Genomic DNA, 72,089 nt, shown 5'->3' with positions numbered 1-72,089 from the left:
TCCTACAACGGTGTGTACTACTCCCTTCAGAGGACAGCACACACAGGCTCTAACCAGAGTAGAAAGACAAGTGGGAGGCCACGCTGCACAACTGAGCAACAAGACAAGTACATTAGAGTCTCTAGTTTGAGAAATAGACACCTCACAGGTCCTCAACTGGCAGCTTCATTAAATAGTACCCGCAAAACAAACGCCAGTGTCAACGTCTACAGTGAAGAGGCGACTCCGGGATGCTGGCCTGCAGGGCAGAATGGCAAAGAAAAAGCCATATCTGAGACTGGCTAATAAAAGGAAAAGAATAATATGGGCAAAAGTACACAGACATTGGACAAAGGAAGATTGGAAAAAAGTGTTATGGACAGACGAATCGAAGTTTGAGGTGTTTGGATCACACAGAAGAACATTTGTGACACGCAGAACAACTGAAAAGATGCTGGAAGAGTGCCTGATGCCATCTGTCAAGCATGGTGGAGGTAATGTGATTGTCTGGGGTTGCTTTGGTGCTGGTAAAGTGGGAGATTTGTACAAGGTAAAAGGGATTTTGAATAAGGAAGGCTATCACTCCATTTTGCAACGCCATGCCATACCCTGTGGACAGCGCTTGATTGGAGCCAATTTCATCCTACAACAGGACAATGACCCAAAGCACACCTCCAAATTATGCAAGAACTATTTAGGGAAGAAGCAGGCAGCTGGTATTCTATCTGTAATGGAGTGGCCAGCGCAGTCACCAGATCTCAACCCCATAGAGCTGTTGTGGGAGCAGCTTGACCGTATGGTACGCAAGAAGTGCCCATCAAGCCAATCCAACTTGTGGGAGGGACTTCTAGAAGCATGGGGTGAAATTTCTCCCAATTACCTCAGCAAATTAACAGCTAGAATGCCAAAGGTCTGCAATGCTGTAATTGCTGCAAATGGAGCATTCTTTGACAAAAGCAAAGTTTGAAGGAGAAAATAATTATTTCAAATAAAAATCATTATTTCTAACCTTTCTCAATGTCTTGACTATATTTTCTAGTCATTTTGCAACTCATTTGATAAATATAAGCGTGAGTTACCCCAAACTTTTGAACGGTAGTGTATACAAAAAAAGATAAGGCTACATGTCTATATTCTCCCAGTGATCTGCATGTGAGTGTAAAAGCCCTTTAGGCCTCTTTCACACCAAGTTTTTTTTTAACTGCGGTTTTTAATATACTTATATTACTTATATAGGTCAGGTCTCTATGCTCTATTTTCTCATGAGCTTCTCAGAGGGGGGTTACCAGGAACTAGGAAACCCCTCTAGGTCTATTCATGCTCAGGGCCGACCTTATGGGTGTGCGACCTGTGCCATTGCACAGGTCTCCATTCCCCTGCTTGTGTTTCAGAAGCACCCGGGCCTGGCGAATCAGCAGCTGCATTTCCGTCCGGTCGCTTCTTCGGTCAGTGGCGTCACTATCGTTGTAGCAGCCAAAGCGGCTACTAGCGGCAACACCGGGCATGAGGGTGCAGGTGCCTCCCGCCTGGACGGCACCCCCATGTTATCTCCCTGCTCTTCTATCTACTAGGCCAGTGGTTCCCAACCAGGGTGCCGCGAGAACACTTCAAGGGTGCCGCAACATTCCTCTGAACCACGGCCATGCTTTCTCTCCTCCTCCTCACAGCGTGCAGTGCATGGGAGGAGAAGGGGATTTTTTGCAGCCTCTGTAGATGGCACCCCCCACCCCACCTTCCTGTATATAGCACCCCCCCCCCACGTTCCTGTACATAGCTCCACTGTAGCTCCCTGAAGGAGCGGAATCCCCCTGTGGCCGGGGATTATATGGACAGTGACATCAGGGGCAACTCGTGAAGTGGAATCCCCGCCTACAGGGTTGCTGGCGCAGTGATTTGGCTCCAGGCGAAGCCCCTGACGTCACTGTCAATAAAAGGACAGAGACGTCAGGAGCTTCTCATGGAGTGGAATCCCCGGTCACAGTGTCGTCAACGCTGTGGATGGGGATTCCGCTTCAGGAGTTGCCCCTGATGTCACTGGACAGAGACATCAAGCTCTCCATCCAGGAACGCAAACCTCAGCCACAGGGGGATTCCGCTCCTTCAGGGAGCTATAGTGCCGCTATCTACAGAAGGGGGGTGCTACCTACAAGGGGGCTGTGTGGCACTACCTACAAGGGGGCTGTGTGGCACTACCTACAAGGGGGCTGTGGGGCACTACCTACAAGGGGGCTGTGGGGCACTACCTACAAGGGGGCTGTGTGGCACTACCTACAAGGGGGCTGTGTGGCACTACCTACAGGGGCTGTGTGGCACTACCTACAGGGGGCTGTGTGGCACTGCCTACAAGGTGAAAGTGGGGGATTATGGCACTGTCTACAGGGACAGGTACGGGGGCACTATCTACAGGGGGACACTATCTACAAGGGGGGGTGGCTGTGTGTGGCAGCCAGGGGAGGTGGGCATTATACTGTATGGAGGCCACTAGGCGGACATATTATACAGTGTAGGGGCACTACAGGGAGCAATATACTGTGTGACACTTAGGGGGCATAATACTGTGTGGGCAGCATTAGGGGACAAAATACTGTGTTCTTGAATAATATATATTAAATATTATTATACTGTATGGGGGCACTAAAGGAGCATTCTACTGTGTGTGGGGCACTAAAGGGGCATTATACTATGTGGGGGCACTATATAGGGCATTACACTGTGTGGTGGCATTATACTTATTTATGGGGCATTTATGATGGGGTGGACCGCCGAAAGATAATTTCGCATGGGACATCATCTATCCTAAGGCCGACTCTATTCACGCTAATAGGATATACAGAAGGAGATTGTTATCAAGAGGCAGCCCCTTTAAAGGAACAGTGTCATCACCCAAAAAACATTTCATATGTTCAAGATGTTAGTGCTTTATTAAAAACGTTTATATTTATTTGTATGTTTGTGTTTTACTTTTTCTTATTTTTACACTTTTTCTTCCCTATGGGGGCTGCCATTTTTTGTTCCATTTCTGTCTGTGTCGATTAACGACACATACAGACATGGAATACGGCAGCCACAGTCCCATAGGGACTGCGAACGGCTCCCGTCCCATCGACTTCAGTGTACGGCGTCTGTGTGGGAACTGCGCATGCGCCGCTCCCACACAGTCCAATTCGAAATTGGCGCCGTCCGGCGCCATTTTCCTGTGGACCGGAAGTCGCGGCCGGACAGTAATATTACTACTTCCGGTCGCGGCTTCCGGATTTGTGCACTTGGACCAGCGGCAGCAAGCGGAGCGGACGGGCCGGAGGGAGCCGCGGCGGCAGGAGCAGGTAAGAGATTTCAATGTATGTTCGTGTTTGTGTGTGTTTACTACTGTATGTAAACCTACTACACTGTGTGTTAGCTCAAAAAATGGCGACACACAGTGTAGGAGGTTACACCGTTCAAACCCATCGTTTATCCCGGCACTAGCCAGGATAAAGGAGGGGGGATGCTGAGAGCTCACTAGAGCGAGGGCTTTTAACCCAATGTTGCAATGCTGCAATTTTGGGAATAGCTCCATCTAGTGACCAAAAATGGGTAGTATTATAAATTAGAATTAATTTATAATATTTCCTGACTATTTCCTGACTCGTGAAAAAAATAAAAAAAATTTGAACAATGTTTAATCACCCACACACTAAATGTTTAATTTTTTAAAAAAAAACATGTTTTTCTGGCAACACATTCCCTTTAATGGAAGACATAAAATTACAAATCTGCACTATTTCTATTCATTTCTTCTCTTTTCTCTATTAAGTAAAAATTAAATAAACATAATAATAATCACAAGCACTCTACAATAGTTATGTGATTTAAGTAAATAATAACATGTCATTAATGTCATTTTGAAAAAATTAAAAGGAAAAGGTTCTATCGTACCACCCGCATGCTTGCCTGGTTAAAATATGGTCACTGTATGTGGTCTACTTTGTTACCAAGTCAACCTCAAGTGTTTGACTGATTCTGATTTAATGTAAATATATTTATGGGCCTACTATTATAACTGAAGGCTTGCATGAATTGTGTTTCAGTTTGTACTGCATTTACATAATGTAGCTATTAGTATGTAGTACATGTTATTTATCATACTAAACTTTCTGAATTTGCATGGTGTTCATGTATAACAAAAAAAATATTCTTCTAATTTAATGCATTATATTATCATTGGTGACATTATAATATACTACAAAATAAACTCAAGCAGGAATAGATTTTTTCCTTTTGGACAGTAGAAGCTTCAAATTACTAAGATCTCTGTAAAGCACTATTTCTTTCATTGTTTAAGTATCGCCTAAAGAAGTCTGTTTGCTTTTGAGACAAATACTACATAAATTAGACATTATATTAGACTCATAAAAAAAATGATCACTAATTTATACAATTATTGCCTTTCCTATATTATCTTGGTCTCTAACACAGGAAATAGATTCCAGATGACAACTAGTGATGGTAGCCATTACAGCTCTGCTCAGCTGACAAACTCAGCATCGCTAATGTACGTACACGACCGTTCAAAAGTTTGGGGTCATCCAGACAATTTTGTGTTTTCCATGAAAACTCACGCTTATATTTATCAAATGAGTTGCAAAATGACTAGAAAATATAGTCAAGACATTGACAAGGTTAGAAATAATGATTTTTATTTGAAATAATAATTTTCTCCTTCAAACTTTGCTTTCATCAAAGAATGCTCCATTTGCAGCAATTACAGCATTTCAGACCTTTAGGGTATGTGCACACGCTAGCTACGTTTTACGTCTGAAAAGACAGACTGTTTTCAGGAGAAAACAGCTGCGTCATTTCAGACGTAAAAGTTCCTCGCATTATGCGAGGCGTCTGTGACGCTCGTAAATCTTGAGCTGCTCTTCATTGACTTCAATTAAGAACGGCTCAAATTACGTTGCAAATAAGTGTCCTGCACTTCTTTGACGAGGCAGTCATTTTACGCGTCGTCGTTTGACAGCTGTCAAACGACGACGCGTAAATGACAGGTCGTCGGCACAGCACGTCGGCAAACCCATTCAAATGAATGGGCAGATGTTTGCCGACGTATTGTAGCCCTATTTTCAGACGTAAAATGAGGCATTATACGCCTTGTTTACGTCTGAAAATAGGTTACCTTCTCCTGTCTTTTATCGCTTCATCTAATGAATGACCAGAAAAGCAAAAAGCACGGCGCCACATAGTGCAGGTCAATGGGGTTTAAATAGAATATTGAACGTGGTCTATTATGCTCACCACGATAGTGCTTGGAAAAGGCAATGAAAAAGTCCACAGGTGCTGCTGCCAGGATCCAAACCGGTAAACCAGGTGGTCACCGCTAGTTAGAACGTAAAGAGGTAGTGGAAAAAGGGAGGATCCCGTGAGGCGCTGCTGCATGGCTGTTGAAGGAACTCAGCGATGGTAGACAAAATGATATAAATAAATATATGTTTATTGAAAAACATTAATAATAATGGCTACGCGTTTCAACGCTGTACTAGCGTCTTCCTCAGGCCGTTAAAATTACATACAAAAGAGGTTGCTTATATATCAACGGAAATCTAAGCACACAGGAAGGAAAAAAAAGGGGTCAAAAGGGGAAAGGTCAAAGAATGATTGTGACGTCATAAATAACATCTATATCGGAAAATTGTTTAGAATTGTTTATGACGTCACAATCATTCTTTGACCTTTCCCCTTTTGACCCCTTTTTTTTTTCCTTCCTGTGTGCTTAGATTTCCGTTGATATATAAGCAACCTCTTTTGTATGTAATTTTAACGGCCTGAGGAAGACGCTAGTACAGCGTTGAAACGCGTAGCCATTATTATTAATGTTTTTCAATAAACATATATTTATTTATATAATTTTGTCTACCATCGCTGAGTTCCTTCAACAGCCACGCAGCAGCGCCTTACGGGATCCTCCCTTTTTCCACTACATCACACACACACACACGCACACACACATATACAAACATATATATACATACACACACACATTATATATATATATATATATATATAACACACACATGTGTATATATATATACACATACACACATATACGCTACCGTTCAAAAGTTTAGGGTCACTTAGAAATTTCCTTATTTTTGAAAGAAAAGCACAGTTTTTTTCAATGAAGATAACATTAAATTAATCAGAAATACACTCTATACATTGTTAATGTGGTAAATGACTATTCTAGCGGCAAACGTCTGGTTTTTAATGCAATATCTACATAGGTGTATAGAGGCCCATTTCCAGCAACCATCACTCCAGTGTTCTAATGGTACATTGTGTTTGCTAACTGTGTTAGAAGGCTAATGGATGATTAGAAAACACTTGAAAACCCTTGTGCAATTATGTTAGCACCGCTGTAAACAGTTTTGCTGTTTAGAGGAGCTATAAAACTGACCTTCCTTTGAGCTAGTTGAGAATCTGGAGCATTACATTTGTGGGTTCGATTAAACTCTGCAAATGGCTTGAAAAAGAGAGCTTTCATGCGAAACTCGACAGTCTATTCTTGTTCTTAGAAATGAAGGCTATTCCATGCGAGAAATTGCCAAGAAACTGAAGATGTCCTACAACGATGTGTACTACTCCCTTCAGAGGACAGCACAAACAGGCTCTAACCAGAGTAGAAAGAGAAGTGGGAGGCCCCGCTGCTCAACTGAGCAACAAGACAAGTACATTAGAGTCTCTAGTTTGAGAAATAGACGCCTCACAGGTCCTCAACTGGCAGCTTCATTAACCCCTTCCCGCTACTGGACGTATTATTAGGTCATGGTAGCTGTATCGTTCGCGCTCCATGACCTAATAGTATGTCTCGGGAGTAACGGCCGTTTCGGCCGTCCACCCGACACAGGAGCTGTGACAGCTGTTGTCTCGTACAGCAGCTGTCACAGCTCCTACAGCGGGGACCGATCGCTGTGTCCCCGCTGATTAACTCCTTAAAAGTCGCATTCAATAGAGATCGCGGCTTTTTAGGGGTTAAGCTGCCATCGCCGGCCTGCTACACGATAGCGGCCGGCGATGGTGACTATTTCAACCGGACACCAAACAATGGAGTCCGGTTATGCCATCGACGGAAGCCTAGTGGGTCCTGACAAAGTCAGGATCCACTTTTCTTGCTATCAGTGAGTAGCTGACAGCTCTAATACACTGCACTACGCATGTAGTGCAGTGTATTAGAATTGCGATCAGGGCCTCCTGCCCTCAAGTCCCCTAGTGGGACAAAGTAATAAAGTAAAAAAAAAAGTAAAAAAAAGATGTGGAAAAATAAGAAAATAAAAGTAAGTAAAAATCCCTCTTTTTACCTTATCAGTCCTTTATTATTAATAAAAATATATAAATAAACTATACATAATTGGTATCGCCGTGTCCGTAACGGCCTGAACTACAAAATTATTTCATTATTTATGCCGCACGGTGAACGCTGTAAAAGAAAATAATAATAAACCATACCAGAAACACAATTGTTTGGTCACTTCACCTCCCAAATAATGGAATAAAAAGAGAGAAAAAAGTCGCATGTACCTAAAAATGTAACTTATCGAAACTACAGTTCATTACGCAAAAAATAAGTCCTCGTACGGCTTTATTGATGGAAAAATAAAAAAGTTCTGGCTCTTAGAATAAGGTAACACAAAAAGTGAATGATTTTTTACAAAACGTATTTTATTGTGCAAACGCTATAAGACATAAAAAAAACTATAAACATCTGGTATCGCCGTAATCGTATCGCCCCGCAGAATAAAGTGAATATGTCATTTATAGCTCACGGTGAACGCTGTAAAAAAAATTGAGTAAAAGAACAATAGTAGAATTGCTGTTTTTTAGTCACCACGCCACCTAAAAATAGAATAAAAACTGATCAAAAAGCCCAAGAAAACTACAATGAATTCCTCAAGGGGTCTAGTTTCCAAAATGGGGTCACTTTTCGGGGGTTTCCACTGTTTTGGCACCACAAGACCTCTTCAAACCGGACATGGTGCCTAATAAAAAAGATTCCTCAAAATCCACTAGGTGCTCCTTTGCTTCGGAGACCGGTGCTTCAGTCCATTACCGCACTAGGGCCACATGTGGGATATTTCTCAAAACTGCAGAATCTGGGTATTAAGTATTGAGTTGCGTTTCTCTGATAAAACCTTTTGTGTTATAAAAAAAATGGTATAAAGAGGATTTTCTGACAAAAAAAAAATGTACATTTCACCTCTACTTTGCTCTAAATTTCTGTGAAACACATAAAGGGTTCATAAACTTTCTAAATGCTGTTGTGAATACTTTGAGGGGTCTAGTTTCTAAAATGGGGTGTTTGATAGGGGTTTCTAATATATGGGCCCCTCAATGCAACTTCAAAATTGAACTGTAAACTAAAAAATAAATAAATTAGGCAATACTTCTCTTCGTACATTATATTGATAATATGCCGTGCCCACCCCGAGATTACCCCAGTTTTGACTTTTTGTATAAACGGAGACCCCTATTAGACCGTTTCAGTGCCCGGTTTTACCAAGCATACACCCCCAAGAAGTGTATTTCTATTGATGAGTCCTTGGTACATTTTAAAGGGAGGGTTCAATTCCGCGAGTACCTGCCGGGTAAGAGGGCAAGGTATGGCGTGATGATGTATAAGCTGTGCGAAAGTGCATGAGGGTATACCTACAGGTTTAGGATATATGAAGGGAAGGAAACCAGTAGTCAGCCCCCAGAATGCTTACTGGGAGTTAATGCAAAAATTGTGTGGGATTTGGTGCACCCACTGCTGGACCAGGGTTACCACCTGTCCCTGGATTATTTTTATACCAGCGTCCCACTATTCGACTGCCTCGCTTCCAGTCATGCGGCACTGCTAGAAGAAATCTGAGAGGCCTCCCTAAGACTCTGCTTGGGCAAACACTCAGAAGGGGTGAGAGCAGGGAACATTCTAGCAGCAACATATTGTGTGTCAAGTACAAGGACAAGAGAGATGTCCTTGTATTGACAACAATACATGGCCACACCAGTACCCATGTACCAGTACGAGGTACCAGTACAGAGACCCCCAAACCAGACTGCATCCTGGATTACAATAGGTACATGGGAGGGTTGGACTTGTCAGATCAAGTCCTGAAGCCCTACAGCACCATGCTATATGTAAAAGAAGTTGGCCGTGCACATCATACCGATGGATTTGTACTGTGGATAGGCCATCAATGTTTAGGGACTGCACAACCCCTTTAAGCCTACGATTTAGGAGGCTTAGAGGGCCCATGAGACAGGATCACAGATTGTGTGATCCTGTCTGCTGGGCCCTGTATGTAAGCCAATCACATGGTAGGCTTAGATACATGGCCCATGCGTGATCCTGTCTGCTGGGCCATGTATCTAAGCCAATCACATGGTAGGCTTAGATACATGGCCCATGCGTGATCCTGTCTGCTGGGCCCTGTATCTAAGCCAATCACATGGTAGGCTTAGATACATGGCCCATGTGTGATCCTGTCTGATGGGCCCTGTATATAAGCCTACCACACTGTAGGTTTAGATACATGGCCCATGCGTGATCCTGTCTGCTGGGCCCTGTATCTAAGCCAATCACATCGTAGGCTTAGATACATGGCCCATGTGTGATCCTGTCTGATGGGCCCTGTATATAAGCCTACCACACTGTAGGTTTAGATACAGGGTCCAGCAGACAGTAATCTTATACTGTATAAGATTACTGTCTGCTGGACCCTGTATCTAAGCCTACCTTGTGGTAGGCTTAGATACAGGGTCCCACAGACAGTATCACACATGGGCTCTGTATCTAAGTCTAACACATGTGTTACTAATCGTGTTTTTTTGTGTGTTTTCTTACAGGTTTGGTCATTGGACTACGTCGGATTCCAGGACTACTTCGATGATGGCTTTTTTTTTTATTATCAATAAAATGGTTGATGAGGGTTGTGTGGGTTTTTTTTTTATTTCAATAAAATATTTTTTCTATGTCTTTGATTTTTTTTAAACTATATTACTACCGCCTTAGTAATGGCCTCCGGCTGATTGACAGCATCCATTGCTAAGGCGGGGCTTAGTGTTAGCCGGTGCAGAGGCTAACACTAACCCCCATTATTACCCCGGTACCCACCGCCACCAGGGGTGCTGGGAAGAGCCGGGTACGATCCAGTACCTGACCATCTGTAGTGATGGTCGGCTACTGGGGCGGCCGCAGGCTGGTAGTATCAAGAGGGGAAAGCCCAAAAACAGTGGCCCTTCCCACCCTGGTAATGCTAGCCTGCTGCTGCTTTATTGTATCTGGCTGGTTATGAAAAATGGGGGGGACCCCACGTCATTTAAAAAAATAAAAATAAAAAATAATTGGAAAGACTGATGGCGGGTCCCCCCCCAATTTTCATATCCAGCCAGATACAACACAGCAGCAGCAGGCAGCATTACCAGGGTGGTAGGTGCCACTGTTTTTGGCCTTCCCCAGCCTAATACTACCAGCCTGCGGCCGCCCCGGTGCCTGACCATCACTGCAGATGGTCGGTACTAGTTCGTACCCGGCTCTTCCGAGTACCCCTGGTGGCGGTGAGTACCGGGGTAATAATGGGGGGTTAGTGTTGGACTCTGCACCTGCTAACATTAAGCCCCGCCTTAGTAATGGAGGTTGTCAATCAGCCAGCGGCCGTTACTTAGGCGGTGATAATAAAGTTTAAAAAGATACAAGCACATAGAAAAAATATTTTATTGAAATAAAAAAACAACCCTCATTAACCATTTTATTGAGAATAAAAAAAACGCCGTCATTGAAGTCCTCGTATCCGAAGTCCAACAACCGAACCTGTAAAAAAACACAAACGCACAAAACGCACCTGTATCTAATCCTATCATGTGTGATACTGTCTGCTGAGCCGCTGTATCTAATCCTATCATGTGTGATACTGCCTTCCGAGCCACTGTATCTAATCCGATCATGTGTGATACTGTCTGCTGGGCCCTATATCTAATCCGATCATGTGTGATACTGTCTGCTCAGCCACTGTATCTAATCCTATCATGTGTGATACTGTCTGCTGAGCCACTGTATCTAATCCTATCATGTGTGGTACTGTCTGCTGAGCCACTGTATCTAATCCTATCATGTGTGATACTGTCTGCTGAGTCATTGTATCTAATCCTATCATGTGTGATACTGTCTGCTCAGCCACTGTATCTAATCCTATCATGTGTGATACTGTCTGCTCAGCCACTGTATCTAATCCTATCATGTGTGATACTGTCTGCTCAGCCAATGTATCTAATCCTATCCATAGTTTATAGGGTCGTAGTGCTATAGATATGCTGTCTCCTATACACACATTTTTTGGGGGGCGGACACATATGTATTGGGGCTATTTCCCCTGACATTTTAAGCCCTGAGGGTATGTTCATACGGCAGCGTCCGTTACGGCTGAAATTCCGGTGCTGTTTTCAGGAGAAAACAGCACCGTAATTTCAGCCGTAATAGCATGTGCAGGCGTCTTTCGCTGCGTCCATTACGGACGTAATTGGAGCTGTTTTTCCATGGAGTCCATGGAAAACGGCTCCAATTACGTCTGAAGAAGTGACAGGCACTTCTTTGATGCGGGCGTCTTTTTTACGCGCCGCCTTTTGACAGCGGCGTGTAAAAAAAATGACCGTCGGCACAGAACATCGTAAGACCCATTCAAATGAATGGGCAGATGTTTGCCAACGCTGTTGAGCCGCATTTTCAGACGTAATTCAATGCTAAAACGCCCGAATTACGTCCGTAAATAGGGTGTGTGAACCCAGCCTTAGTGACGCCCCGGCTGCTAGTGCTGCATTGTTGGGTCACTTAGGAGAGTTTGCGGGGGGGGGGGGCTCAATAAGAATTTTTGCATCGGGGCCCATGAGCCTTTAGCTACGCCCCTGCACAGAAGAACATTTGTGAGACGCAGAACAACTGAAAAGATGCTGGAAGAGTGCCTGACGCCATCTGTCAAGCATGGTGGAGGTAATGTGATGGTCTGGGGTCTGATGGTCAAACCCGACATGGAGGAGAGAGCGTAATAACTTCATGTAGGTAGCCATATATTCCTCATAAGACGTGAAGTACAGTGAAAGTGGAGCACCTCATGGAGCCCCTCTAAGTAGTTTATAGGGGAAATATATTGTAAGCTTGTCCCTAATATATATCCAGAACTCAAATCACCGCCAGCATTGTCCGCAGGATCCAGGCCGTGAATGGAGGGAAGTGAAAACTGCTGTCATGGCCGGTCACACTTTATGGCAGCCCCTATGCTCTCTCCATTCACAGAATACAGGGGGCCATAAATGTGGGCATCAATGTGAAATGTAATATCCCTGCAGCTGCGGAGCCCAAAAAAGCCGCCCTCTTCTATCAAGATGTTATCCTTCTTTTCTGTCATTTCTTAGTGACAATTAATATGGCCACAAGGAACTGCCGCCCAGCTTTCCCAGGCTCCTGAATGGCAACATTACCTCATTATCCGTCATGTCACTGTATAACGGGGTGATTTGGCCATACACCACAGATTATACAACAATAGTGGCTGCTGTTGGTCATCTGCGGCACTTTCATACCTGCCAAATAATGAGCACAATGCATTTTTAGTAGATCATTATTGCGCAAAGGAGGGGGTTTGCCTGAAATATTGATCAAGTGGCCTTATAGGTCGATTCACACAATGCAGTCAAATTGTGGTTTATTGCTTTGTGGCAGTAAGCTGCGATATGACGCACTGTGTGAATAGACTCATATACTGTGAATAGACTCATTCACTATGCAGACAGTAAGATTTAATTTGACTCCCACCTTCTCTCAGCTGGAGGACGCTAAGCAACTAGTCACGGACTCCATAACGGCGGGCATCATCTGTGACCTTGGCTCCGGCAGTGGCGTGGATCTTTGTGTCATTACACGTGAAGGGGCACAGGTATTAAGGGGTTACACCGAAATGGAGGCCAAGGGAAAAAGGTAAAATAATATAAGAGGCCATATACATATATAGGGTACCCCCATATCAATGCTACCTCGCTGACAATGTAATGTTGATGGTGGCAGTGTCCCCTGAAATCTCTTGTGGGGGAGAACAAGGATCGTCCATAATGGAGGGTTTATGTTTTAATCACTGTATAATGAAAAGTTCTGCAACTTTCTAATATACTATCAGCTCTAACTCCTCACCCAGTTCAAGATTTCTGCTTGCTTGCAGTGAATGGAAATATTAATTGTTTACATCCAGAAAATGAAAATCCGTTCTGACCTAACTCTGCTAGGGTCTATTCACATGGTGCAGTCAAATCGCGGTTTATATTTGTGATTACCATAACAATTTCATGGCAATGCACCACAACTTGATCACACCGTCTGACTGTGACAAGCAACGCACATTTTCAGCTTGACATAATGGGTTGCAACTATGCATGCTCCATTCACTGATAGCAAGCAGATATCTTGGAAATGATGAGAATTGAAGTACAAAGCACATTAGAAAGCTGCAGAACTTACATAAAACCCTGCAGTGCGTACATAGAATCAGCCCCTACGGCTGCTATGGTGCCCATGGGTCGGGGGCTCAGGTTAGCTCTACACTTATGATTGGTGTGGTGTCAGCTCCCAATGGGGGGGTCTTCTGCTGGATCTTCAGGGCCAACCGCAGGATCTTCTGGTGGGCCAGTACGACCCTGGGTGTGAATATACCATGAGCCATAATGTGAACATGTCCTGCCCCGTCCCCTATACATGCCCCCGCTGCGGACACTCCATCAGATGGTACCAATGTCGCATGGTCTACGTATAATCCTTCTCCCTACTCTCATCCCAGGTTCGCTTCTTATCGTTACCTGCGGGGCACCACCGCCGTCCTGAGCGAAACCGTAACTCGCTGCGATCTGGTGGAAGAAACCGTTCAACGAATGGACACGGCATAACCGGATCTGAGAGGGGAGGGGGCACGATGTACCAATATGATCCGCTTCATTATTACTAATAGTCGTGGGTTCAACCCGTACACGACAAAACCTGATTCTGCCGCCAAATCGCTTCACAAAAGAGACAAGACGATACTGCGCTGCCTGCTGGACTGTTCTCTATCCATACGCCTATAATCAATATATTACATAATCTTGTTCTCTGCGGGGCCGGCCTCATATATGGGATTCGGATTCCCATCATTCACACAAGGATTTAATATGTGGGAACTTTCATATAATAAAGAATAAAACTACAACAACCAGGTCATTTGACGTCTGTATAAAAATAAAGATGAGTCAGGTCGCGCGGCGCACGTGATGTAAATACACTGAAATTCCCTTAATCCGGCTTCCGATCATCCAGAAAATCTGATAATTCAGCACTTGTTTCCAGAACAGTCTTGTATATTCACAAGACGCCTCAGGGACGCAGCAATGTTACATGACTGTAGTGCACAACGTACGGAAAATTCCTTTAATCTGGCATCAATGGGACTTTATAGGTGCTCGATTATCAGACGACACACAAAGGTATATGAAACTGACTTGTAAGCAGTCATAACTTGAAGCTCCCAATGTAAATCTGTATCAGGGACCCCCAATTATCATGTCCATGTATAGTACTGGAGTCCTCTAATGTGGCATGTCGGCCCCCCACTCCTCAGGGCCCAGCTTCACCCTTTCCATTATTTCAGAACAACATTTCCTTAGAGGAATTTCTTCATTGGTTCCACATTATACAGATTTGTGCTGGAAACAAGAGCCAGATCATCAGACGTTCTGGATTATCAAGTGCCGGATTAAATTACATTGGATTTTAGTGAGTGAAAAGTCGACTAGCAAACACTATGGGCAATACATCTTCTTACACTGATCCCAGATCTCCAACATATTCTAAAAGACACTTAAAGAGGCTCTGTCACCACATTATAAGTGGCCTATCTTGTACATGATGTGATCCGCGCTGTAATGTAGATTACAGCAGTGTTTTTTTATTTAGAAAAACGATTATTTTTGACGGAGTGATGACCTATTTTAGATTTATGCTAATGAGTTTCTTAATAGACAACTGGGCGTGTTTTACATTTTAGCCAAGTGGGCGTTGTGGAGAGAAGTGTATGACGCTGACCAATCAGCGCCATACACTTCTCTCCATTCATTTACTCTGCACATAGTGATCTTACTAGATCACTATGTGCAGCCACATACACACACATTAACGTTACTGAAGTGTCTTGAGAGCTAATAGACATCACCTCCAGCCAGGACGTGATGTCTATTCAGAATCCTGACACTTCGCTAATGTTTGTGTGGGATTTACAGCACAGCACAACGAGATCTCGCTGTAAATGACAGCCCAGCGTGATCTCGATAAACTGTGTTGTAAGTCAAACTCAAACGTTACTGAAGTGTCGGGATTGTGATTAGACATCACGTCCTGGCTGGTAGTGATGTCTATTCACTGTCAGGACACTTGAGTAACATTAGTGTGTGTATGTGTCTGCACATAAAGATCTAGTAAGATCAAGATGTGCTGTGTAAATGAATGGAGAGAAGTGTATGACGGGGGCGTGGCTTGGACATGGCGCTGACCAGACGTGCTGCTTGAGAGCTCCGTTCCTGCACTTCCCTAACCCACTCATAAGCACATTAATAAGTATCATTCTATCACCCTGATGGTCAGGAAATCCAAGGCCTCCACGGGGACTCCTTACTGTACACGGCAGATGTCTTCAGCCGGCTCTATCCAGAGATTTCTGACCGACGCTGCATCTGGAACATCATCTAAGATGGCGCCGCTGGAGGGGAGGCGTGATGGCGCCGGGACTTCGCTTTCAGAGGGGCTATCATCTGCAGCCGGCGTCGCTGCATCAGGTACCGCTAGTGCCTTCCCCTCGATATCGGGCTCTCAGGGGCAGTTTCCCTCCTTGCTGGATGGGATTGAGCCGAGCTCTTCTGGGGCTGAGATGGCGCTGCCTGCGCGGGATTGCTCGCCACGTGGTGCCTGTCATGGCGGCCAGGTTTCTCCCTTATCCTCCCCACATGTGCGGGGGCCTGCAATGCTGTCTTCTACCTCTCCCAGAGATATGGCTGTTCATCGCTCCTCTCACATAGGGGGTTCTGCTGTCCTAGGGGATGATTTACAGGGCTTGAGACAGCAGTTATCAGCATTGCCCACTAAACAGGACATGGAACGTTATGTAAACCGTCTGGAGACGACATATAAATCGGAAATACAATCTCTTACTACCAATTTATCTCAATTGTCCGATCAAGTACAGCGGATGGAAAGCGATGTATCCAGTATTACTCAGCAACAAGTTTCTCATGCCGACCGATTGGATCAGCACTCTCAGCAGATCCACACATTATTTAATCTTGCTGAGGATCATGAGAATCGGAATCGCCGTAATAATATTCGGCTGCGGGGCATTCCTGAGGATATCTCTCCGGGTCAACTTATTCCTGCTCTACAGTCTCTGTTTAATTGTTTACTCGGGCGCCCTGCTGATGATCCTCCGGAGCTGGATAGAGCTCACAGGACTCTAGGTCCGCGCAACCCGGATCCTGATAGGCCTAGAGATGTGCTATGTCGTGTCCATTTTTTCTCTCTTAAGGAGCAGATCATGAGGAAGGCCCGGGATAAAGGCGAGGTGTTATTACAGGGAGTCAAGATCCAGCTACTGTCTGATTTGTCCAGGATGACTTTGGACAAGCGCCGAGTGCTATGTCCTTTGCTGGATGCCTTGAGAGAACATGAGATCTCCTACTCTTGGGGTCACCCCTTTCAATTGCAGGTTCGCAGGAACGGGGCACTGCTGAGTGTTCGTGAACCGGGGGATGTTCCAGATTTCTGCGAGGCTCTCCGTTTGCCTAGAGTCTCTCTCCCTGATTGGCCTTATGTTCCCATCCCGCCGCCGCGTCCACGATCACGCAGGCGAGGTCGTTCTCCTGCCTCTCCTATGAGGCGTCATGATGGTCGGCCTGTGGAGCCGATGTGATGCCCTTTTTAATGTCTCTTAATTGCAGCCTGCTGTCGGAGCCTAATTACAATGGTTATTGTGTTTATCAGCTGAAGCAATTGTATGCGGAGTTACATATGGTCATTACTGAATAGGTCTGCATTATGTATCACAGGTGATTGCTGTTGGAGACCTGGTGGCTATATAGGTCGATTGCCGTTAACACGCCACAATCGTGAATGTATTATTATTTTTATTATTTTTCTTTATTGCTAACCTGTTTGCACATTTATGCTGACAATGAATGTATGCAGGGGTGTTCGCTGTTGGGGTTTCTTTAGGGCCCTACTAACAACGTAACTCTTATTTAATTATTTTTGGGTATCACACTAAGTGCCTTGGTTTTCCTTTCTTGTGTGTTATATCGTTATTTGCTATATAAAATTTGCTGGGTTGGGGGGTGCGGGGCACTGGCTAGACCTTGTCCTGACACTCCTCCTCTTAGGGTTTCACTGGTTATATCCGGTGTATATTGGATTGTTTCTCCTTGATTAGATCAAGGAGTGGGTGCTTGTTCACCCGCTTGTTTGTCCTCGTTGTCGTGTCTCCCTTCCTTGTCTGTCTTGTCCTTCTCTTCACTGTTGTAGCACATTTCTTGATTTGCTAGACATACGTGCGTTGGAAATGGCGCAGCTGAAAATCTGTACCTTTAATGCTAGAGGGCTTAATGTCCCCGAAAAGCGTTCGCAGATATTGTGCAACATGCACAAAGAACGTGTGAATATCCTGTTTTTACAGGAGACTCATTTTCAGGTGGGCCACACTCCACAGTTTACAAATCGTTATTATCCAGTCTGGTTCCACAGTACCAACCCGGAATCCAAGTCCAAGGGTGCTAGTATTTGTATCCACAAGTCACTCTCTCATAAACTGGTAGACGTTCTGCTTGACCCGGGTGGTCGTTATGTGTTTCTTAAACTGTCCATTCGGAATAAGCTGTTCACCTTAGCTAATTTGTACCTCCCCAATCAGGATCAGGCGCGAGTGTGCTGCAGGTATTTGCGGAAATTGGAGGAGTTCACGGAGGGAGTTTTGATTGTGGGCGGTGATTTTAACCTGACGTTCGATGCCAGGCTTGACACCTCCTCGGGCAGGTCAGCGGTTCCGAAGTCCCACTTGGGAGCCTTGAAAACTGTGATGCATTCCATGCAATTGATTGACGTGTGGAGGATCCTGCATCCTCAGGCAAGAGAATACACTTACTTCTCCCCGCTACACAATATGTATAGTAGATTGGACGCCTTTCTTATTAGCCACCATTTGCTTACCTGGCATCCTATTTCTGAGGTGGGCCCTATGGTTTGGTCGGATCATTCCCCTGTATTTCTGACACTTACGTTTCCTAGTTCAGTACCCAATTTCCAATCTTGGAAACTTAACGATAATCTATTGTGTGACTCAGTGTGTGTGTCAGCTCTTAAGGACTCGCTAAACGGTTTTTTTGAGGTACATACACGTGACACCACCCCATTACCGTTACAGTGGGAGGCGCTAAAGTGTGTAGTCAGGGGAGTCCTGATCCAGCATGGGGCTCGTTTGAAGCGGGAAAAAGGGGTGGCCATTACGCGGCTCCTTGCTCAGATACGGGACCTTGAATCCCGTCATAAGCGAGTGCTTTCCTCACAGATATTTGCGGAACTTACTGCAGCGAGAGAATCCTTGCGGTCTTTGATAGACCAGTCACACGCTCGATTCAGGGACCGTATGCGAAAACACTCGTACGAATTTGCAGATAAATGTGGCAGGTCTCTGGCACGGATACTACATCCTCGCACCCAGGCGTCATATATCCCTAAAATTACTTCTCCTTCGGGCGGTGAGGTTCATGATCCGGTGGGCATCACTGATTGCTTCAGACAGTATTACTCGGCATTATACAATCTTAAAGGCCATTTTCAGGATATGCAGGCGGATGCGTTGCGTGATAAAATAGACCGTTATGTGCACGACACTGCGCTACCGTCCCTGGGGGACGGGGAGGCTTTGGGACTTGAGGAAGATTTTCTGGAAACGGAGGTGGAGCGCGCTATTGGAGATTCCCCCTTGGGCAAAAGTCCAGGACCCGATGGGTTTAATAATAAATTCTACAAGACATTTAAGGATCAATTGGCTCCGTTCTTGACCAAAGTTTTTAATTCAGTGTCTTCCTCATGTCCCTTTGCACCCCAATCCCTTGAGGCTCATATTACCCTTTTACCAAAACCGGGCAAAGATCCGACGGCGTGCGCAAACTTCCGACCAATATCATTGATAAATGTTGACGTTAAGATTTTTGCGAACTTGCTGGCCTCTCGACTCTCGCCTCCCTTACACGATTTGGTCACAGATGACCAGGTGGGGTTTGTGCGTGGTAGAGAAGCACGGGACAACACTAACAAGACCCTACTTTTAACATCATACTGCCAATCCCATAAGATACCGATGTGTTTACTCTCGGTCGATGCGGAAAAAGCATTTGACAGGGTACATTGGGTGTTTCTCCGCAGTGCCCTGACACAGGTTGGCCTAGGCGCCATTATGGTGGATAGGATTATGGCATTATATCATGGGCCTACGGCACGGGTTCGAGTTAATGGTCTGTTATCTGAATCTTTGTCTATTTCTAATGGCACGAGGCAGGGGTGCCCACTCTCACCTTTACTCTATGTTTTGGTCATGGAACACCTGGCCGTGGCACTGCGGAACAACCCTAATGTTAATGGTGTCTGTGTTGGCGCAAAACATCACAAATTAGCATTGTATGCCGATGATCTCCTGGTATACATTACGACTCCCATGGTTTCCTTGCCATCTTTGACCGGGGAATTTGAGCGGTTTGGCCATGTGAGCAATTTCAAAGTCAATTATTCCAAATCGGAGGCATTGAATATATCTCTCGATACTGCCTTAGCCACCCATCTCGCTCGAGTTTTCCCGTTCAAATGGCAATCTAAATCTCTAAAATATCTGGGGGTGCAAATTCCCATACACCAGTCGGATTTGTTCGCTCTAAATTACACACCCATCCTGCAGCGCACCTTGAAGGATTTAATGGCGTATGGTGGGAGTCGCATATCGTGGTTTGGGCGCATTAACGCTGTAAAAATGGACATCCTACCCAAATTCCTTTACATATTCCAAACCGTCCCTATCATAATTCCAACGAGCTTCTTCCAAATATTGCATAGGGCCATAACTAAATTTGTTTGGGGCTCCTCTAAGCCTCGTGTTCGTTTTACTGTCCTTAGTCGACCGAAAATTGAGGGGGGGGGGGCAGGATTGCCGGATTTTAAATGCTACCACCAAGCTGCGTTACTGATGCGATTGGTAGACTGGTTCCAGGTGCGGGTAAGCAATGGGTGCGCATTGAGAAGGCTATGTCTCCCATTGCACTGTCGTCTCTGCCTTGGTTGTCTGCTTCTCAGCGGCCTACATCTTCTCTGCCTTCCCTCACACGTCAGTTTCTTGTAGTCTGGGAGCGGATCATTGCTACGATGGACATTGTTCACCGTCCAGGTCCTCTAAATCCTCTGTTTGATGATCCTTCCTTCTCTCCGGCGGTGGGTGTGGACACATTCCTCTGTTGGGAGAGACAGGACGGTGGTTTCTTGGCTAAGACTCTTACACCTGAGGGTACAATATTGTCACAGTCTGAGGTCTCTGGGGCCTGCCCGGGGGGACGTCCGGTTTGGTGGTCCTATTTTCAGTTGTGCTCCTATCTTTTTTCAATGGGCGACCGTTGTGCTTTGCTGCAGGATAAGACTCCTCTGGAACACTACTTGTTGTTGACCACTGCCCCCTCTCATGTGCTGTCCTTTTTACACAGCATCCTTCTACCTAAATACGATTACTCTCAGCTGACATTCACTACCGCATGGGATGAGGAATTGGGGACTAGACACTCTGCTGAGGAGTGGGGCACATCTTTCTTCCTGGCGCATAAGCTACCGACCTCGTGCTTTGCTCAGGAAAAAAATTATAAGATTCTCACTAGATGGTATCGCTGTCCTTCTTTGCTGCATAGGATATTCCCTGATGTACCTGATGAGTGCTGGAGGTGTGGGGAGGCTCCTGGAACCATGCTGCACATTTGGTGGGATTGTCCCAAACTTCGTCCCTTTTGGGGAAAGATTTTTGATCTCGGTAATAAACTTTGTCATACTGAGGTTCAGACCTCGGCCTCCATTGGTTTACTTTCCATGGTTCCGGGATCACTCTCACACCTCAAAAAGAGTGTCTTTCGGCATTTTTTAACCGCAGCAAGAGCAGTGATTCCTCGTCATTGGAAATCTAGCACTGTGCCTTCCCTGAAGGAATGGGTGACGGAGGTGAACGGAATTATGAGGATGGAGGAGTTGATGTCTGCTGATCAGGGTAAAGCTGAGCTCTTTGTCCGCACCTGGGCAGTGTGGTGTGGATTCCGGGGTGGTGATGATTTACCTCTCTGGCTGGATGGCCTTTTTTGAATACCTATATCAAGTCTACCTTTTGCGTGCTATGTCCGTATGTGTTTCCCTTTGTTGTCTTGTGTCTGTGTTAGTCTGTCGTATAATGTGCACTTTTATGCGATAATTGTCATCCACCTGTGGGGACTGGTTTCCCTAAATAATGCACTATCTTTGCTGCACTTATGATATTGTTATTTTCACTGCATTTTTATTTCGTTTTTGCTTACTGACTAGGAGGTTGCCTCCTTCTACTGTTCTATGTCTTTGCATATGTTAGGTGATATTGAAGTGGTTATATTGCACTGTGTGTGAATTTTGCAAATGTATGAAACCATGTATATGCTGTTATGTTGTGTATATTCTCAAAAATAAAAATCTTTGATAAAGAAAAAAAAAAAGAGAGAAGTGTATGACGCTGATTGGTCACTGATTGGTCAGCGTCATACACTTCTCTCCACAACGCCCACTTGGTCATATAGTGAAACACACCCAGTTGTCAATTGAGAAACTCATTAGCATAAAGCTAAAATAGGTCATAACTCTGTAAAAAATGATTGCTTTTCTAAATAAAAAACTGCTGTAATCTACATTACAGCGCCGATCACATCATGTACAAGATAGACCACTTATAATGTGGTGACAGAGCCTGTTTAAAGGAATAGTCCACCAAGGCTCCCTTTTTAGCTGAAAACGTTTCACACGCCCCTTTCTGGGTGACCAGCAAAGTCCCTGAATAACAGACGCCCCTTTTATACAGTATAGCAGTCACTAATCCCCTTAAAGGGGCAGTCCAATGTCAAGTCCGTATTTCACACCGAATAACCACCTCTGTAAATTGAAAGCTGAAGGCATGCCTGGAAGAAGTAAACCAGCCAAATATGTTTGGTACACAGCTTCCCTCTCTCAGCCAGGAGGAAGACTGAAAATGTTTATTCAGAACAAAGAAACACAGAAAGAGACACATGCCTCCTCCCCAGAGATGTGGGAGTGCCCAAGCCCCCACCAGTTTCTCAGACTCACTCTTCTTGCATTCCAGGGGGCGGTGTCTTCCATAGGTGTGTCCGACATGAACAAAGAACTTATTATATATGTCAGTATATTACACAAAGAACTGAAAGGTATATACATATGTGTGAGGATAATATTTTTCAAACAATATACATAGTAATGATCCCTGACAGTCCCCCCTAAAAATATTATTACTCTATCCCTGAGTCTTGCCTAGCAACCTATCACTGACCACTCGAACCAGGCGGGTAGGGGTTTTGGATTTCTTCACCAGCTTGAGACGAGCTACTCCTGATGAGTAACCCCCCTTTGTACCTGGACTTCCAAGGTGTCGGAGTGGTCCTAACTTTCCCTATTCTCCTCTGGATACAGGATGGTTGTCTTGATATAATCTACAAACCGCTGCTGGTTGTAATATATATATATATAATTAATCCGGTCTACATTTTTATTAACAGTAATAATTGTCGCACTGTCATTTACTGTCCTAATGGGACTTTACCCCTGCAGATATGACAGGTCATGGGCAGCACAGTGATCTTCACCTCACACCTCCACATAAAACTCCTCAGATTGTAATTTGCAGCACCGTGGCATATTTACACACATTATAATTATAAACCTCAGACATTATGAACAATAGGGCCTCAACTAATAATCATAATGCTATCACCCTCAGGTTTCGGGTCCCATCAGTTCATTGCCAGTCCTGTACACCATCGTCTTCTTCTTCTCCTGTCTTCTGCTCTTCACTGACTGTCACCCTCAGGGTAACCCACACAATTGTGGAGTCAGACTACGTTGGTGTCCAGTGGGGGAGTTATTATTACCCCCTCCTAGTCACTTACTTATCAAAATACTTGATCCTGCTGACGGATTCACTCAGGTCTTTGGTCTTTACTTTGATCTTTTCTGATGTCATCAGGACTTGGTTTGGTCCTTCTCATCTGTCCGACACCGTCTCCTTTAGTTTACGTCATCAGACTGTACATAGCACCTCATGCTGTGAGCCTGGGGTGAGATCCCACGTAGGCGGATTAGTGGAGTTGTATTGTGACTATCACGAACCCTCCGCATCTGTACTCTTTCTCTGGCAAGTTACTTGTCTGGGCGGCCGCTTAGAATTGTGACACTGCCGTCTGTTCATGATAAACGCGTTGTAGTGGCTCAGGCTGCGCCTGCCGCATCTCAGTGATGGAGTTCATCATATTAAAAGTCTCTTAGTTCATATTTACTGGCACTTGCTGGGGACCCCCAACTCTTGTCAATTGTTAAAATAAATACTAATCTGGTGATAACATCATCCGCATACACTATAAACGTTGTTCTAAGTACATACAATAATGTCAGGCCCTTAAACGACATCAAACACCTTTATATAAGGAAAAAAACAAAAAAAAACTTCTCTGTTACAATGGACATGGCACCTAGAAGATGTGTAATTATTGGGTACTTCATTTGCACTTGGTGATACTCTTTCAGCAGGATTTGTACCTTGATCTCAGCTGATTGCCTAGAACATCTCCACCTCACAGAAACATACACAGATTCCACATGTTTATTTGACAAGTGTCTCAAACCAATTTTTTCTTACTCTAATCTGGTTCGTTCTACCTGGGAAGGCCTCTCAAGGTCGGTTCTCTTTGTGGGAGGCGGGTATGATAAGGTTGGCACCGGTCTGTCTGGACTGTTCTGTAGGCAAATCAAACAGCTCTAACAGAATTTAGCAGCAACAGCTGTAAAACCTGGGACATACCAATTAGATCTTACCAAATCGATCCTTGCAGTCTTGGGGCATATGTGAGGTCATACACCATCAATGCAAAAGCCATCAAGAGTGCATTGGGTGTTACCGGTTCACATTCCTTTATCCGTCCACATTCTGTTAGAATCTGGTTCTCACGCCTTCCGCTCCCAGTTGGACTCTTCCTGTGGAGAACAAGCTTTTCATAGCCTAATCAGTAATTGATCTTAATCAGATAATTAACTTGAAGAAAAACATAAACAATGACAGATTTATGTTAAACGTTCAAACTGGTCAGTAACTAAAACTGATACCTACAAACTGATTTCTCTTTCCTTTATATATATATCTATACATACACATATATACACTGCACAGAATTCTCTGCTCTAAAATTTCCCTTTCACAACAAAAATAAAAAGAAACAAATAAAAATGTTTTCGAATGGGAATATTCCGCTTCTGTACCTTTTATCTGACGCATGACTCTAATAGTCCAATGCTAAGGCTGGTCTAGAACTTTACATAAAACTTAACCTCAGTATTTAATATTCCCACAACACTTCTTAAATACAGTTATTAAACAAACTAACTTTGGGATAACATCTGGAGAACTGCTGATATCTTATTGTACAAACATCAGGTCAATACTTGGGATAACATTGTTCCCCCGTCACTTACACACAACATCTGCAGTGGGGAGGATACAGGCCGGGCTTCAGACCCCCCTGAGAACAGGTCTACACACACAAGCACATTGTCATACACTTCTACCTCGGGTAGTTGTATGTTCTGCAGTCGCTGGAACTGGTAATCTGGCCGGGCTGCACTTTTCACAGGTACCTTTGCTGTTTTACCTATGTCATGCCATACGCACATCATGCCGGCTGCTTCAAACCTAGTGGTGGCATTATTGTATCCAGGGACAAGCCAATTTACTGACACCTGGCTGCACATACCCTTGTTGTCAGGTCTGTCTTCTCTCACTCTCTCAATTGACTTACCCGATGATCCAATAAAGTTCCTACTACCAATGGGCCCATAATTGTGGGCGATGCCAAAAGCGTACCTAGAGTCAGTATAAATGTCGGCCGTCTTACCTTTTGCCAGGTTACAAGCCTCAGCGAGCACCTCCAGCTCCGCTCCTTGAGATGAACAAGAAGGTGAGAGTGGTTTCTGGGTAATTTACCTGGTGCCTCGTATCCTGTCTTGTACATACTGTATAATAAAATCTCTTTATTACAAATTTACATTAGAAACCCATGTCGCATATAGATAGAACATCTCAAAGGGGTGGAGTCTTCATCCTCTAAAATAAAACCAAATGTTATACACTTCTCCACACTCATCTGATAATCCAGAACACTTTGAGAATCTCACTTTTATCAGGTTCTGCAAATACTTGATTAATACAAAGACAAATAAAAAATAAAAGAAATTCCTAAAAACGTTACATCAAATTAACAATGTCCAGACAATTTTTGTTTTGCCTTCTCCCCCATCTAAATCCATAAAGACTCGTGTGGGTGACGTCACCTCTGCCTCATGTGTAAATTTGCTGGAGGGGGATGGTCTTTTACACAATACCTCATATTGGATGGAGACTACAGCACAGCTTACCCAGTGCCGTATTTACTGTTCTGGAAAGATCTGGAACCATCTACACAGAAAAACCTCAACATTTAGGTTACTCTCATACACATTTAATCTGGATTACTCATTGGGGTCTCTTACACATTTTTAGATCTCCTGAAACCAAATTAATTAATTCAAAACAAACCAAAATTGTACCTGATCAGTCCCTTCACCATTCCCCCCTTTGTGGACTCTACGAAAGTAATGTAGCAGAGTTCAAAACTACATCTCAACATAACAAAGTCGGGCACTAGTTTAACCCCCTGTAATGTACAACAGCCTGAAACAAAAATGACTTTTTCCTGACGAAAATACATTTTATCTTTACAATGACATAACTCATGTGTGAAATCATTATAATGTGAAAATATTATATCTGATAACATTAATTACTGCAAACCAATAAACTGTATATAAAAATAGGGAACGGTGGGGGCACTGTGACACTATTTACAGTGGGCACTGGCACTATGTGGGCAATGTGGCACTATCTACAGTGGTATTGCATCACTATCTACATGGGCACTGTGGTGTTTTCAGGGGGGTGGGACAAAAAAAACTTAAATATAATTCATCCATTTTTTTAACGTCCATGAAAAACGGATGGCAAATGGCGGTGAAAAACGGTGTCAGACGGCCAGGAAACGAATTAAAATTTTGAGACACATGGATGCAAAACAGCCATGTAAAACTGACAGTTGATCCGTTGTTGACTGTCATTGTTTTCACGGTCGGTCGTGTGTATATAGCCCTCCTCACAGCGATCCAGGGTGACTAATTGTTACAGAGCTCTACGGTGTGTGTGTGTATATATATATATATATATATATATATATAATTTTTTTATTTATGTGATTTGTCTGCTCATAAGAAAAATTTAAAAACACTGAACTAATCTAGAAAATTAAAGCCTTATAAGTCTTGTAAAAAAAACCATAATGAAATTAATTGGGATATTCAAAGCAGTTCCAAAGATATTATCGTTTAAAGAAGTGCATATCAAAAATGGAAAATTTGACCAGGACACAGAGGCATCAATGACCCTTGGTCATGAAAGGGTTAATGGGTCGCACATTCAATTACCCAGAGTAGCAACATATAAGTGGCCCTAGAAAAGCAGTTTTCTCCATACTGGAAGAGCGCTAATTTTCATAAAATGCATTTACACCTGGGCAGTCCTCTTGGAATACAGGATTTAGAAGCCGATTGGTCAATTATATGACCTCACATACTATGCTAAGCTACACAGAAGCTGATTGGTCAGAGCCCTCACTGCAGCTCAAAACTTTAGACTCCTTCAGACACAAGTCACCCTTTGAGGTTGGGTACACTGTGGAACCTGCCTCAAAATCCATACCAAAATCTGCAAATTTTGTTGTTGATTTTAGTGTGCAATTTAGCTGCCGATTTCATTCATAGCAATGGATAGTGCCGCCACCCCCCCCCCCCCTGCAAATCACAACCCCACCACAGTAGATAGTGCCTGGACTGACTCTAGGAGCAGAATCCCCAGTGTCAGATCGCACTGGCCGGGGATTCCGCTTCTAGAGAGCCCCTGACGGCACTGTCCATTTGGACATTGTCGTTAGTGGCGCTCTCTAGGAGCGGAATCCCCGGCCGTCACTCTGTCGGGGATTCCGCTACTGGAGAAGCGCCTGGTGTCACAATCCATATATGGACAGAGACATCAGGGGCTTCCTATAGGTGTGGAATCTTCGGCCAGAGGGATTCCGCTTCTACAGGGAGCTACAGTGGTGCTAATTACAGAAAGGGTAGTGCCATATACAGGGGGGGGGGGGTGCTATCTGCAGCGGGAATATTGCTAAAATACAGGGGGGAATGTTGCCAAGTATAGGGCGGTGGCGATATCTACAGGGGGGGGTGGCACTATCTACATGGGTATTGTGGCATTATATTGGCACCATCTAAAGGGAACACTGGCGCTATCTACATGGGCACTGTGTGGCACTATGTGGGCATTATCTACAGGGAGAACTGTGACTCTCCGAAAGTAATGTAGAAGAGTTCAAAACTACATCTCAACATAACAAAGTCGGGCACTAGTTTAACCCCCTGTAATGTACAACAGCCTGAAACAATAATGACTTTTTCCTGACGAAAATACATTTTATCTTTACAATGACATAACTCATGTGTGAAATCATTATAATGTGAAAATATTATATCTGATAACATTAATTACTGCAAACCAATAAACTGTATATAAAAATAGGGAACGGTGGGGGCACATACATTTTCAAACCCCCCCCCCCCCGTGTCTCACAGTATCTATAGCTTAATACATCTGAATTAACATCAGAACACATGAAATCTGATCACATCACAACACATAAATATCGTAACTTTTATAAACAACAGCGCATGCGCAAAGAGAAGAAATTTATTTAGGTTTGTAGACATCACTGATATATATATATCTCTCAGCAGTGCATACTGAAATCCTTTGTCTCATCAGCTCTGCAGACTGCACCCAGTCAGCCCCCCTCCTCCTCCCAAACACAGCATACTACAGGGGGGAGGCGGGGGGGTCACACACTCACAGCTTCTAACAGCGTCTAGTCTCACAATCTTAACACTTTCAATGCCGGCAAAACAACATAGGTATCTGCAATCATTCATCACACCATTGTATAGGAATTATCTATATTCAAAACATCAACCACATAATCTGTAACAGTATCCAATCTGTCAGCCACCATCTCTATATTATGATGACGTGTTGCTTCATCAGTGAACAGCGTCTAGCATGGAACCTAAAAATAGGAAAGACACTAAAAATGACAAAATTAACAAGGCGATTATTTCATACTGATTTGGTTGAGCCGGGCGTGACCACATCAGGGGTGGGTGGTGGGGGGCAGCCTCTCCCATTGGAAACACAGTGCGCAGCTGTGAGGGGGGGGGGGTTTCCCACCCACAATGAGGACACACTCAACATGAGGTACGGACACCATTACCGGGCGTCGGCTGGTCCTGTGTTTTCTAATACCTATAACATACAATACCTTTCTTATTCCTAACTTCCATTCACTTCACCAAATCATGAATAGGATCGGGTGATCCTGATGATTTGAATATGGACCATAAACCATCCATTCTAACAGTCTATATTATACACGTAATTTATATAACAATCTTCGGTCTATAACTCTCTGACATGGTTAATATATATATATATATATATATATTACCCACGACTTATCACACAACTTAACAGGTTGTTTTTTTTGGGTTTTTTTCATACACACCGCGTATGCCTTATCACACGACTTATCAGTGTTTTGCATTGCACCCCGCTTGCACCTGTCTCACGTCTTATCACACGTCTTATCAGTGCATCATTGCACCCTGTGTGCCCGCGTATAGGACAGGTTATAATACTATCCACGACTTATCACACATCTATATTGTGTCCGCGTATTTTCTATCTAGTCCCTAATTACCCAGACGATGGTTAGTCGAGCGCGACTAAGGTCTCACAGGTTTTTTTGACCTCACAGCGGAAAATATCACCTCTGTCGCCTGAGATAATCCAGTAAATCAACAAAAGGGTTCTACAGATCGCCACAAGACTGTCCACTAACACAGATAAGTCGAAGATTCATAAAATTAACTTGCTTACCGTGTTGCGGAGGTGATCAAATTCCTTCAGTGGACAACTTTGAGTCTTCAGTTTCACCCTGTGATTGTCGATTGTCCGGATTTTGATATTTCCTCGAGTGAGGCCCCACGTTCGGGCGCCAAATGTCAAGTCCGTATTTCACACCGAATAACCACCTCTGTAAATTGAAAGCTGAAGGCATGCCTGGAAGAAGTAAACCAGCCAAATATGTTTGGTACACAGCTTCCCTCTCTCAGCCAGGAGGAAGACTGAAAACTTTTTATTCAGAACAAAGAAACACAGAAAGAGACACATGCCTCCTCCCCAGAGATGTGGGAGTGCCCAAGCCCCCACCAGTTTCTCAGACTCACTCTTCTTGCATTCCAGGGGGCGGTGTCTTCCATAGGTGTGTCCGACATGAACAAAGAACTTGTTATATATGTCAGTATATTACACAAAGAACTGAAATGTATATACATATGTGTGAGGATAATATTTTTCAAACAATATACATAGTAATGATCCCTGACACCACTATTAGCAAATAAATCTTATCCCTTGTATAGTCATTTCTCCATACAGTGGCATAACTATAGGGGTCGCAGCTGCCACAATAGCCCGCGGCCCCTCGCACCACATCTATAAAATGTTACTATAGTACCTCCTGGGGCCTATGAAATAAACTACACGTGCCCCTGTTACTATAGTGACTGACAATATACTTATCCTCCTCGTTCCGAGCGCAGGGGAGATCCTGGCGTCTCTTCACGTCATGACGTCGCATCGCTGTGCGCAACATCCCGACTCTGGATGGAGTCAGGACCTCCGCTGCGGCTGGAGCTGAAGAGGAGGGTAAGTATACTATTACTGCCTGCTGGGGCCCGGGTTGTCCAGTCCCTAAAAATGTATGGCCTATCCCCAGGATAGGCTATCAATAACTGATGGGTCGGGGTCCGCCTGCCGGGACCCCCGCCAATCAGCTGTTTTGAAGGGGGTGCAGCGCTCTCACTGCGGTGTGACGGCGATTCAGAAGTGACCGGAATGAAGGGGAAGCAGCGCTCTCACTATCGCTGCACCCCCTCCAATACAACTGATTGGCGGAGGTCCAGGCAGGCGGACCCCATCTGTAGTGATCACAGGCACCGGGGCAGCCGCAGGCTGGTAAAGTACAAAAACAGTGGCCCTTCCCACCCTGGTAATGCTCGGCTGCTGCTCTGTTGTATCTGGCTGGCTATAAAAATGTGGGGGGGAGGGGCCCACGTCGATCTAAAAAAAATAAATAAATAATAATTGGAAAAATCGATGTGGGGTTCCCCCATTTTTCATAATGTTTCCCCCCAGCTACGCCCCTGCCCAATATTCCAAAACATCTTCTCCATTTAATTCAAGGACAACTCTGATAAGACGGGCAGGACCTCCTGCCACCCTAAGCACCCCGGTGGCGAACGCCAGCGAGCAGCAGCTTTAGGTTGTCTAAATTGTTCTGTACAATAAAGTTTATTGAATAAAGAAAAAATGGCCAGCAGCTATTGGCCAGTTATAGGTTCCGCCCCGTTTCCTAAGTAACAGCAGAGAGCGAACTGGACGTGGTCAGATGTTTAGATTCAAAGTGAGGAAAAAACGTGAGACCAAGCGGCCGCGGACAGCGACACCTGCAGGACTGGCGTGAGGTATTACCCGAGAGGAGAGGCGGTTTTCTCGTGTGTCGTGTGCTCCGCTGACAGGACGCGCTCTTTCCGGTAATGACGTTCAGTAGTGGTCTGCTGCTATGTGGTACTATAACGCCCAGCATGTCTCTAGTCGCAGGTTGTTTATTCAGCAGTCTCTTCGCTATGGCCGACTATTAGCGGGTGGGCTCACTGCATACATGTGCGTACAGCTCCATTAACCCCTTAGTGACCAACAATACGCCTTTTCACGTTCATCACTATGGAGCCTTAGGCTAGGCTGACGCCTTTTCACGTTCGCCTAGTCTAAGTCCTGCACGGGTCTCCAGTGCAGGCTGGAGTCGGGGCTCAGCTGTCTGATGACAGCCGAGCTCCTGCTCCAATGTCCGCGATAGAAGTTGACTTCGATCGCGGCCGTTTAACCCGTTAAATGCCGCCAATAGTGACCGCGGCATTTAACTTGTTCACCCATCGGCGGCCCGCAAATGCAATCGCGGGTCTCCGAAGGGTTGTCATGGCAGCCGTGGGCTTGATAAAAGCCCCCAGTTCTGCCCTGGACATATGCCTGTTAGGACGCGCCGGAGGCACGTCCTAATAGATTGCCTGTCAGATTTACACTGACAGGCAATAATGCTCTGGTATACGAAGTATACCAAAGTATTATAGCATTGATCTGAAGATCGCACAGTAAAGTCCCCTAGTGGGACTAATGAAATAAGTAATAAATGTGAAATAAAGATTATTAACCCCTTCCCGCGATTGGGCGTGACTGTACGTCCGAAATCAAAGTGATTTCCCGCAGACGGGCGTACAGTTACGCCCTGCAGATAAAGCAAGCACAGGAGCTGTGCGCGGTTTATCTTCAGCGGCTGTCAGCTGTTATACACAGCTGACATGCCGCTGCAATGGCTGCGATGGCTGTTACCGCCGATCGCAGCCATTTAACCCCTTCAATGCGGCTGTCAATGACGTCCGCCGCATTGAAGTGGTTGACAGAGGGAGGGAGCTCCCTCTGTACCCCCCGCGCGCCCCGCGATGGATCGCGGGTGGCGATAGTTGCTATGGCAACCAGGAAGCCGTTACTAGGCTTCCTGGTTGCCCAGGTATGGTAGCCTATTAGGTCCTGCCCGAGGCACGACCTAATACGCTAACTGTCAAATGAAGAATGACAGTTACGATGCACTGCACTACATAAGTAGTGCAGTGTATCGTACCGGGGATCAGAAGACCAGATCTTCAAGTCCCCAGGTCAATGTAAAAGAAAAAGTAAAAAATGTAAAAAAAAATGTGAAAGAAAAATAAATAAATAAAAGTTAATAAATAATAAATAAATAATAAAAACAACACTTGCCCTGTTTCCCTGATCAACTTCTTTATTAGAAAAAAAATTAAAATATGAAAAAAACCTATACATAATAGGTATTGCCGCGTTCGGAACGGCCTGATCTATAAAAATATCACATTATTTTTACCGCACGGTGAACACCGTAAACATTTTTAATAAAAAACAATGACAGCAGTTTAGTTTTTGGTCATCTTGTCTCAAAATTTTTTTAATAAAAAGTGATCAAAAAGTTGCAAGTAACGCAATATGGTACCAATAGAAACTACAGTTCGTCACGCATAAAAGAAGCCATCCCGCAGCGATATCAACTAAAAAATAAAAAAGTTATGGCTGTCAGAAAATGGCGACACTAAAACATGATTTTTTTAGAAAAGAGTATTTTTATTGTGGGAACGTAGTGAAACGTAAAAAAACGATATAAATTTGGTGTCGCTGTAATCGTATCGCCCCACAGAATAAAGTTAACATGTTGTTTATACTGCACGGTGAACACTGTAAAAAAAAAACAAAGAAAAGTGCTAGAATTGCTGTTTTGTTGTTTCCTCATCTCCCAAAAAATGGAATAAATAGTGATAAAAAAATCGCATGTACCCCAAAATGGAACCAATAAAAATTACAGCTCGTTCCACAAAAAACGCGCCCTCACACAGCTCAGAAAAATAACACGTTATGGCTCTCAAAACGCAATGATGCTAAATGACGACCCAGACTAATTTTTCAGGTCCAGTAGAATTTCACTAAATATCCCACATCGTCATTTGCTGGACCCCACAGGTGGACCCTGTAGATGCATCGGAGATGAGGAAACTTTAGGGCCTTGTGCGGCTTATAGGGCTAGTGAAGAAGTCAAACATTAGGCAATACTGGAGCACAGATATTTTGCATAATACCCAATAAACCCGGCCTGTGTATAAAGGATTGGTTCAAAGCGTACCACACCAATCCATGGATTATTCATTCACCCCATTATTACATCATCCTATTATGCCCTGATGTACTCCGCCCAGCTAACATATACCCTGATGTACGCCGCCCAGCTTACATATACCCTGATGTACTCCGCCCAGCTTACATATACCCTGATGTACTCCGCCCAGTTTACATATGCCCTGATGTACTCCGCCCAGCTTACATATACCCTGATGTACTCCATCCAGCTTACATATACAATGATGTACTCCGCCCAGCTTACATATACAATGATGTACTCCGCACAGCTTACATATGCCCTGATGTACTCCGCCCAGCTTACATATACCCTGATGTACTCTGCACAGCTTACATATACCCTGATGTACTCCTCACAGCTTGCATATAGCCTGATGTACCCGCACATATTACATATATCCTGATGTACTCTACAGTTTACATATATCCTGATGTACTCCGCGCATATTACATATACCCTGATGTACTCCGCACAGCTTACATATACCCTGATGTACTCCGCCCAGTTTACATATATCCTGATGCACTCCACCCAGCTAACATATACCCTGATGTACTCTGCACAGCTTACATATATCCTGATGCACTCCACCCAGCTAACATATACCCTGATGTACTCCGCACAGCTTACATATACCCTGATGTACTCCACAGTTTACATATATCCTGATGTACTACGCACAGCTTACATATATCCTGATGTACTCCGCGCATATTACATATACCCTGATGTACTCCGCCCAGCTTACATATACCCTGATGTACTCCGCACAGTTTACATATACCCTGATGTACTCCGCCCAGCTTACATATACCCTGATGTACTCCGCCCAGCTTACATATGCCCTGATGTACTCCGCCCAGCTTACATATACCCTGATGTACTTCGCCCAGCTTACATATACCCGGATGTTCTCCGCCCAGCTTACATATGCCCTGATGTACTCCGCCCAGCTTACATACACCCTGATGTACTCCGCCCAGCTTAAATATGCCCTGATGTACTCCGCCCGGCTTACATATACCCTGATGTACTCCGCCCAGCTTACATATGCCCTGATGTACTCCGCCCAGCTTACATATATCCTGATGTACTCCGCCCAGATTACATATACCCTGATGTACTCCGCCCAGCTTACATATATAATTGTCACGGACACAGGGTATGTGGACCCACTAGGCCGCACCGCCGTAGCGGGGAGGCAGCTGACCAGGTCACAGTCTATGCGGAAGTCAATGGCAGACAGTAATGCTTTGGGTACCTGAAATAGTCCCGGCGGTGGCTGTGGCTACAGCACGGATGGAGGCAGATGTGACAGGTGGCGCCAGACGTGGCGGGCAGTATCCGATGAAGCGGAAGACACTTGGCGTGGCAGATGACACTTGGCGTGGCAGAAGACACTTGGCGTGGCAGAAGACATTTGGCGTGGCAGAAGACACTTGGCGTGGCAGATGACACTTGGCGTGGCAGAAGACACTTGACGCTGGTAGGCACAGGAACTGGATACGGGATACGGAATACAGGAGCAAGGTACACTGGGAGGCTGGAAGACACTGGTAGACCATAAGTAAGACGAACAACGGGAAAACTAACTGGCAAAGGGCAAGAGGGCAGAGCCCTTTTTATAGCCTGGGCCAGATTACAGCTTTTTACAAAAATGCGCGCACTGGCCCTTTAAGGCCGTGCACGCGCGGGCGCGCGCACCCGCCGGAGACACTCAGAATCTGGAAGAGAGTGCCGGCGCCTGACTGGGGGACGACGCTGGAGGCAGGTAAGCTGTCCATGGCCACGGCCGTCGGGGTTAACGACCGATCGACGGGCCGTGACCGTTACAATAATGATGTACTCCGCCCAGTTTACATATGCCCTGATGTACTCCGCCCAGCTTACATATACCCTGATGTACTCTGCCCAGCTTACATATACCCTGATGTACTCCACAGTTTACATATACCCTGATGTACTCCGCACAGCTTACATATACCGATGTACTCCGCACAGCTTACATATATAATGATGTACTACGCACAGCTTACATATACCCTGATGTACTCCTCACATATTACATATACCCTGATGTACTCCGCACAGCTTACATATACCCTGATGTACTCCGCCCAGCTTACATATACCCTGATGTACTCCGCACAGCTTACATATACCCTGATGTACTCCGCCCAGTTCACATATGCCCCCACATTATAAGCTGAAATACCACTAATACACCAAGCAAAATCTGCGCTTCAAAAGCCAAATGGTGGTCCAACTGAGCCTGGCAGTGTACCCAAACGGCAATTTATGACCACATATGGTGTATTCTGGAGAACCCGCTTAACAATTTATGGGATGTGTGTCTACGGTGGTACAAGCTGGGCACAACACATTGGGCACTGAAATGGCATATTTGTGGAAAAAGCCATTTTCAATCTGCAACATCTATTGTTTACTCATTTTTGCAAAACACTTGTGCGGTCAAAATGCTCACTACACCCCTAGATCAATTCTTTGAGGGATCTAGTTTCCAAAATGGGGTAATTTTTCGGGGGGTACCACTGTACTGGTACTATAGCTGTAAAGGATCTGCCAGGTACTACATCTGGGTATACTCCCAGGATTAATCAGTCGACACCTGAGGCCAGACCTCTGAGACTGACACCTGCTCCCACCAATCAGGGTGGCAGGGTCAGGAGTGGGAGAGCCTATCGCGGCCTGGTCAGTCAGAGTTAGCTCCGCCCCCTGTCCATTTATACCTGCTGTTTTCTCTTCCTCCTTGCTTGTTATTCTTTTTGGATTCCTGGCCCCACTGCTGCCTTGCTCCAGCCTGCTTCTGCCGTGCTTCTGCTTTGCTTCAGTTCCGTTTATCCTGCGTTGCTCTACCCCTGGCTTGCTTCTGCTCCGTGCTCCCGTTTGTATACTCCACTACTTCCTGATCCTGACTGGCTCATTAACCCTCCGTTTCCTCGCGGCGTTCCGTGGGCTACTGTATTCCCTTGCGTGTTCCCTGTTTGTCTCCCTTGCACTTAGACAGCGTAGGGACCGCCGCCAAGTTGTACCCCGTCGCCTAGGGCGGGTCGTTGCAAGTAGGCAGGGACAGGGCGGTGGGTAGATTAGGGCTCACTTGTTCCCTTCACCTCCTTCCTGCCATTACATAATAACAAGCGCTAATAACAAGCCCTTACCTAGTCTACCATTTCTTCTACGCTGACGTTATCATGGACCCCCTTGAGACCCTGACCCAGCAGATGCAGGGCCTCTCGCTACAGGTCCAGGCCCTGGCTCAGAGGGTCAATCAGTCTGACGCTGCCTTTGTAGTACCCCTCACCTCACCTTTAGAACCCAACCTCAAGTTACCTGACCGGTTCTCAGGGGACCGTAAGACTTTTCTCTCCTTCCGGGAGAGTTGCAGACTTTATTTCCGCCTAAGACCTCACTCCTCAGGTTCCGAGAACCAGCGGGTGGGTATCATTATATCCCGACTCCAGGAAGGGCCCCAAGAGTGGGCCTTCTCCTTGGCTCCTGACGCCCCTGAACTTTCCTCCGTTGATCGGTTTTTCTCTGCCCTCGGTCTCATTTACGACGAGACTGACAGGACTGCCTTAGCCGAGAGTCAGCTGGTGACCTCTCCTGGTGGGAGACCTGTTGAGGAATACTGTTCTGATTTTAGAAAGTGGTGCGTAGCTTCTCGGTGGAACGACCCGGCCCTAAAGTGCCAGTTTAGGTTAGGATTATCTGACACCCTGAAGGATCTGCTGGTTAGCTACCCCTCGTCTGACTCCCTAGACCAGGTTATGGCCCTAGCAGTACGACTTGACCGACGTCTCAGGGAACGTCAGCTTGAACGTTTCAATGTTTTCCCCTCTGACTGCCCTGCGATTCCCCCCGAGGTCCCGTCTCCTCGCTCTTCCACGGAGGACTCGGAGGTACCTATGCAACTCGGGGCCTCCATGTCCCCTCCACAACGTAGAGAGTTTCGCAGGAAGAATGGTCTCTGCTTCTATTGTGGGGACGACAAGCATCTACTGAACACCTGTCCCAGGCGCAAGAATAAGCAGCCGGAAAACTTCCGCGCCTAAGTGATCATCGGGGAGGTCACTTGGGCGCACAGGTATTTCCCGTTAATACTAAACGCAATAAGATTTTGCTTCCCTTTCAGGTCTCGTTTGCTGGCCGGTCTGCCACTGGCAGTGCCTTCGTGGATTCGGGCTCATCTGCTAATATCATGTCTGTGGAATTTGCTATGTCTCTAAAAATGCCATTTATTGATTTACCTTATCCTATCCCTGTAGTAGGTATCGACTCCACTCCTCTTGCTAATGGTTATTTTACTCAGCATACTCCTGTTTTTGAACTCCGTGTTGGCTCCATGCATTTGGAGCAGTGCTCTGTACTGGTGATGCAGAGATTATCGTCCGATCTGGTATTAGGTCTTCCCTGGTTGCAGCTGCATAATCCCAATTGCCGGATGTCATGTCTTTCGGTTAACTCTATTTCTCCCCGGGAGGCGGTAAACTCGCTTCCTGAGTTTGTTCAGGACTTCGCTGATGTGTTTTCTAAGGAGGCCTCCGAGGTGTTGCCCCCTCATAGAGATTACGATTGCGCCATCGATTTGGTGCCTGTTGCCAAGCTTCCTAAGGGGAGGATATTTAATCTTTCATGTCCTGAACGTAAAGCTATGAGGGAGTATATCCAAGAATGCCTGGCCAAGGGTTTCATTCGCCCCTCGACTTCTCCTGTAGGTGCTGGCTTCTTTTTCATGGGGAAGAAGGATGGTGGTCTTAGGCCGTGCATTGATTATCGGAACTTGAATAAGGTCACAGTAAGGAACCAGTATCCCCTTCCTTTGATTCCGGATCTTTTTAATCAGGTTCAGGGGGCCCAATGGTTCTCTAAGTTCGATCTACGGGGGGCATATAACCTTATCCGCATCAAAGAGGGGGATGAGTGGAAAACTGCGTTCAACACGCCCGAAGGTCATTTCGAATACCTAGTCATGCCCTTTGGGTTGTGTAATGCCCCTGCCGTCTTCCAGAATTTTATTAATGAAATTCTGAGAGATTACCTGGGTAATTTTCTTGTAGTGTACCTTGATGACATACTGGTGTTTTCCAAGGACTGGTCCTCCCACGTGGAGCATGTCAGGAAGGTCCTCCAGGTCCTTCGGGAAAATAATCTGTTTGCGAAGACCGAAAAATGTGTGTTTGGGGTACAGGAGATACCATTTTTAGGTCAAATCCTCACTCCTCATGAATTCCGCATGGACCCTGCCAAGGTTCAGGCTGTGGCGGAATGGGTCCAACCTGCCTCCCTGAAGGCGCTACAGTGTTTTTTGGGGTTCGCTAACTATTACAGGAGATTTATTGCCAACTTCTCGGTCGTCGCTAAGCCTCTTACGGACCTCACTCGCAAGGGTGCTGATGTCCTCCATTGGCCCCCTGAGGCCGTCCAGGCTTTTGAGACCCTCAAGAAGTGCTTTATCTCGGCCCCCGTGCTGGTTCAGCCCAACCAAAGGGAGCCATTTATTGTGGAGGTTGACGCGTCTGAGGTGGGAGTGGGGGCCGTCTTGTCCCAGGGTACCAGCTCCCTCACCCATCTCCGCCCCTGTGCTTACTTCTCTAGGAAGTTTTCGCCCACGGAGTGTAACTATGATATTGGCAACCGCAAACTTTTAGCCATTAAATGGGCTTTTGAAGAGTGGCGTCACTTCTTGGAGGGGGCCAGACACCAGGTAACGGTCCTTACTGACCACAAGAATCTGGTTTTCCTAGAATCTGCCCGGAGGCTTAATCCTAGACAAGCTCGTTGGGCACTGTTCTTTACCAGATTTAATTTCTTGGTTACCTATAGGGCTGGGTCCAAAAATATTAAGGCTGATGCACTGTCACGTAGTTTCATGGCTAATCCTCCTTCTGAGAAGGATCCTGCTTGTATTTTACCCCCTGGTATAATTGTTTCTGCCACTGATTCTGACTTAGCCTCTGACATCGCAGCTGATCAAGGTTCAGCTCCCGGGAACCTCCCTGGGGACAAACTGTTTGTCCCCCTGCAATACCGGCTAAGGGTACTCAGGGAAAACCATGACTCCGCTCTATCTGGTCATCCTGGCATCTTGGGTACCAAACTCCTCATTACCAGAAACTATTGGTGGCCTGGGTTGCCTAAAGACGTTAGGGCTTACGTCGCCGCTTGTGAGGTCTGTGCTAGGTCCAAGACCCCTAGGTCCCGACCTGCGGGCTTACTACGTTCCTTGCCCATTCCCCAGAGACCTTGGACCCATATCTCCATGGATTTTATCACCGATTTGCCTCCATCTCAGGGCAAGTCGGTGGTGTGGGTGGTAGTAGACCGCTTCAGCAAGATGTGCCACTTTGTGCCCCTTAAGAAACTACCTAACGCCAAGACGTTAGCTTCTTTGTTTGTGAAACACATTCTGCGTCTCCACGGGGCCCCGGTCAATATAGTTTCGGACAGAGGGGTACAATTTGTTTCCTTATTTTGGAGAGCTTTTTGTAAAAAGTTGGAGATTGATCTATCCTTCTCCTCCGCCTTCCATCCCGAAACTAATGGCCAAACGGAAAGGACTAACCAATCCCTGGAACAATATTTAAGGTGTTTCATTTCTGACTGTCAATTTGATTGGGTCTCATTCCTTCCCCTCGCCGAATTTTCCCTGAATAACCGGGTCAGTAACTCGTCAGGGGTCTCCCCGTTTTTCTGTAATTTCGGGTTTAATCCTAGGTTCTCCTCCGTTTCCCCTGGTTGTTCCAATAATCCCGAGGTAGAGGACGTTCATCGGGAACTGTGCACAGTCTGGGCCCAGGTTCAGAAGAACCTAGAGGCGTCCCAGAGCGTACAAAAGATTCAGGCTGATTGTAGACGTTCTGCTAACCCCCGGTTTGTCGTCGGGGATCTGGTGTGGTTGTCGTCAAGGAACTTGCGCCTTAAGGTCCCGTCCAGGAAGTTTGCTCCCCGATTTATTGGACCTTATAAGGTCATTGAAGTCCTCAACCCTGTATCCTTCCGTCTGGAGCTGCCCCCATCCTTTCGCATACACGACGTCTTCCATGCCTCCCTCCTGAAACGCTGCTCCCCGTCCTGGTCCCCCTCGAGGAAACCTCCTGTTCCCGTTCTCACCCCTGAGGGGGTGGAATTCGAGGTGGCCAAGATTGTGGACAGTAGGATGATCCAGGGCTCCCTCCAGTACCTGGTCCATTGGAGAGGATACGGGCCGGGAGGAGAGTACTTGGGTACCTGCTCGAGATGTTCACGCTGGGGTATTGATAAGGAGGTTCCACCTTCTCTTCCCCACTAAACCGGGTCCTCTTAGTAAGGGTCCGGTGGCCCCTCATAAAAGGGGGAGTACTGTAAAGGATCTGCCAGGTACTACATCTGGGTATACTCCCAGGATTAATCAGTCGACACCTGAGGCCAGACCTCTGAGACTGACACCTGCTCCCACCAATCAGGGTGGCAGGCTCAGGAGTGGGAGAGCCTATCGCGGCCTGGTCAGTCAGAGTTAGCTCCGCCCCCTGTCCATTTATACCTGCCGTTTTCTCTTCCTCCTTGCTTGTTATTCTTTTTGGATTCCTGGCCCCACTGCTGCCTTGCTCCAGCCTGCTTCTGCTTTGCTTCAGTTCCATTTATCCTGCGTTGCTCTACCCCTGGCTTGCTTCTGCTCCGTGCTCCCGTTTGTATACTCCACTACTTCCTGATCCTGACTGGCTCATTAACCCTCCGTTTCCTCGCGGCGTTCCGTGGGCTAATGTATTCCCTTGCGTGTTCCCTGTTTGTCTCCCTTGCACTTAGACAGCGTAGGGACCGCCGCCAAGTTGTACCCCGTCGCCTAGGGCGGGTCGTTGCAAGTAGGCAGGGACAGGGCGGTGGGTAGATTAGGGCTCACTTGTTCCCTTCACCTCCTTCCTGCCATTACAATAGCTTAATGCAACATGGTGTCAAAAAACGAATCTTATAAAATCTCCACTCCAAGTACTAAATGGCGCTCCTTCCCTTTAGAGCCTTGCTGTGTGTCCAAATAGCAGTTTATGACCACGTGTGGGGTATTTCCCTACTCTGAAGAAGTTGCTTTACAAATGTTACGGTGCTTTTTCTCCATTATTTGTTGAGAAAATGAAAAAATTTTAACTAATGCTGCGTCTTATTGGAAAATAATGTCATTTTTCATTTTCACTGCCCATTTCTAATAAAATATATGAGACACCTGTGGCGTGCTGAAAAAATAAAAAAGTTAGAGCTCTTTGAATGCGACTATAGAAAAACGAATAAAATAGCTCGGTCATTAGGGCCTAAAATGGGATGGTCACTAAGGGGTTAACGTCAGTTAGCACAATATAAATACATTTACAGTAGCTCCCCCTAGTGGCGACTGCCGGTAGCTTTCCACTGAAGTGTAGTAACCAGGACATGAGTCTAAGGCTATGTTCACACAGAGTTTTTTGCAGGAGGAATATCTGCCTCAAAATTCCGTTTGGAAGTTTGAGGCACATTTTCCTCTCCCTGCACGCCGATTTTCGCTGCGTTTTTCGCCCGCGGCCATTGAGCGCCGCGGGCATAATACACCGCGAAATACGCTTTCTCTGCCTCCCATTGAAGTCAATGGGAGGTCAGAGGCATAAACGCCCGAAGATAGGTCATGTCGCTTCTTTTTCTCGCGAGGCATTATAGGTCAGTTTTTGACGAGTTTTGCGGCGCGGTTTCCGCGTAAAAAAAAGTCGTCAAAAAACTCAGTGTGAACTTAGCCTAAAATGTTCTTTACACAGGACGATTATCGGGCAGACAAGTGTTCATATAACGCTCGTTGCTGATAATCGCGCTTTGTAAAAAGGGCAGCGATCCGCAGATGAACGAGCAAACACCCAATCATCTGCTGGTCGTATCGTTTTAAAAAAGTGAAATAGTATTGTTGTCGGCAGCGCATCTCCCTGTGTAAACAGAAAAACGCGCTGCCGACATGATAATAACGTTTGGGGACGAGCGATCGGAGTAACGACCGCTCGCCCTCATCCATAGCTCCGTGTTATTCATAGCTCCGTGTTATCCATAGCTCCGTGTTATCCATAGCTCCGTGTTATCCATAGCTCCGTGTTATCCATAGCTCCGTGTTATCCATAGCTCCGTGTTATCCATAGCTCCGTGTTATCCATAGCTCCGTGTCATCCATAGCTCCGTGTTATCCATAGCTCCGTGTTATCCATAGCTCCGTGTCATCCATAGCTCCGTGTTATCCATAGCTCCGTGTTATCCATAGCTCCGTGTTATCCATAGCTCCGTGTTATCCATAGCTCCGTGTCATCCATAGCTCCGTGTCATCCATAGCTCCGTGTCATCCATAGCTCCGTGTCATCCATAGCTCCGTGTCATCCATAGCTCCGTGTTATCCATAGCTCCGTGTTATCCATAGCTCCATGTTATCCATAGCTCCGTGTCATCCATAGCTCCGTGTTATCCATAGCTCCGTGTTATCCATAGCTCCGTGTCATCCATAGCTCCGTGTCATCCATAGCTCCGTGTTATCCATAGCTCCGTGTCATCCATAGCTCCGTGTTATCCATAGCTCCGTGTCATCCATAGCTCCGTGTCATCCATAGCTCCGTGTTATCCATAGCTCCGTGTTATCCATAGCTCCGTGTCATCCATAGCTCCGTGTTATCCATAGCTCCGTGTTATCCATAGCTCCGTGTCATCCATAGCTCCATGTTATCCATAGCTCCGTGTTATCCATAGCTCCGTGTTATCCATAGCTCCGTGTTATCCATAGCTCCGTGTTATCCATAGCTCCGTGTCATCCATAGCTCCGTGTCATCCATAGCTCCGTGTCATCCATAGCTCCGTGTCATCCATAGCTCCGTGTCATCCATAGCTCCGTGTCATCCATAGCTCCGTGTTATCCATAGCTCCGTGTTATCCATAGCTCCGTGTTATCCATAGCTCCGTGTCATCCATAGCTCCGTGTTATCCATAGCTCCGTGTGACCGGAGCAAACGAGCAGATATGTCATAAATGTCAGGTAGATTGGGGTTCCACCTCTGGGACCCGCATTCACTACTATGGGAGTTACGGAAACAGATCAGACAAAGCCGGAGGTGGGACCCTCATCTTTCTGACATCCTATGTATACGTCATAAATGTGTCTGATGCGAAGACCCCTTTAATGAGTATATCAGTAATAGTATAACTAGCAAGTACCAGCCGCTACCCCTCCCCCATCATTGCAACACCAAGTAAGGCCCCATGCACACGACCGTATTTTCATCTATCCCGGAAAACTGTCCATATTGCATCGGTATATACGGATCCGTAAAAAAAAAGAGGGAGGATGCAAATGATGTCATCAGCATGTTGCATAGCAACGCTTCCATAAATATGGTCAGAGTACGGATGCGTATCCATAGCCGCCCATATTTACGGAAGCGCCCATAGACTTCTATGGGAGAGTCCCTGCTGTAATTACTGATGAAAAATACGGTCGCGTGCGTGGGGCATAAGAAACTGCAGCTGCATCCCCCTCCTCCCTGTTTACAGTTTTTCACTAGATGGAACTTGCACGATCAACGATGTATCCAGTGACTCGGTGCTCATTTACACGAGCCGACGCACGCTGTACGGGGATGAGCGATGGTTAATACGATGGTCCGTGCTCGTACAGTTTACGTATTGTCGGCAGCACATCCCATTTGTACGCTGTGGACAACGAGGATTTTTTGGGATGCATAAAAGATGTGATCAGCTGACCAATGAGTGCAGTTTATCGTCTGATCGTCGCTGCCTGTGATCGAAAACAAGCGCTCGTATGATTATCGGCATTGGTAAAGGGGTCTTAATGTCAATAAAAGTTTTTTTTTTAATATCACAACGTTTCTAAGCATTTTCTATAGAACTTGATAGAAACCCATCGAGCCTAAAATAGACCCATCCTGGAACCCAGGGGTATAAACAGGCTTTTCTTTACAGCCCGAGGTCTTGATGACGTCATTGAGACCGCGCGGTTATATTATTATTATAGATTGTGGGAGATCAAACATCAGGATATAGTTTTGTTGGCTTTAGCGATGGTTTGAACATTTGGTGTACTTCTTCTATTAGCCACAAGGGGGCGATACATAACCTGGAAGAACGCAGTGCGGGAGCCTTTTGGTTTTTCTTGGCTTTTATATTGTGGGGCTATTATATAATCTATACCAGTGGTTCCCAACCGGGGTGCCGAGAGCTGTTCAGGGGTGCCGCGGATCAACCACGGCAAAAAAAAAAAAAAATCACAATTTTTTTTTACATTTTTTTTATTTTTTTTGCTACAAGCTCCGCCCCCGACGTTGTAGCAGACGTGACGCGCGGACGTCTGTTACAAGCACCGCCCACCGCTTCCCACTAGAAGCCTGACGGAGGGAGAGGAGCCATTAACACTGGGCAGGGTAAGTGCGGTTTTCTTTACTTTCTTAGCAGTTGTGTGAGAAATGGAGCCAGGGGAATGTGGGTAGTTGTAGTTCTCTCCTCTTATACCTCCTCCCTGTAATGTCCTCTGATATCCCATTTTAACAGCATGGACATGCTGGGAGTTGTAGTCCTCTCCTCTTATACCTCCTCCCTGTAATGTCCTCTGATATCCCATTTTAACAGCATGGACATGCTGGGAGTTGTAGTCCTCTCCTCTTATACCTCCTCCCTGTAATGTCCTCTGATATCCCATAATAACAGCCTGGACATGCTAGGAGTTGTAGTTCTCTCCTCTTATACCTCCTCCCTGTAATGTCCTCTGATATCCCATAATAACAGTCTGGACATGCTGGGAGTTGTAGTCCTCTCCTCTTCTACCTCCTCCCTGTAATGTCCTCTCTGATATCCCATAATAACAGCCTGGACATGCTAGGAGTTGTAGTTCTCTCCTCTTATACCTCCTCCCTGTAATGTCCTCTGATATCCCATAATAACAGCCTGGACATGCTGGGAGTTGTAGTCCTCTTCTCTTATACCTCCTCCCTGTAATGTCCTCTGATATCCCATACTAAGTCTGGACATGCTGGGAGTTGTAGTCCTCTCCTCTTATACCTCCTCCCTGTAATGTCCTCTGATATCCCATACTAAGTCTGGACATGCTGGGAGTTGTAGTCCTCTTCTCTTATACCTCCTCCCTGTAATGTCCTCTGATATCCCATACTAAGTCTGGACATGCTGGGAGTTGTAGTCCTCTCCTCTTATACCTCCTCCTGTAAACTTTCTCTGATATCACATAACATCCTGGACATGCTGGGAGTTGTTGTTCTTATACCTCCTTATTTATTCCTTCCCCAGGGGTAATCACACTTTCTGTCTGTGATGGTCCCTTTACTAGAGGGGCAGATGGTTATTTTATCGGGGGGCGGGGGGACTGAGGCTGATGGTGGCTTTACTGGAGGGGGCTGATGGTCATTTTACTGGGGGAATGGAGGCTGATGGTGGCTTTACTGAGGGGTCATTATAATGTGAGTGGGGGGCTGACGGTCATTACTGTGAGTGGGGGGCTGACGGTCATTACTGGGAGTGGGGGGCTGACGGTCATTACTGGGAGTGGGGGTCTGACGTCATTACTGGGAGTGGGGGTCTGACGTCATTACTGGGAGTGGGGGGGCTGACGGTCATTACTGTGAGTGGGGGGCTGACGTTCATTACTATGAGTGGGGGGCTGACGGTAATTACTGTGAGTGGGGGGCTGACGGTCATTACTGGGAGTGGGGGGGCTGACGGTCATTACTGTGAGTGGGGGGCTGACGGTCATTACTGGGAGTGGGGGGCTGACGGTCATTACTGGGAGTGGGGGGCTGACGGTCATTACTGGGAGTGGGGGGGCTGACGGTCATTACTGGGAGTGGGGGGGCTGACGGTAATTACTGTGAGTGGGGGGCTGACGGTCATTACTGTGAGTGGGGGGCTGACGGTCATTACTGTGAGTGGGGGGCTGACGGTCATTACTGTGTGTGCGGGGGCTGACGGTCATTACTGGGAGTGGGGGGCTGACGGTCATTACTGGGAGTGGGGGGGCTGACGGTCATTACTGGGAGTGGGGGGCTGACGGTCATTACTGGAGTGGGGGGGCTGACGGTCATTACTGGGAGTGGGGGGGCTGACGGTCATTACTGGGAGTGGGGGTGCTGACGGTCATTACTGGGAGTGGGGGGCTGACGGTCATTACTGGGAGTGGGGGGGGGCTGACGGTCATTACTGGGAGTGGGGGGCTGACGGTCATTACTGTGAGTGGGGGGGCTGACGGTCATTACTGTGAGTGGGGGGCTGACGGTCATTACTGGGAGTGGGGGGGCTGACGGTCATTACTGTGAGTGGGGGGCTGACGGTCATTACTGGGAGTGGGGGGGCTGACGGTCATTACTGGGAGTGGGGGGCTGACGGTCATTACTGGGAGTGGGGGGCTGACGGTCATTACTGTGAGTGGGGGGGCTGACGGTCATTACTGTGAGTGGGGGGCTGACGGTCATTACTGGGAGTGGGGGGGCTGACGGTCATTACTGGGAGTGGGGGGCTGACGGTCATTACTGGGAGTGGGTGGGCTGACGTCATTACTGGGAGTGGGGGGCTGACGGTCATTACTGGGAGTGGGGGGGCTGACGGTCATTACTGGGAGTGGGGGGCTGACGGTACATTTTCGCTGCTGCGTGTCTAGAGATCATATGGATTATTAGATGTTTTATTTCTGTATATTTGTACTGCGTTGTTGCAGCTCATCGTCCTCCAGCTGCGGCCTTTCATTTCCATGACGACTGCTCCACTTTTCCTTTGCTCCAGTTTTAAATTTCCCACCTTTGTCTGGATTACGGATTCTCTGTAAGGTTATGTGCACACGACCTATTTTCAGGCGTTTTACGCCTCGAATCACGCCAGAAAAGACGGCTCCATTACGTCTGCAAACATCTGCCCATTGCTTGCGGGATCTGCTGCGGGTAGCTCTTCTGTTGCCGCATTATTAAATAGATCATTGATGTCGCTGTTCTGGTAATTGATGCCGCGAGGATCTATTGTATTCATTGATGCAGCGTGCGTTAATTACTGACATCCGGCAATCTCATATCTTCACCGTCAATGTCATCACTTTCTTGTCACTTGCATTGGTGGCATCAGTCAGTATAAAACCGCTCAGTTTATCCTACGTCACCTGTCATTCTGCTGAATTGTCACCGTCTCTTATCTGCTTAACTGATTGTATGACTCTCAGCAGCGTTTTACATCATCATGAAACCACCCCAGAAAAGCTCGTCCCGCAGGAAGTCGGCGCAGCCGCAGAAGAAACCTGCAGCTCCTCCTCAATCTCCGCCAAGTAAGAGAAAGTTGCACCTTGATCATCTTATCACTCTCATTATATATTTTATTTTAAAAATGAATTCCAGATAACCTCGGGTCGTGTAATACTAGATTGTAATCCGTTTCTCAGCTTTATATCTTAGAGGGTTCGTTTCTATGCAGGTAAAAATCTGTTACATACAGAAATTTCTGTAGCACAAGGCCGCCACTAGGGGGAGCAAACTGAGGACTGATTTATATAGGCACAACAGGAGCTGTATGCATGTGCACAATCGTCTCCCCCTAGTGGTGGTTGCAGGAAGCACGTTACTATATGGCCCTGGGAAGGGAATCTGAGAACACATCTCACACCCATGAAGATATATTATGAAATGAGGGATCTAAGAATTTCCAACCTGCAGTCCGACCGCTCTATTCATTCCCTATGGGATCGCCGGAAATAGTCAAGTTTGACTGCTCCTTGCCCAATTATGCACTCTGCCGTGAGCGGCTCCGCGCAGGCAGGCGCGATGTTGTGACGTCAATTTCTGAGCCTTTTTTCTACTCCGTTTATGCAGCGTGTGGATGAGACGTGTTTTATCTCATCCGCTTTGCTGCTACTGTATTATGCTGCCGATTTTTCCGCATTATAATACAGGTATATGCCGTATTTACGTAATGTGTGAACTGACTCTAACCCCTCCACCCACCCCCCCCCCCCCCCCCCCGCCAGTCCCAGCAAAAATGTTCTTGCATCAAACCGGTCCTCGGTGCAAAATAGGTTGGGGACCACTGCCATATAGAATGACTTGAGTGACCACCACTCTGGGACCCGCACTCTTGTTAACAACCCGCAGCGATCCGGCATTTATCACCTATCTTGTGGATAGGTGAAAAATTATTTTCGTGGTACAACCCCTTTAATCAGGTATCAATAGGACTTGATGGACCCCAAATTATCAGTCATAGAAAAGTATTTAAAATTTGAACGTCCACATTTATATCATTTTTTGGTCCAACATTCTGTGCTGATTAATTTCTTAATGTCGTTTTACAGCAGTTGGAGCACAGTTTTCTGAAACGGAGATCTAAATCTCCTGCGTAGACAGTTACATGGTATAATTTTGTCTCCCTGCAGCCACTACTAGAGGGAGCTCACTGCATACTGTTTTGTTACCAAGTTCAATGTACAACCATATACAATGAGCTCCCTCTAGTGGTGGCTGCAGGTAGCATGTTATGTTTTAAATCTGTTTACCTGATGTTCCTTGGGGGACATTAAGGTAATAGGCCATGTTCACACAGGGCAGATACGCGGCGTAAAAGTACACTTCGTATTGGCCCTGGGCACCGGAGGTAATTCTGGCTGAAAAATTGCAGTTTTTCGGCTGGAATGTCCATAGAAGGTAGAAAAAAACCCATACTTACCCGTAGCCATGGTGACGTGTCCCTCTGATGTTCTGCAGCAGTCATATGGGATGAGACATCATCCCTGGAGGCCGGGTTGAACGCAGGAGCAGAGAGATCTGGGTAAGTTTGGCGGTTTTTTTCCGCTGCGTCTGGATGAGATTTGTTTGAATCTCCTCCACTCTTCTGCTTCTGTATTACGCTGTGGAGTTTCCGCAATGAAATCGGTTGCAGAAAATCCGCCGTGTTTACGCTACGTGTGAACCCGGCCAGACAGTGAATTTCCATGTAGCGGGAGATTCATTTTCAGCTATGATTATGGATTTCTTTCTTACAGGTAGTGGGGAAACAAGTCACAGACCGAGCACACAACGAAGAAGACGCTACCGCCCAGGAGCCCGTGCGCTGATGGAAATAAGAAAGTACCAAAAATCAACCAATCTGCTCATTCAGAAAACCCCGTTTTTCCGCCTGGTGAGTGGATGTGTCCTCTGCGGCTGCTCCTCTTTATTGTCAGTGATATTCCCCTTTTATTCTTGCAGGTGAGAGAGATCTGCCTGAAGTATTCCCGCGGCGTGTTTTACTACTGGCAAAGCACCGCACTTATGGCGCTACAAGAGGTCAGTATCTCATACAATGCACTGTCCATGTAACGCATGGGTCAACCAGAGAGGGAGCTGCTCTTTGCAGTGATTCACTACTCAGCCCCCGCCCCCTCTAACACATCCATATGCCCTAGCGGGACATTTGCATAGGGGTTGTGATGCATTGTGGGAGTTCCAGAGGCCAGACCCCCCCCCCCCCCCCCACCATCACTCTAGCTAACAGCTCATAAAAGTGAAATCTGATCAGTCCTTCGAGCTGTGTAGTAAATTATACCGGGAGTGCTGTCACTTTAAGAGGGACTAATGCTCTTCTGTATCCACAGTCAGCTGAGGACTTCCTCGTGAGTCTCTTTGAAGATTCTTACCTCTTCAGTCACCAGGCCAATAGGGGCACTCTCTTTGTGAAGGACATGCAGCTCGCACGGAGAATCCGAGGCATCCCGCATGAACTGTGATAACGCTGCCGTTTTATCTCTCAAGATTTGATGAAGAATGATCACGTGTAAATAGTTTTATATTAATGGAGAAAATCTATTGGGAAATACAAGTTTTACCATTGCATAAAAGATCCAGTTTGGAAGAGTAAACCGGCTTTAGCGCCCCCTCCTGACACTGGTTACAGTGGAGTTTTTTTCTTTGTTTTATCTGTTCATGGGAAAGTTGTTACAACCAATATGGCTGCCGCTGCAGTTTGCAGGGTGGTAGTGCAGTAGTTTTTCTGTCCAGCTATGTAATGGGTTTTAGGGGTCCAGGATGTAGCACAGAAAATGACCACAAGGCGGCACTGCTGGAGAAAACCGCTAACAAAGACGCTGGACACAACCGCTAATGAAACCTGATTTGGCCGACCTTCTAATTGTTCTGCTGAGTTTATGATCCGCTTCCTGTTTTTATTCTGTGAAGATTTGTTAATTTTTTCAAATAAAAAAAAAATGTATATTATAACTTTGATCTTCATCATTTTAGACTAATCTTCATAAGGGCTTGGATATGATCAATGACTCCAGCTTCGCTGTAGTTCAATACTCTTGCTCTGTCCCACCCCCATTCTTTACACTGCAGCTATGCTTGTTCAGAGTGTTTGCTGTGTGGGTGGGTGTGTGGGTTGGGTCCAGAATTATTTGGGCAGTGACACAATCTTCATGATTTGGGTTTTGCTGCCACCACATTGGATTTGAAATGAAACAACTGAGATGCAATTGAAGTTGAAACTTTCAGGTTTATTTCAAGGGGTTAAACAAAAATCTCCTGTGAAAAGTTTAGGAATTGCCACCATTTTTCTACACAACCTCCTCATTTCAGGTGATCAAAAGTGATTGGACAAATTAACATTACCATAAATGTTTTTTTTAATACTTTGTAGAGAATCCTTTGCAGGCAATGATGGCCTGAAGTCTGGAACCCATGGACATCACCAGACGCTGGGTTTCCTCCTTTGTTTTTTTTGTTTTTTATATTTCAAATTTTTTATTTTCAAGAAAAGAAATGGGGATACAGAAAAAGAAAAGGGGGTGACATGGGTACAGAAAAAGCCCATGAGGGCCGATCATTTCAACCTATATTTCAACAACAATAAGTAAATATGCAATCAAAGTCCTCCCAACATAGTACCATCAATACACTACAAGCATTAGTATAGCAAGACAGGAATACCAGCATTACACCCTCATCCGCCCCTCCATCACCCACATCTCAGTCAATTCTTAGTAATGATTGATTCAAATAGGGAAGTAAACGAAGGGTAGAAGGACAAAAGGAAGGGGGGGGGGGGGTATAGGGAAAATCTTAAGAGGGAGAAGGGGAGATGTTCTCCCCTCACTCTCCCCCCCCCCACAGCACATCACAGACCACAGGGAACTCAAGAGCTCCCTGGTTCTCCACTAATCAGTTCACCCATGGCCCTCTTGTATCTGTCCGACTTGCAGAAGTCAAACCAATAGAACCAGGTTTTCTGAAACTGCGTTGCTCGTTCGGGTGCGGAATGGAGCAACTCCTCCATTCTCCGAATTTCGTGAATGTGCTCCAGCCATTGTCTAGTCACAGGAGGCTCAGAGGATCTCCAACCCCCCGGAATACAAGCCTTAGCTGCGTTCAGCAAATGTCTCACTAACATCTTCCTGTAGCGCCCCACAGGTATATCGTGGTGGTGCAGCAAAATCCATGCCGGATCAACTCCCAGCGAGATTCCTGTGATCTCCAGAATGATATCTTGAACCTCTGACCAATAGGTGCGAAGGTTCTCACAGCTCCAGAATATATGTAAAAGCGTTCCCTCTTCTCTGCCGCATCTCCAACATAAAGGAGAAACATCCGGGAACATTTTATGTAGCACATGTGTGACTCTGTACCAACGGGATAGTATTTTAAAACTGGTTTCCTGATAGGCGTTACTAATAGACGCCTTATGTGTGAGGAGCATGATCTTTTCCCTTTGCTCTTGTGTTAGAGTAATCTGAAGATCTCTTTCCCATTTCGTAATATATGGTGGGATGAAATCCTCAGCAGGAGTGAGCAGCACGCAGTAAAGACTGGACAGGGCCCGTCTCACATGCCCCGTTTGAGAACACAAAGTTTCAAAGGAAGATAGAGCTCGGTCATAGGAAGCCGGTGTAGGTAGTCTTGACAAGTAATGAGTCAATTGTAACGCCTGCCATTGGGACGCGTCCGGGAGACCCTCTGGCTGGGAAAGCTCTTCTCCATGCAGCCATGCATTGCCCCTATAAAAATGACTTACTCTAAAATGCCCCTGCTGTACCCATATCTTAAAGGTCTGATCTGACAGACCTGGGCCAAATTCCGGGTTACCCAAAACCGGAGTGAGGGGTGATAACAGTTGTGATATTCCCTCTCTACTCCGCACCTTTCTAAACACCTGTAAAGTTGGATATATGGTAGGATGATCACGAAATTATTTTTTTCTATATAATATTGCTTTTAGTATGTCATTAAAATAAATTTTATTTATTTGTGTTGTACTTTTTCTTTTTTTCTTTCTTTTACTCTATGGGGGCTGCCATTTTTTTTTTATCTCTGTATGTGTCGATTAACGACGCATACAGAGATGGAATACGGCAGCTACAGGGCATAGGAGTCAATGAAAATATGTGAAATTATTATTTAATTTTTAATACTTTCCACCATATGGAAGAAAAAAAAATACAGCAAAAAACGTAAAAAATATAATAGCAATAAGTAACAACACTTAAAAAAAAAAAGGTTTAATTCGCGACACATTCCCTTTAAGGCAGCAGAATAGGCTAGTAAAGCTCTGTATATTGGCACACACCTCACACTCCATTACGGACCATAATTGCAGATAAAAATACTCATCCATTCATTTCTATTGCAAATGGACACCTCCTATATTTACAGGGCCACCTGATCGCATCCTGCAATATTGACACAGATTAAAGAGAACCTTTAATCTTTAAAGGGAAGGTGTCGCGCAAATATTTTTTTTTTATATGTTATTGCTTTTAGTATGTTATTAAAATAAATTTTATTTATTTGTGTTTTTGTGTTGTACTTTTTTATTACTATTACTTTTACTTCACTTCACTATGTGGGCTGCAATTTTATTTTCATCTCTATATGTGTCGATTAACGACACATACAGAGATGGAATACGGCACATACATCCCCATAGAGAATGCGAACGGGAGCCGTTCCATTCACTATAGCGTACGCCGTCTGTGTGGGAGCGGCACATGCGCCGCTCCCACACAGTCCAAAAGGAAGGTCTTCCGCCGAGCGACATCCGGCGCCATTTTCATGTGGACCGGAAGTCGCGGCCGGACAGTAAGATGACTACTTCCGGTCGCGGCTTCCGTCCATATGTTCAGAAGCAAGGACTAGGAGCGGACGGAGCGGCGGCGGCAGGAGCAGGTAAGTTATGTTTGTGTATGTTCGTGTTATACTGAGTATTTACCACTGTATCTAATCCTCCTACACTGTACATTCGCTCAAAAAATGGCGACACACAGTGTAGGAGGTTTGAACATTCAACCCCCTCCTTTCTCCTGGCACTAGCCAGGATAAATGAGGGGGGATTGTTTGAGGACGCTAAAGCGAGTGTGTCTTCTCCAATTTTGCAGCATAAAGCAATGAGGTTGCTTTACCACATGCCAATGCTGCAATTTTGGGAATTGCTCCCTCTAGTGACCAGCACATGGAAATGTTATAAATTAGAATCTAATCTATAATATTTCCTGACTTGTGAAAAAATGTTAAAAAATTAGAACAATGTTTAATCATTTATATACTAACAGTTTAACTAAAAAAAAAAAAAAATAATTTTTCTAGCGACACATTCCCTTTAAGCTAAAGAAATGCAGCTCGATCGGGTTGAGATCTGGTGACTCGGTCATTGCAGAATATTCCACTTTTTTGCCTTATATACTCCTGGGTTGCTTTCGCAGAATGTTTTGGGTCATTGTCCATCTGTCCTGTGAAGCGACGTCCAATCACCTGCTGCATGTGGTTGAATCTGAGCAGAAAGTAAATCCCTGAACACTTCAGAATTCATCCGGCCGCTTCTGTCTTCAGTCACATCATCAACAAACACTAGTGACCCAGTGCCAGGCAGCCATGCATGCCCATGCCACCACACTGCCCCCGCCATGCCACCACATTGCTACACATGCTATACATGTATTACACAGGATGTGGTGTGCTTTGGATCATGAGCCGTTCCGAGCCTTCTCCATACTTTCTTCCTCCCATCATTCTGGTGCAGGTTGATCTTAGTTTCATGCTGTTCCAGAACTGGGCGGCTTCTTTACTTGTTGTTTGGTAAAGTCTAATCTGGCCTTTCTGAGGCTGATTAATGGTTTTCACCTTGTGAACTCCCTGTATTTGCTCTCATGAAGTCTTCTCTTTATGGTGGACTTAGATACTGATCCACCTACTTCCAGGAGAGTGTTCGTCACTTGGGTAGATGTTGTGAAGGGGTTTTGTTCACCATGGAAAGGATTCTGCGATCATACACCACTCTTGTTTTACGTGGACGTCCAGGCCTTTTGGAGTTCCTGAGATCACCAGTGCGCTCTTTTTTTTTTCTTCTTTTTTTTAAGAATATACCAAACTGTTGATTTGGCCACTCCTGACATCCGGCCGCTTCTGTCTTCAGTCACATCATCAACAAACACTAGTGACCCAGTGCCAGGCAGCCATGCATGCCCATGCCACCACACTGCCCCCGCCATGCCACCACATTGCTACACATGCTATACATGTATTACACAGGATGTGGTGTGCTTTGGATCATGAGCCGTTCCGAGCCTTCTCCATACTTTCTTCCTCCCATCATTCTGGTGCAGGTTGATCTTAGTTTCATGCTGTTCCAGAACTGGGCGGCTTCTTTACTTGTTGTTTGGTAAAGTCTAATCTGGCCTTTCTGAGGCTGATTAATGGTTTTCACCTTGTGAACTCCCTGTATTTGCTCTCATGAAGTCTTCTCTTTATGGTGGACTTAGATACTGATCCACCTACTTCCAGGAGAGTGTTCGTCACTTGGGTAGATGTTGTGAAGGGGTTTTGTTCACCATGGAAAGGATTCTGCGATCATACACCACTCTTGTTTTACGTGGACGTCCAGGCCTTTTGGAGTTCCTGAGATCACCAGTGCGCTCTTTTTTTTTTCTTCTTTTTTTTAAGAATATACCAAACTGTTGATTTGGCCACTCCTGACATTTGTGCTTCTCTCTGATGGATTTCTTCATTTTTTTTCAGCCTAGCGATGGTCGGTTTCACTTGCATTGAGAGCTCCTTTCACCTCATGTTGTGGGTTCACAGCAACAGCTTCCAAATGCAAATCCCACACCTGGAATCAACTCCAGACCCTTTACCTGCTTAATTGGTTATGGAATAACGAGGGAATAACCCATGCAGCCCATTAAATAGCCTATTGAGATAATTGTCCAATTACCTTTTGGTCCTTTGAAAAAGAGGCAGCTACATATTAAAGAGCTATAAGGGTATGTTCACACGGCCTATTTTGGGTATTTTTTCGGCCCGCATAACACATTGCCTTGTTGTGCCAATAAAGATTTTCTAGACCCGCTGTAAACCATTTTACCCGTAAGTCACAGGCTACAGCGGGGGTTCCCAACCAGTGGCTCATGAGCCACCTATTGCCTGCTGTATGGCTGACCATAGGAGTCCTTCGTAATGACCATGTGAATCGTCAATTTACATTGTTCCAGCAGAATGGGTGCTGGTCTCGGTGCAAGTCGCCTTAAAGAAGTGACCACATCTAATGCTTGGCGCGCTGGTCGTCACTTTTTTAGCGCCAGTGTCATTTTTATTATTTCTAGTTTTGGAAGTAAAGCAGTTTTAGTAATAAAATACCACAAAAAAACCCCGGACTCTCACATACCTTGACCCCAGAAGCTGAGACAATAGATGGGGCCGTATTTCTGGGCCAGGCGCATGAAATGTCGAGGAAGATCACTGCGCCCCAGATCCATCAGATTCCCGATGAAGGGCAGTGGTGCGGGACGCGTAGGGCGCTGGTTCTGGTCGAGTCCTGACAGGCGACACTTGGAGTGGGAACATCTTAAGTATAGAAAGAAGAGGACGACGAGGGCCGGCAGCAGCAGAGGGACCATAGTGAAGCTGAAGACTTAGGCCTCATGCACACGACCGTAGCCATGTGAATTTCGGGTCGGCCGGCTGCGGACTGTCAGCCACGAGCCGCCCGCAAATCGCGGGACATGCACATGGCCGCGGCCATTATTTTCAATGAGCCCGGACCGCAGAAGACAGCCGTAATAAGACAGGTCCGTTCTTTCTGCGGTGCGGGCTCCCGGGCCATGCACAGACCGTAAAAACTACGGTCGTGTGCATTGCCCCAGAAAAATGAATGGGGCCGCAATTCTCCCGTGGATTTTCGGGGGAATTGCGGCCGCAAAAGCACGTTCGTGTAGATGGGGCCTTAGGAGATGCTGGGTGTATATGTAGAGACAGGCGTAACCTTGAGGACAGGAAATATACAGAGGGAGGCATGGAGATTGATAGGAGAGGAGGCAGCGGACACAGGGTGAGCACTCAGTGTGGAGAAGACACATTTTATGCACAGCCATAAATTGAGTGGAGTTCCCCTTTAATAACCTCACCAGGTGGCAAGGCCCTGGCATGCTGGGAGTCGTAGTTTCACAACCGCTGGAGAGTCTCCGCTCTAGAGGATCACAAGCTTCAGGCTGCACATTCCCAGTACAGTGGAATCCTCAGCCTGGGATCACTGCAAGTCCAAATTACATTGGCGGCAAGATTTGGGGGCTCTGAACTCCTCTCTACAAGCAATCTACAAATTATATCACATCGCCTACAGGTCCTGTGCACTACATTGCCCAGGTGCTGTGCGGTTTATCTATAGGGTGGATGGGGCCCTTTAAATGATGGAGTTTCTATTCACAGCCCAGGATCCTGTGACCGTGACCTTCCCCTGTGTTTTATCGCTTCATCTAATGAATGACAGGACTGTACTGACCTTGGGCGCAGACGGAGGGTGAGTGGAGAATAAGTCAAGGAGAGATGAATGATGGATAAGACAAATGAAACGAGGCCTCCGTGTGTGTAATGTAATATGCAGTGTTTGTGTGTGTGTGTGTGTGTGTGTATACACATACACACACATTATACATACACACATATATATATATATATATATATATATATATATATACAAACACATATATATACATATATACACACACATATATATATATATATATATATATATATTACATACACACACATATACAGTATATACACACACACACACACACATATACATATATAAGTATATATATATATATATATATACACATATATATATATATATATATATATATATATATACACAAATACACTACCGTTCGAAAGTTTAGGGTCACTTAGAAATTTCCTTATTTTTGAAAGAAAAGCAGTCTTTTTCAATGAAGATAACATTAAATTAATCAGAAATACACTCTATACATTGATAATGTGGTAAATGACTATTCTACCTGCAAACGTCGTGTTTTTAATGCAATATCTACATAGGTGTATAGAGGCCCATTTCCAGCAACCATCACTCCAGTGTTCTAATGGTACATTGTGTTTGCTAACTGTGTTAGAAGGCTAATGGATGATTAGAAAACACTTGAAAACCCTTGTGCAATTATGTTAGCACCGCTGTAAACAATTTTGCTGTTTAGAGGAGATATAAAACTGATCTTCCTTTGTGCTAGTTGAGAATCTGAAGCATTACATTTGTGGGTTCGATTAAACTCTCAAAATGGCTAGAAAAAGAGAACTTTCATGTGAAACTCGACAGTCTATTCTTGTTCTTAGAAATGAAGGCTATTCCATGCGAGAAATTGCCAAGAAACTGAAGATTTCCTACAACAGTGTGTACTACTCCCTTCAGAGGACAGCACAAACAGGCTCTAACCAGAGTAGAAAGAGAAGTGGGAGGCCACGCTGCACAACTGAGCAACAAGACAAGTACATTAGAGTCTCTAGTTTGAGAAATAGACACCTCACAGGTCCTCAAATGGCAGCTTCATTAAATAGTACCCGCAAAACAAACGCCAGTGTGATGGTCTGGGGTTGCTTTGGTGCTGGTAAAGTGGGAGATTTGTACAAGGTAAAAGGGATTTTGAATAAGGAAGGCTATCACTCGATTTTGCAACGCCATGCCATACCCTGTGGACAGCGCTTGATTGGAGCCAATTTCATCCTACAACAGGACAATGACCCAAAGCACACCTCCAAATTATGCAAGAACTATTTAGGGAAGAAGCAGGCAGCTGGTATTCTATCTGTAATGGAGTGGCCAGCGCAGTCACCAGATCTCAACCCCATAGAGCTGTTGTGGGAGCAGCTTGACCGTATGGTACGCAAGAAGTGCCCATCAAGCCAATCCAACTTGTGGGAGGGACTTCTAGAAGCATGGGGTGAAATTTCTCCCAATTACCTCAGCAAATTAAGAGCTAGAATGCCAAAGGCCTGCAATGCTGTAATTGCTGCAAATGGAGCATTCTTTGACAAAAGCAAAGTTTGAAGGAGAAAATTATTATTTCAAATAAAAATCATTATTTCTAACCTTTCTCAATGTCTTGACTATATTTTCTAGTCATTTTGCAACTCATTTGATAAATATAAGCGTGAGTTACCCCAAACTTTTGAACGGTAGTGTATACAAAAAAAGATAAGGCTACATGTCTATATTCTCCCAGTGATCTGCATGTGAGTGTAAAAGCCCTTTAGGCCTCTTTCACACCAAGTTTTTTTTTTAACTGCGGTTTTTAATATACTTATATTACTTATATAGGTCAGGTCTCTATGCTCTATTTTCTCATGAGCTTCTCAGAGGGGGGTTACTAGGAACTAGGAAACCCCTCTAGGTCTATTCATGCTCAGGGCAGACCTTATGGGTGTGCGACCTGTGCCATTGCACAGGTCTCCATTCCCCTGCTTGTGTTTCAGAAGCACCCGGGCCTGGCGAATCAGCAGCTGCATTTCCGTCCGGTCGCTTCTTCGGTCAGTGGCGTCACTATCGTTGTAGCAGCCAAAGCGGCTACTAGCGGCAACACCGGGCATGAGGGTGCACGTGCCTCCCGCCTGGACGGCACCCCCATGTTATCTCCCTTCTCTTCTATCTACTAGGCCAGTGGTTCCCAACCAGGGTGCCGCGAGAACACTTCAAGGGTGCCGCAACATTCCTCTGAACCACGGCCATGCTTTCCTCCTCCTCACAGCGTGCAGTGCATGGGAGGAGAAGGGGATTTTTTGCAGCCTCTGTAGATGGCACCCCCCACCACACCTTCCTGTATATAGCACCCCTCCTTCCTGTACATAGCTCCACTGTAGCTCCCTGAAGGAGCGGAATCCCCCTGTGGCCGGGGATTATATGGACAGTGACATCAAGCTCTCCATCCAGGAACGGAAACCTCAGCCACAGGGGGATTCCGCTCCTTCAGGGAGCTATAGTGCCGCTATCTACAGAAGGGGGGTGCTACCTACAAGGGGGCTGTGTGGCACTACCTACAAGGGGGCTGTGGGGCACTACCTACAAGGGGGCTGTGTGGCACAACCTACAAGGGGGCTGTGTGGCACTACCTACAGGGGCTGTGTGGCACTACCTACAGGGGGCTGTGTGGCACTGCCTACAAGGTGAAGGTGGGGGATTATGGCACTGTCTACACGGACAGGTACGGGGGCACTATCAACAGGGGGACACTATCTACAAGGGGGGGGTGGCTGTGTGTGGCAGTCGGGAGGTGGGCATTATACTGTATGGAGGCCACTAGGCGGACATATTATACAGTGTAGGGGCACTACAGGGAGCAATATACTGTGTGACACTTAGGGGGCATAATACTGTGTGGGCAGCATTAGGGGACAAAATACTGTGTTCTTGAATAATATATATTAAATATTATTATACTGTATGGGGGCACTAAAGGAGCATTCTACTGTGTGTGGGGCACTAAAGGGGCATTATACTATGTGGGGGCACTATATAGGGCATTACACTGTGTGGTGGCATTATACTTATTTATGGGGCATTTATGATGGGGTGGACCGCCGAAAGATAATTTCGCATGGGACATCATCTATCCTAAGGCCGACTCTATTCACGCTAATAGGATATACAGAAGGAGATTGTTATCAAGAGGCAACCCCTTTAATGGAAGACATAAAATTACAAATCTGCTCTATTTCTATTCATTTCTTCTCTTTTCTCTATTAAGTAAAAATTAAATAAACATAATAATAATCACAGGCACTCTACAATAGTTATGTGATTTAAGTAAATAATAACATGTCATTAATGTCATTTTGAAAAAATTAAAAAGAAAAGGTTCTATCGTACCACCCGCATGCTTGCCTGGTTAAAATATGGTCACTGTATGTGGTCTACTTTGTTACCAAGTCAACCTCAAGTGTTTGACTGATTCTGATTTAGGCTGGGTTCACACGTGGCGGAATTTCACTTGAATTCCGCTGCGGACACTCCGCAGCGTTAATCCGCAGCGGAGCCGTTTCTCCATTGACTTCCACTTCTATTTAGAAGTGTTCGTTTAGACGATGCGTAAAATTCCGCTGCGGAGCATAGGCTGCGGAGCGGAATTTGATGTCCGCAGCATGCTCTGTCTGTTGTGGAGCAGTGGCGGACTGGTTGCGGACTCATGGCGGAATTTCTCCATTGACTTCAATGGAGATTCTAAATTCCGCAATGAAGTCCGCAGCTGTCATGCACATGTCATGTGTGCTGCGGATGCGTCTTGCTTTTTGGACATGACATTTCTTCATTCTGGCTGGACCTATGTATTTCTAGGTCTACAGCCAGACTGAGGAAGTCAATGGGGCTCCCGTAATTACGGGAGCGTTGCTAGGAGACGTCAGTAAATAGTCACTGTCCAGGGTGCTGAAAGAGTTAAGCGATCGGCAGTAACTGTTTCTGCACCCTGGACAGTGACTACCGATCCCAATATACAGCAACCTGTAAAAAAATTGAAGTTCATACTTACCGAGAACTCCCTGCTTCTGTCTCCAGTCCGGCTTCTCAGGATGACGTTTCAGTGTATGTGACGGCTGCAGCCAATCACAGGCTGCAGCGGTCACATGGACTGACGCGTCATCCAGGGAGGTCGGGCTGGATGCCGAAAGAGGGACGCGTCACCAAGACAACGGCCGGTAAGTATGAAAGTCGTTTACTTTCACTAGGGAAAGTGCTGTCCCTTCTCTCTATCCTGCACTGATAATAGAGAGAAGGGAAGCACTTTTCCCGCAGTCCGCAGCAGCTAGTCCGCATCAATTTACTGCACATTTTGGGCAGATCCGCAGCCGTAATCCGCAACCCGGATTAGGTGCGGCATTGATGCGGACAGTTGCGGAGGAATTCCGCCACGTGGGGGCATGCCCTTAATGTAAATATATTTATGGGCCTACTATTATATTATTATTTGTGTTTCAGTTTGTACTGCATTTACATAATGTAGCTATTAGTATGTAGTACATGTTATTTATCATACTAAACTTTCTGAATTTGCATGGTGTTCATGTATAACAAAAAAAATATTCTTCTAATTTAATGCATTATATTATCATTGGTGTCATTATAATATACTACAAAATAAACTCAAGCAGGAATAGATTTTTTCCTTTTGGACAGTAGAAGCTTCATATTACTAAGATCTCTGTAAAGCACTATTTCTTTCATTGTTTAAGTATCGCCTAAAGAAGTCTGTTTGCTTTTGAGACAAATACTACATAAATTAGACATTATATTAGACTCATAAAAAAAATGATCACTAATTTATACAATTATTGCCTTTCCTATATTATCTTGGTCTCTAACACAGGAAATAGATTCCAGATGACAACTAGTGATGGTAGCCATTACAGCTTTGCTCAGCTGACAAACTCAGCATCGCTAATGTACGTACACGACCGTTCAAAAGTTTGGGGTCACCCAGACAATTTTGTGTTTTCCATGAAAACTCACGCTTATATTTATCAAATGAGTTGCAAAATGACTAGAAAATATAGTCAAGACATTGACAAGGTTAGAAATAATGATTTTTATTTGAAATAATAATTTTCTCCTTCAAACTTTGCTTTCGTCAAAGAATGCTCCATTTGCAGCAATTACAGCATTTCAGACCTTTAGGGTATGTGCACACGCTAGCTACCTTTTACGTCTGAAAAGACAGACTGTTTTCAGGAGAAAACAGCTGCGTCGTTTCAGACGTAAAAGTTCCTTGCATTATGCGAGGCGTCTGTGACGCTCGTAAATCTTGAGCTGCTCTTCATTGACTTCAATGAAGAACGGCTCAAATTACGTTGCAAATAAGTGTCCTGCACTTCTTTGACGAGGCAGTCATTTTACGCGTCGTCGTTTGACAGCTGTTAAACGACAACGCGTAAATGACAGGTCGTCGGCACAGCACGTCGGCAAACCCATTCAAATGAATGGGCAGATGTTTGCCGACGTATTGTAGCCCTATTTTCAGACGTAAAACGAGGCATTATACGCCTTGTTTACTTCTGAAAATAGGTTACCTTTCCCTGTCTTTTATCGCTTCATCTAATGAATGACCAGAAAAGCAAAAAGCACGGCGCCACATAGTGCAGGTCAATGGGGTTTAAATAGAATATTGAACGTGGTCTATTATGCTCACCACGATAGTGCTTGGAAAAGGCAATGAAAAAGTCCACAGGTGCTGCTGCCAGGATCCAAACCGGTAAACCAGGTGGTCACCGCTAGTTAGAACGTAAAGAGGTAGTGGAAAAAGGGAGGATCCCGTGAGGCGCTGCTGCATGGCTGTTGAAGGAACTCAGCGATGGTAGACAAAATGATATAAATAAATATATGTTTATTGAAAAACATTAATAATAATGGCTACGCGTTTCAACGCTGTACTAGCGTCTTCCTCAGGCCGTTAAAATTACATACAAAAGTGGTTGCTTATATATCAACAGAAATCTAAGCACACAGGAAGGAAAAAAAAGGGGTCAAAAGGGGAAAGGTCAAAGAATGATTGTGACGTCATAAATAACATCTATATCGGAAAATTGTTTAGAATTGTTTATGACGTCACAATCATTCTTTGACCTTTCCCCTTTTGACCCCTTTTTTTTTTTCCTTCCTGTGTGCTTAGATTTCTGTTGATATATAAGCAACCTCTTTTGTATGTAATTTTAACGGCCTGAGGAAGACGCTAGTACAACGTTGAAACGCGTAGCCATTATTATTAATGTTTTTCAATAAACATATATTTATTTATATTATTTTGTCTACCATCGCTGAGTTCCTTCAACAGCCACGCAGCAGCGCCTCACGGGATCCTCCCTTTTTCCACAACCTCTTTACGTTCTAATGAATGACAGGACTGTACTGACCTTGGACGCAGACGGAGGGTGAGCGGAGAATAAGTCAAGGGGAGATGAATGATGGATAAGACAAATGAAACGAGGCCTCAGTGTGTGTACTATAATATGCAGTGTGTGTATGTGTGTGTATATATACACACACACACATATATACAAACACATATATATACATATACACACACATTTTATATATATATATATATATATATATATATATATATGTATCACACACACACACACACACACATATACAAACATATATACATACACACACACACACACACACACACTATATATATATATATAACACACGTGTGTGTGTGTGTATATATATATATATATATATATATAGCAGATATAAAAAAATGGCGACAGCACCCTGCTTAAAACACTAATGCCACCTAAACCACTAAATATAAATAGATATGCACTAAAGCTAAATCTACCTACAAATAGGGAGGTTCTTAGTGCACATTTTGATCAAAAAGTGTTAGCCCACCTGCCACAACAAGGCGACCTCTGTAAGGTGGGAACCTACGCTGCACATACACCCAGAACTGGGACTAAGCCTACATATATACCTGGGGATGGTAGAATCCAGCATTGAACTGATTAAAATCACCCAGGGCAGAGTGGGAGGAGTGCAAGAACAACAAGTGGAGGCAGTCACTAACCCCACATATATGGATACCATAAACACAACAAAAATTGAACAGCACATTCCAACTAAATGATACAAAATACGCAGGTGCAAGAACACCTATGACTGCAGATATACAGCAGATATAAAAAAATGGCGACAGCACCCTGCTTAAAACACTAATGCCACCTAAACCACTAAATATAAATAGATATGCACTAAAGCTAAATCTACCTACAAATAGGGAGGTTCTTAGTGCACATTTTGATCAAAAAGTGTTAGCCCACCTGCCACAACAAGGCGACCTCTGTAAGGTGGGAACCTACGCTGCACATACACCCAGAACTGGGACTAAGCCTACATATATACCTGGGGATGGTAGAATCCAGCATTGAACTGATTAAAATCACCCAGGGCAGAGTGGGAGGAGTGCAAGAACAACAAGTGGAGGCAGTCACTAACCCCACATATATGGATACCATAAACACAACAAAAATTGAACAGCACATTCCAACTAAATGATACAAAATACGCAGGTGCAAGAACACCTATGACTGCAGATATACAGCAGATATAAAAAAATGGCGACAGCACCCTGCTTAAAACACTAATGCCACCTAAACCACTAAATATAAATAGATATGCACTAAAGCTAAATCTACCTACAAATAGGGAGGTTCTTAGTGCACATTTTGATCAAAAAGTGTTAGCCCACCTGCCACGACAAGGCGACCTCTGTAAGGTGGGAACCTACGCTGCACATACACCCAGAACTGGGACTAAGCCTACATATATACCTGGGGATGGTAGGATCCAGCATTGAACTGATTAAAATCACCCAGGGCAGAGTGGGAGGAGTGCAAGAACAACAAGTGGAGGCAGTCACTAACCCCACATATATGGATACCATAAACACAACAAAAATTGAACAGCACATTCCAACTAAATGATACAAAATACGCAGGTGCAAGAACACCTATGACTGCAGATATACAGCAGATATAAAAAAATGGCGACAGCACCCTGTATATATATATATACACATACACACATATACGCTACCGTTCAAAAGTTTAGGGTCACTTAGAAATTTCCTTATTTTTGAAAGAAAAGCACAGTTTTTTTCAATGAAGATAACATTAAATTAATCAGAAATACACTCTATACATTGTTAATGTAGTAAATGACTATTCTAGCTGCAAACGTCTGGTTTTTAATGCAATATCTACATAGGTGTATAGAGGCCCATTTCCAGCAACCATCACTCCAGTGTTCTAATGGTACATTGTGTTTGCTAACTGTGTTAGAAGGCTAATGGATGATTAGAAAACACTTGAAAACCCTTGTGCAATTATGTTGGCACTGCTGTAAACAGTTTTGCTGTTTAGAGGAGCTATAAAACTGACCTTCCTTTGAGCTAGTTGAGAATCTGGAGCATTACATTTGTGGGTTCGATTAAACTCTGCAAATGGCTAGAAAAAGAGAGCTTTCATGCGAAACTCGACAGTCTATTCTTGTTCTTAGAAATGAAGGCTATTCCATGCGAGAAATTGACAAGAAACTGAAGATGTCCTACAACGGTGTGTACTACTCCCTTCAGAGGACAGCACAAACAGGCTCTAACCAGAGTAGAAAGAGAAGTGGGAGGCCCCGCTACTCAACTGAGCAACAAGACAAGTACATTAGAGTCTCTAGTTTGAGAAATAGACGCCTCACAGGTCCTCAACTGGCAGCTTCATTAACCCCTTCCCGCTCCTGGACGTATGATTAGGTCATGGTAGCTGTATCGTTCGCGCTCCATGACCTAATATTACGTCTCGGGAGTGTGATCGCAATGGGGTCACTTTACGCCTTGATCTCCATGCAGGTTCAAATCGATAGGTAGGACGAGCTGCTCGGAGAAGTAACAGATACACTGAGACGTTTCTCAAGGTAAAATACTTCTAATTTATTGAACTACAGACGTTCATACTTAAAGCATCAGACGAACAAAGAACATTCCATAACATATGAGTCATCTGTATATTCAAGCCTTACAGCTTCCTTTCCCATAAAGCTCATTGGTGGAGCACCAGGTATTCCCTTATGTTTCCTTTATGCTTAGGGGGGTGGTCAAGTGATTGACCACCATCTGTTTGCAATTTTCAAGGGACGGCAGAGCATCTGCAAACTATTTCTTCTCTTAACCTTTCTAAAATACCCATTATATTGTAACACATGTTCTCCTTTATAACATTTCACTCCTTATGGTCCCAAATACATTATATATGTATATTTATACCATAACAATCCCTCCTTTTGTGATTTTACCAACACCTAAATTCCAATGCTACTTCTATCTCCGGATAGCAAGGCTTCGATGCATTTCTTCACTTGATTCACACAGGTATGTAGGTGGGGTAATCTCACAACATTCTTTCATCATAATGTATAGGCCTCTGATTGAATGCTTCCCTTATTTTACAAAATGCATAACAATTAAAACATGTAAGCAATACAAATAATATCATTAAACAAATCAATGGTTGGAAAAGCACATGTAATATTTTAGTAGCTGTAGGTGAGAATCCTGTAAAAACGTCATACCAGTGATGGGCACTAGCATCTTTAATTGCTGATGACAAATGTATCACTTCCCTAGCTGCTATTGTAGCCAATATTTTCACCCTACTTAGAGTTACATTATGGGCTTGGATTAGTTTTTCAACTTCTCCTGATCGTTGTAACACCTTTTTCAATTCGTCTAAAGATAAACTAAAGTTTCCATAGGGCAAAGGTTCAGGTACCCATATAGTGGACATTATTTCTTCTAAAGTAGGCAGGAACACTATAGTTTGGTTCCCCCAAGTCAAATGCGTCACATTGTATAGACATCCTGAAAATGGTCCTGTGAGTTTAAACTGGCTAAGGGTCTGCTTGTTGTTAGTTATTAAACATACATGCTGTGGACCTACTTCAATATAAACCTGTAGGTTAGCTTCTGGGATTATAGTGAGTGCGCATACATTATCCTGGTGCTGCATTAGACAGGGTTCATATATCCCTGACTGTTGATTACATACATATCCTTGCTCTGTTAACTGGCACAAATCTATATTCCTTGTCTTATTTTGAGAATCTATGTGTGTTCCTTTCATTTCCGGCATCCAATATTGTCCTAATAATGTCACCGGATCAATCATTACCATTGGCATAACAATAAATTTGCATAATAGAGTAGGATTTTTCACATTAAATGCTATTAGTCTTCCTGCACACCATTTAGGTGTACACTCAGTATACTCAGGCTGTAACAATAACCACGTATCATTTCTCTTTCCTATGGGCAGAATGTCTGTCCATTGCCTAACATGACTACTAAACAATTTATTCATCTGTTCTTGTTGCCACATCGTTTTAAGCGTACATACTGTCCAATTTACAAAAGTTGATACATTCTGTAATGTTCTATATTCGGTTAGCATACTTTCATTAAAAACATTTAGAAACAGTTCATCTATAGCTAACCCTTTTTGCTGTAAGTCAAAGGTAGTAGGTAACCATGACGCACCTATCCTTAATGCAGTAGATGTGTCATCTCCCACTGAGTTTAATTTGTTCATAACTGTTTCTAACTGTATACCATTCAATACTCCTAATCCCATTCCTACCCCTCCTAATAGCGTGTCATACCATTCTCTTTTTTGTCTATGACAGCTGGGGGATTCAGGGAAGGAAATATTGAAGTGTACATTCTTTTTCTGCTGTTGGGTTACAGCACTCTTACAAGTGTGTGGGATTCTTTCCAGACTTTGTACTGTTATATGTGGCTTAAAACTATCTCTTAAAATTGTTATCAAGAATACAAAATATATTCTATTTCTTATTTCGCTATTATTCATACATAATATCATCCCATCAGTTTCTTTTATTACAATCGTAGAGTTGAGCCTCTCCTTGTTGCATCTTTCATAAGTCTTATTTATCATTTCGTTTCTATTTTTACTGGTTGTATATTTCTGTAGATACTGTAAATCTGGTTCATAACAACAAAGCAACAGCCCCGGCGTCTCTTCTTGTATGCTAATGTTGGCTGTTTTGTCTATGTGAAGGTACACAGTCCCTCCATGTGGTCCTTTTTTCCAAGTCCCTTCGGTTGTAGTCACATTTGTAGTATAACACGGGGCATTGGCCTTACAGGTGTAGTTACCCTGCTTTCTATCCACTGTGGCATTCGCCCACCCTGTCCTGAACTGTTCCAGTGATTCTGTACTGATTACGTGTACAGGAGTAGCAGTTCTGCCTTTTTGTATAAGAGCACACGCAACAACCGCCGCAACAACCGCAAAGATCTTCATTCTTCTGGCTGAAGAACCTTTTTACAATGACTGGCATCAATCCAGCTTGCCTTTCCTTCGAGCTTCACTGAGGTGCTTGTTGTGAGTAGGACTTGAAACGGTCCGTCAAATCTTGGGTCTAGACTTTTCCTCACGTGTCTCTTAACGACCACCCAATCTCCCGGTTCTAACTTATGCGTCCCTTCAACTGAATCAGGATCTGGAATGGAAGCAAAGACTTGTGCATGCACCTTGGTCAATTGTTTGTTCAGCGTTGATACATAATCTGTTAGTCTACCATACTGCATTTGGAGCACCTGTGGAAAATAACATCCTAATCTGGGAGCCGATCCAAATAAGATCTCATATGGGCTGAGACCTGTTCTTTTTGTTGTAGTGTATCTTACTGAGAACAAGGCTAATGGTAGACACTCGGTCCATGGTTTCCCGGTTTCTACCATTGCTTTTTGGATTTTCAATTTGAGAGTCCCATTTAGTCTCTCAACCTTCCCACTGCTCTGTGGATGGTATGGTGTATGTAGGGCTTGACTTATGCCTAGAGCTGACAACACATGGTTCATGATTTCACCCGTAAAATGAGTTCCTCTGTCGCTCTCGATCACCTCTGGAACTCCATATCTGCACACCACCTCGTTGATCAGTTTCTTTGCTGTGGCTACGGCTGTAGCTTTGGTTACTGGAAATGCTTCTGGCCATCCTGAAAAGAGATCAATACAAACAAGCACATACTCATAGGTACCGACTTTTGGTAATTGAATATAGTCTATCTGTAGTCTCTGGAATGGGTAAATTGACTTTGGGGTGTGTTTTTGTGGCACTTTCACTGTTCTCCCCACGTTATTGGTGGCACATACCATACACCCTTGTACAAACTTACTCGCTACAGTGCTAAACCCTGGAGCATACCAGGTTTTGTTAACCAAGTCCATCATTGCTGTTTTTGACTGGTGTGTCTGTCCATGCGTTACCTGTGCCATCATAGGGAACATTGTTTGTGGCAGACACAGCTTATTTTGTTGTTGCCATAGTCCATCCGCTCTCAGGGTAGCTCCCTGATTCTGCCATCTAGTCTGCCATCTTCTTCTTTGGATATTTGGTTTTGCAGATTTTGTAGTATTGTGGGGCTGATGTTGACCACGGAGTCTTCAGGATGTTGGTACATCATAACTGTTACTGGACCTACTGGCTTTAAGGCTGCTGCTTTTGCGGCTTGGTCTGCCAAAGCATTTCCTTTTGTCTCTGGTGAACTCACCTTAGTGTGAGCTTTAATTTTTACTACTGCTACTTCTGTGGGTAACATCAGGGTCTCCATCAAGTATTTTACAAAGTCTGCATTCTTTACAGGTGTACCTGCAGAGGTCAAAAATTGTCTTGCCCTCCATATGGGGCCATAGTCATGTGCAATGCCAAAAGCATATCGAGAGTCAGTGTATATATTTGCTGTCTTTCCTTCTGCATGTTGGCATGCTGCTGCCAGGGCCTTAAGCTCCGCTTCTTGTGCTGAGCGGGACGCTGGTAAGGAGGCTGCTTCTAGGACTACATCTTCAGTGGTTACTGCATATCCTGTAAGAAAAGATCCTTCTACAAAATACCTTGAACCATCCACAAAGAGTATTAGGTCTGGGTTTTGGAGTGGGGTATCTTTTACATGTGCAAACCCCACTGTTTCCTGGGCCATACAATCATGTTCATCAGTTTCAGGCAAAAATTGTGACCATACTTTACCTACGTCTTCTCCCCCTTGCTCCAAAGGCAGTAAGGTAGCTGGGTTCAATGTAGTACAGCGGTGTAAAGTAACCTGCTCAGGAAGAAGAAGTGCACAGGTTAATCTCAAATGTCTTGCTGTTGACAAGTGCTTCGGCTGTACTTGAGTAAGAATAGCAGTAATATCATGTGGTGCAAAAACTTGGACTGGAAATGCCAGGACCAAATCTGAGGCCTTGTTTAACATTGAATTTACAGCAATGATAGCTCTCACACATGATGGGGAACCTCGGGCCACAGGGTCTAGTCTAGCTGAATAATATGCTACCGGGCGCTGCTGTGGTCCATGACTTCGTGTGAGAACTGCAGTGGCATGTCCATTTTGTTCAGTACAGTACAACCTGAAGGGTTTGTCATAGTCTGGAGTACCAAGGGCTGGAGCTGTTTGTACTACTAATTTAAGGCTATGAAAATTCTCTTCAGCTTCTGGGGTGAGTCCGAATGGCTGACTTTTTAGGCAATCATACAGGGGCTGCATGAGGATCGATGCTGATCTGATCCAGGGCCTGCAATAGGATACAAGACCCAGGAATGTCCTGAGGGTGTTTAATGACGTGGGCAATGGCAATAGAGTAATGGCTTGAACCCTATCAGGAGTAAGGTGTCGTGTGCCTTGAGCCACACAATGTCCCAAAAATACCACTTGTGTGCAACAAAACTGCAACTTGTCTTTTGATGCTTTGCAGCCATGGTTAGCTAGGAACGTGAGGAGTGACACAGAAGCCTCTGCGCACTCTGGTTGGGAGGGACAGCAAAGGAGTAGATCATCAACATACTGCAATCCTCTCTTTTTGCATTGTCCTTCCTGTTTTGCTCTTTTTGCTCCTCTTCGTCTTGCTGCCCCACATGCAAAACAAGTATCCCTCCATGCTTGATTCTGCTGACCACACACTCTACACGTCCATCCCCCTGGTCCCTGCGTCGTGACTACCCCATACCCCGGTGGGCTACTTGCTTTTTCCTGGATTTTCATTATAGCAATCATAATAAAACTTTTTCTTACATTCTGTTTCCATGCATCCCCCTCGCGTTACTTCCTCTGACGCCTTCTCCCATGCTTCTGCTTTCCCCTGTAACTTTTTATCTTTCAACCATCCACGTTTTGTGTCACAACATTCATTCCATTTTTCCGGATCTAATCTTCCCGCTTTTCCCATTCCACATGCCTTCATTAACTGATTCGTTCCTTTTGTCACATCCTTTCCCTCTCTTTCCGCCACTACCTGTTTGGCTGTCAGTCCTTGTGGGTGCTCATCTCGTAATAGGGACACCAAGTTCCCCATTGTTGCCTAGTTATAAGTGGTCGCCTATGGGCAGACCCTAAGTTATGTAGGGGGTAATTTTCCTGATAGGTGAATTCCTTTCTCACCTATTTGAGACAGTTACTTATACCCTCGAAACTTCTTTTTAAAGAGGGTAACCAAGTTTCCCATCTTGTGACTGTAAGTGGTGGCCTTAGGCACACCCGTATTTTGTTACAGATTTTAGCTACTGACAGATGAATTCTATTCTCATCTATTTTAGACAGTTTCTAGTTTCCATACTTACTTATTTTGTTACAGATTTTAGCTACTGACAGATGAATTCTATTCTCATCTATTTTAGACAGTTTCTAGTTTCGGTACTTACTTTCTACTCTGGCCAGAGAATCTTCCTTTTACAGTCCTTTTATAACTAGCTTACTTTCTTCGTCTGAGACACCACTCGAGTACGTGCCCTCCGCACCATAAGAGTAATATGACAAATATTCCTAATCCAAATAACAAGGCAAACGTAAAATCAAGCTGTTCATTTGAC

At 45.0% G+C, this 72,089-nt stretch overlaps 1 protein-coding gene across 1 annotated transcript; it reads left to right on the top strand.

Annotated features, from left to right (window-relative positions):
• Window positions 1–49,439: 49,439 nt before the first annotated feature.
• On the top strand, window positions 49,440–50,612 carry LOC142761181 (histone H3-like centromeric protein A). Its single transcript, XM_075864375.1, has 3 exons — window positions 49,440–49,536; window positions 49,605–49,682; window positions 49,991–50,612. The coding sequence occupies exons 1-3, from the start codon at window positions 49,471–49,473 to the stop codon at window positions 50,120–50,122; spliced, it is 276 nt and encodes a 91-aa protein (XP_075720490.1). The 5' UTR covers window positions 49,440–49,470; the 3' UTR covers window positions 50,123–50,612.
• Window positions 50,613–72,089: the final 21,477 nt, after the last annotated feature.

The sequence above is a fragment of the Rhinoderma darwinii genome, chromosome 4, assembly GCF_050947455.1.
Source record: "Rhinoderma darwinii isolate aRhiDar2 chromosome 4, aRhiDar2.hap1, whole genome shotgun sequence".
Classification (NCBI taxonomy): domain Eukaryota; kingdom Metazoa; phylum Chordata; class Amphibia; order Anura; family Rhinodermatidae; genus Rhinoderma; species Rhinoderma darwinii.
This window is presented reverse-complemented; position numbering and strand designations above follow the sequence as displayed.

Coding starts and splice junctions, on each gene's coding strand:
- LOC142761181 (XM_075864375.1), top strand. CDS start 49,471: ATGGAAATAAGAAAGTACCAAAAATCAACCAATCTGCTCATTCAGAAA. Junction 49,537..49,604: donor AAACCCCGTTTTTCCGCCTG/GTGAGTGGATGT, acceptor TTATTCTTGCAG/GTGAGAGAGATCTGCCTGAA. Junction 49,683..49,990: donor CACTTATGGCGCTACAAGAG/GTCAGTATCTCA, acceptor CTGTATCCACAG/TCAGCTGAGGACTTCCTCGT.